At 33.8% G+C, this 72,089-nt stretch overlaps 3 protein-coding genes and 1 pseudogene across 3 annotated transcripts; 3 read left to right on the forward strand and 1 right to left on the reverse strand.

Annotated features, from left to right (window-relative positions):
* The first annotated feature begins 14,087 nt into the window (after positions 1 to 14,087).
* On the forward strand, positions 14,088 to 21,214 carry LOC140179403 (protein TIC 62, chloroplastic-like; annotated as a pseudogene).
* A 9-nt stretch (positions 21,215 to 21,223) lies between these two features.
* On the forward strand, positions 21,224 to 21,670 carry LOC140179404 (protein MAIN-LIKE 1-like). Its single transcript, XM_072218279.1, has one exon. The coding sequence runs from the start codon at positions 21,224 to 21,226 to the stop codon at positions 21,668 to 21,670; it is 447 nt and encodes a 148-aa protein (XP_072074380.1).
* A 2,069-nt stretch (positions 21,671 to 23,739) lies between these two features.
* Positions 23,740 to 25,140, reverse strand: LOC140179405 (uncharacterized). The gene is made up of 2 exons (XM_072218280.1): positions 24,879 to 25,140; positions 23,740 to 24,563 (listed from the first exon to the last, which is right to left on the reverse strand). Exons 1-2 carry the CDS (start codon positions 25,138 to 25,140, stop codon positions 23,740 to 23,742), a joined length of 1,086 nt encoding a protein of 361 aa, XP_072074381.1.
* Positions 25,141 to 52,020: 26,880 nt separating this feature from the next.
* LOC112749211 (uncharacterized) lies at positions 52,021 to 53,895 on the forward strand. The gene is made up of 2 exons (XM_025797471.2): positions 52,021 to 53,682; positions 53,815 to 53,895. Exons 1-2 carry the CDS (start codon positions 52,021 to 52,023, stop codon positions 53,893 to 53,895), a joined length of 1,743 nt encoding a protein of 580 aa, XP_025653256.2.
* Positions 53,896 to 72,089: the final 18,194 nt, after the last annotated feature.

The following is a 72,089-nucleotide window of genomic DNA, read 5'->3' on the forward strand; positions in this document are numbered from 1 at the left end:
TATGTTGAAAAAAATTGGAAAATAACTACAATATAGTAAACTATTTTCTTTTCTTAACACATCGGCCGAATAGAAATTCTTCTAAAGATGATCACTCTCTCTTGATGCATTCTCCGAAATTTTCAAGATCTGAAATATCTACAAAATAATCAAACTACCACACAAAAAAAGAGACTAGAAACACCACAAAAAGGAGATTAGTTATTAATATGATAAAAATAAATATTTAAAATTGGAAAAATAGAAATCAACAAAGCAGAAAACTAAAGGCAAGAAGAAAAAGAAAGTGTAGTGTAGAAAAGAGAGGGAACAAATTAAAAGAGAGGGGAAGGCTACCACATAGCTTTGAAAAGTCAGCGCCAATGGCAGCATCGATCTCCTAGCAGCATCGTTTAGGGTTTTTGGACTTTTTTCTCCTTTTCGTAAAGACATAACGAAGAAAGGAAAGCAGAGACAAGGTTTTGTCACACACACCGCAAACAAATTTTGACTTTACACTTATTGTTCTCTTAGATGGTGTAGGTCCATGAAAGACATATTTAGTATTTTAGCACTTCTATCATTCTATGAATGATAATATCTATTTATTTTAGCTAAACCTTCAATTTTTCAGAGTTAGTCGTAATAAAATAACATAAACAAACTATCTAAATCTAAGTTTGAATTCCTAAGGCATCTTTTAGGGTTATATGTTTTTTCTACTTTCTTTAAACAAACTATCAAAATTTCTTTTAATGTAAAATGTGGTCTCGTGTGTATTATTGTTGCTAGTGGACGATATCCAAATTATAAGCAATGGTTGCGAAATAACATTTTGCGCTCACTACTAGAAAACTAGTTATTACAGATGAATATTTCTGACAGATTTTATCCCACGAAAATACAGACGGAATTTGAGAGGGATTTTTTGTCGAAAAAAAAATGAATTAGCATAAATTACAGACGAAAAAAATCCGTCGATAATTCTGTCGAAAAAATTAATTTTTTTCGTGAGAAATAGTTACAGACGGATTTTTCGTCTGTAATTAAATGAACAAAATGCTGCAGTTTTATTAAATTATTACAGACGGAAAATTCGTCTGTAATTTAAAATTTTCCGTCAGAAATATTAAAATAAAGTTTTGGAAATCACGTTCTTCTCTCCGTTTCAGTTCCCACTTCCACGCCTCTTCACTCATCCCGCTAAATGCTCCATCGGTGGCGCTATCAGCCTTGCACCGCCGATTGAACCTCCATTGCACTGAACTTCCATCGCACCGAGGTTCTGTCGTACCCCTTCCTGGTTCTTCTCCATCACACCCCTTCTATAGGCCTTATTCACGTCGCTCTCTTTCGAACCCTAACGTGCGTTTCTCTCTTCGATCTCGCCACTAGTGCTTGCTCTTCTCCGATCCGTGTGTTGCTGCGTTTCTCTCTTCGATCTTGCCTCAGCTGTGCAGGTAACCCTAATCTCCTTTCTCTTTCATCGCTGTTTTCTTTCATTCAATTCCATCGCTAACTCTAATTCTATTTCCTATTCTATGATAAGAACTTGTAACAGTTACAGTTCTTTATTTTGTGTTCTTATAAACTTGTTTGTGAAATCAAGGTTCCTGAATGCATTGACTAGTTTCATTTTGGTTGAATTTTTTGGGGTTTAGGTTTTTATTGATGTAATGTTTCTTGTTTCCATGTTTTTGCTGAAGATTGATTGGCTGAATGATGAGCGGATATTTTATACGCTTTTTGGGGATAATTTCATATAGTTTTGAGTATGTTTTAGCTAGTTTTTAGTCTATTTTTATTATTTTTTAGGAAAAATTCATATTTCTGGACTTTACTATGAGTTGTGTGTTTTTCTGTAATTTCAGGTATTTTTCTAGCTGAAATTGAAGGAGCTGAGCAAAAATCTGATTCAGGCTGAAAAAGGACTGCTGATGCTGTTGGATTCTGACCTCCCTGCACTCAAAGTGGATTTTCTGGAGTTACAGAACTCGAAATGGCGTGCTTCCAATTGCGTTGGAAAGTAGACATTCAGGGCTTTCCAGAAATATATAATAGTCCATACTTTGCACAAGGATAGACGATGTAAACTGGCGTTCAACGCCAGTTCTCTGCCCAATTCTGGCGTCCAGCGCCAGAAAAGGATCAAAAGCTGGAGTTGAACGCCCAAACTGGCATAAAAACTGGCGTTCAACTCCACAAATGGCCTCTGCACGTGAATTTCTTAAGTCTCAGCCCAGCACACACCAAGTGGGCCCCAGAAGTGGATCTCTGCATCATCCATCATAGTCTACTCATATTTTGTAACCCTAGGCTACTATTTTAGTATTTAAACAACTTTTAGAGACTTATTTTGAATCTTATGACATTTCAGATCTAAACTTTGTATTCTCTGACGGCATGAGTCTCTAAACCCCATTGTTGGGGGTGAGGAGCTCTGCTGTGTCTCAATGAATTAATGCAAGTATTTCTGTTTTCCATTCAAACACGCTTGTTCCTATCTAAGATGTTCATTCGCGCTTAACTGTGATGAAGGTGATGATCTGTGACATTCATCACCTTCCTCAAACCATGAACGTGTGCCTAACAACCACCTCCGTTCTATATCCGATTGAATGAGTATCTCTTAGATTCCTTAATCAGAATCTCTGTGGTATAAGCTAGAACTGATGGCGGCATTCATGAGAATCCGGAAAGTCTAAACCTTGTCTGTGGTATTCCGAGTAGGATTCAATGATTGAATGACTGTGACGAGCTTCAAACTCCTGAAGGCTGGGCGTTAGTGACAGATGCAAAAGGATAGTAAATCCTATTCCAACCGGATCGAGAACCAACCGGTGATTAGCCGTGCTGTGACAGAGTGCGTGAGCGTAGTTTTCACTGGAAGGATGGATGGTAGCCATTGACAACGGTGATCCACCAACACACAGCTTGCCATAGGAGGACGTGCGTGCATGAATCAGAAGACAGAGGAAAGCAGAGATTCAGAAGACAAAGCATCTCCAAAACTCCAACATATTCTCCATTACTGCACAACAAGTAACCTTTAATTTATGCTCTCTTGGTTATTCGCAATTCAACTGATAAACATAATTGACTTCCTGACTAAGATTTACAAGATAACCATAGATTGCTTCAAACCAACAATCTCCGTGGGATTCGACCCTTACTCACGTGAGGTATTACTTGGACGAACCAGTGCACTTGCTGGTTAGTGGTACGCGTTGTGAAAAGTGTGATTCACAATTCGTGTACCAAGTTTTTGGCACCGTTGCCGGGGATTGTTCGTGTTTGAACAACTGACGGTTTATTTTGTTGCTTAGATTAGGAAAAATTTCTCTTTTTTGGTTTAGAGTCTTTTATTATTTATTCCTTGTTAAAATACTTTAAACTTATAGCTCAGTTATTTAGAACGTGGTGTTTATGTTCATGATAATTGGCTATCATATTTTTAAAACCTTTTTCAAAAATAATTTTTCTATTAAATCCTGTGCCAAACTTTAAGTTTGGTGTGTTCTTGTTGATTTCCCTTTGGTTTTCGAAAATTTTGGTTTGGTTTTCTAAAAATTTTAAGTTTGGTGTTCTTCCTTCATGTTCTTGTGTTCTTGTGAGTCTTCAAAGTGTTCTTGAGTTTTCCTTGTGTCTTGATCTTAAAATTTTTAAGTTTGGTGTTCCTTGGTGTTTTCCCTCCAAAATTTTCAAAAACAAGGAGCATTAGATCTAAAAATTTTAAATCTTGTACTATCTTATTGTTTTTCTCTCTCCTCGCTAAATTTAAAAATATCTTTTCTCTCTATTTTTAAAACAAATTTTCGAAAATTATAAAAAAAAAATTTAATTTCAAAATTCAAATTCTTTTTAGTTATTTTATTTTATTTAAGTATTTACTTCTTATAAAATAAAATAAATAAAAAGGTAAATCAGTCCAAGTTATATCCATATATCCATCATGGACATAAGTGGAGATGGACAGTCCAGGAGGACTTTGGGGTCATATGCTAACCCCGCTACTGCTTCATATGGAAGTAGTATCTGTATACCTTCCATTGGAGTTAGTAGCTTTGAGTTGAATCCTCAGCTCATTATCATGGTGCAGCAAAGTTGCCAGTATTCCGGTCTTCCACAGGAAGAACCTACAGAGTTTCTGGCACAGTTTCTACAGATTGCTGACACAGTACATGATAAAGAAATAGATCAGGATGTCTACAGACTATTACTGTTTCCATTTGCTGTAAAAGATCAAGCTAAGAGATGGTTGAATAACCAACCTAAGGCCAGCATAAGGACATGGAAACAACTGACAGAAAAATTCCTGAATCAATATTTCCCTACAAAAAGGATGACACAGCTAAGGCTGGACATCCAAGGCTTTAAACAAGGAGATAATGAATCTCTTTATAATGCCTGGGAGAGATACAGAGAGATGCTACGAAAATGTCCCTCTGAAATATTTTCAGAGTGGGTTCAGTTAGACATCTTCTACTATGGGCTTGCAGAAGGAGCTCAGATGTCTCTAGATTACTCAGCTGGTGGATCTATCCATATGAGAAAGACAATTGAAGAGGCTCAAGAGCTCATTGATACAGTTGCCAGGAATCAGCATCTGTACCTAAGCAGCAACTCTTCCATGAATGAAGAGGTTAAAACAGTAACTGCTGAATTCAGTACTATAAAACAAGCTGCTGAATTCAATCAGCAATTGGATTTTCTAACAAAGCAGCTAGCTGAATTCAAGGACAGGCTACAAGAGACAAGGATAGCTAATATACAGATGGACGAACAGTTTAAGCAGACAAAGTAGCAGCTATCAAGGCAAATAGCAGAAGAATGCCAAGCAGTTCAATTAAGAAGTGGGAAAACATTAAATACCCCACCTCAAGGGATCAAAAATTCAAGAAATGAGCAACCCACCAAAGATTCACCTGAGGACAGTAAGAGCCCAGGGAAAAATAGTTCTGGCACTAAAACGCCAGAAAAGGGGTGGAAGGCTGGCGCTGAACGCCCAGACCATGCCCAAAACTGGCGTTCAGCGCCAGAAACAAGGCAGGATTGGCGTTCAACACCAGAAATGGGCAAGAATCTGACGTTGAACGCCCAAATGGGGCAGAATCCAGCGTTGAACGCCCAAAATGGGCACATTTCTGGCGTTCAGGCGCCAGGAACAAACAGTGAGCTGGCGTCTAACGTCACTCCAGCTTCTGACTCTGGCACTCAATTGCCAGTGAGGGATCAGACACACACAAGTGCTGATAACAACCCCTCTAAAAAGGCTTCTTTAACCACTAAGGTTGAGGAATATAAAGCCAAGATACCTTATCCTCAAAAACTCCGGAAAGAGGAGCAGGATAAGCAATTTGCTCGCTTTGCAGATTATCTAAGGACTCTTGAAATAAAGATTCCATTTGCAGAGGCACTTGAGCAAATACCTTCTTATGCCAAGTTCATGAAAGAGATCTTGAGTCATAAAAAGGAGTGGAGAGAAACAGAAAGAGTTCTCCTCACTGAAGAATGCAGTGCAGTCATTCTGAAAAGCTTAAAGACCCTGGGAGTTTTCTGATACCATGCACATTAGAAGGTGATTGCACCAAGACGGCTTTATGCGATCTTGGGGCAAGCATCAACCTAATACCTGCATCCACTATCAGGAAACTTGGCTTAACTGAAGAAGTTAAACCAACCCGGATATGTCTCCAACTTGCTGATGGTTCCACTAAATACCCATCAGGCGTGATTGAAGACATGATTGTCAGAGTTGGGCTATTCGCCTTTCCCACTGACTTTGTTGTGCTGGAAATGGAGGAGCACAAGAGTGCTACTCTCATTCTAGGAAGACCCTTCCTAGCAACTGGACGATCCCTCATTGACGTCCAACAGGGGGAAATAACCCTGAGAGTCAATGATGATGAGTTTAAGTTGAACGCTGTCAAAGCCATGCAGCATCCAGACACATCAACAGACTGCATGAAAGTTGATCTCATTGACTCTTTGGTAGAAGAGATCAACATGGCTGAGAGTCTCGAATCAGAGTTGGAAGACATCTTTAAAGATGTTCAGCCTGATTTGGAGGATTCAGGGGACATGAAAGAGCCCCTGAACTTTCTTCTGAAAGAGGAAAAACCTCCTAAACCCGAGCTCAAGCCACTACCACCATCCTTGAAATATGCATTTCTGGGAGAAGGTGACACTTTTCCAGTGATCATAAGCTCTGCTTTAAATTCACAGGAAGAGGAAGCACTTATTCAAGTGCTAAGGACACACAAGACAGCTCTTGGGCGGTCCATAGGTGACCTTAAGGGCATAAGCCCAGCTAGATGCATGCACAAAATCCTATTGGAGGACAATGCCAAATCAGTGGTTCAACCACAGAGGCGGCTAAATCCAGCCATGAAGGAAGTGGTGCAGAAAGAGGTCACCAAGTTACTAGAGGCTGGGATTATTTATCCCATTTCTGATAGCCCCTGGGTGAGCCCTGTTCAAGTCGTCCCAAAAAAGGGAGGCATGACAGTGATCCATAATGAAAAAAATGAACTGGTTCCTACAAGAACAGTTACAGGGTGGCGCATGTGTATTGACTACAGAAGGCTCAATACAGCCACCAGAAAGGATCATTTTCATTTACCATTCATAGACCAGATGCTAGAGAGACTAGCAGGTCATGATTATTACTGCTTTTTGGATGGCTATTCAGGCTATAACCAGATTGCAGTGGATCCCCAGGATCAAGAGAAAACAGCATTCACATGTCCATCTGGAGTGTTTGCTTATAGAAGGATGCCCTTTGGGCTATGCAATGCGCCTGCAACCTTCCAGAGATGCATGCTCTCTATTTTCTCTGACATGGTGGAAAAATTTCTGGAAGTCTTCATGGATGACTTCTCAGTATATGGAGACTCATTCAGCTCATGTCTTGATCACCTGAAACTTGTTCTGAAAAGATGCCAAGAAACCAACCTAGTTTTAACCTGGGAAAAGTGTCACTTCATGGTGACTGAAGGAATTGTTCTTGGGCATAAAATCTCAAACAAGGGAATAGAGGTGGATCAAGAAAAAATAGAGGTAATTGAAAAATTACCACCACCTGCCAATGTTAAGGCAATCAGAAGCTTTCTGGGGCATGCAGGATTCTATAGGAGGTTTATAAAGGATTTTTCAAAAATCGCAAAACCTCTAAGCAATCTGCTAGCTGCTGACACGCCATTTGTGTTTGACACAAAGTGCCTGCAGGCGTTTGAAATGCTGAAGGCTAAGCTGGTCACAGCACCAGTCATTTTTGCACCAGACTGGACATTACCATTTGAGTTAATGTGTGATGCCAGTGATCATGCCATTGGTGCAGTATTGGGATAGAGGCATGACAAGCTTCTGCATGTCATTTACTATGCCAGTCGCGTTCTGAATGACGCCCAGAAAAATTACACTACCACAGAAAAAGAATTACTTGCAGTGGTTTACGCCATTGACAAGTTCAGATCATACTTAGTAGAATCAAAAGTGATTGTGTATACTGATCATGCTGCTCTTAAATATCTACTCACAAAGCAGGATTCAAAACCCAGGCTCATCAGATGGGTATTGCTTCTGCAAGAGTTTGATATAGAAATAAGAGACAGAAAAGGGACAGAGAACCAAGTGGCTGATCATCTGTCCCGGATAGAGCCATTGGAAGGGACGCCCCTCTCTTCTCTTGAGATCTCTGAGACGTTTCCTGATGAGCATTTATTCGCCATTCAGGAAGCACCATGGTTTGCCGATATTGCAAACTATAAAGCTGCAAGATTCATACCCAAGGAGTACAACAGGATACAAAAGAAGAAATTAATTACTGATGCAAAGTACTACTTGTGGGATGAACCCTATCTCTTTAAGAGATGTGCAGACGGAATTATCCGTAGGTGTGTGCCTAGAGAAGAAGCACAGAAGATCCTGTGGCATTGCCACGGATCTCAATATGGAGGCCATTTTGGAGGTGAGCGAACAGCCACCAAGGTCCTCCAATGTGGCTTCTATTGGCCCACACTCTATAAAGATTCCCGCGAGTTTGTACGTAATTGTGACAGTTGCCAAAGAGCTGGTAACCTGCCTCATGGTTACGCCATGCCTCAACAAGGAATCTTGGAAATTGAGTTGTTTGACGTATGGGGAATTGACTTCATGGGACCTTTCCCACCATCATACTCAAACACTTATATTCTAGTGGTAGTTGACTACATATCAAAATGGGTTGAGGCTATTGCCACGCCCACCAATAATACTAAAACAGTGCTAAAGTTCCTCCAGAAACATATCTTTAGCAGGTTTGGTGTCCCTAGAGTACTAATCAGTGATGGGGGCACTCACTTCTGCAATAAAAAGCTTTACTCTGCCATGGTTCGATATGGAATTCGCCACAAGGTGGCCACTCCATATCATCCACAAACCAACGGGCAAGCTGAAGTCTCTAATAGAGAATTAAAGAGAATCCTGGAACGGACAGTAAATACCCGTAGAAAGGATTGGGCACGGAGCTTGGATGATGCTCTGTGGGCTTACAGAACAGCATTCAAGACCCCTATAGGGACCTCTCCATACCAACTGGTGTATGGTAAGGCATGTCACCTGCCCGTGGAACTGGAACATAAGGCCTACTGGGCAACCAGATTCCTAAACTTTGATGCCAAATTAGCTGGAGAAAAGCGATTGCTCCAGCTAAATGAGCTAGAGGAATTCAGATTCACAGCTTTCGAAAATGCCAAGCTTTATAAAGAAAAATAAAAAAAATGGCATGACAAAAAGCTGTCATCTAGAATCTTTGAACCAGGACAGAAGGTCCTGTTGTTTAACTCTAGACTCAGGCTATTCCCCGGGAAACTGAAATCCCGGTGGAGGGGACCATACGTGATTACAAGTGTGTCACCATATGGTTATGTGGAGCTTCAAGATATTGATTCTGATAAGAAGTTCATTGTCAATGGACAGAGAATCAAGCATTATCTTGAAGGCAACATTGAGCAAGAATGCTCAAGGCTGAAGCTAGATTAAAAGCTCAGCAAGGTCCAGCTAAAGACAATAAAGAAGCGCTTGCTGGGAGGCAACCCAGCCATGGGGCAACAATCCTCTAAGCATTTTGCCCTATTTCTATTTTTATTTTTATTTGTTCATATAAAGTTCATTGACAACAAGGTAAATAATCATTTACAGAAGACCTCGGCACACAAAACAGAGTAAAAGAGCTCAATGGCAAGAAAACGCCAGTAAAAGGGCATTTTGGGCGTTCAGCGCCCAAAATGGGCATCCACTGGGCGCTGAACGCCAGTAATGGTAGCAATCTGGGCGTTCAACGCCAGAAATGGCCACCCACTGGGCGTTGAACGCCAGTAATGGCAGCAACTGGGCGTTGAACGCCCAGGAGATCAGCATTTGGGCGCTGAACGCCCAAAACAAGCAGTGTTTGGGCGTTCAAACGCCAGGAAGGCAGGGAGGAGCCAAATTCATTTTTCCACACGTTTTTCCATTCTAATTTAAAATTTTATGATTCAATACATGATTTTATTTACATAAACATGTCAAGAACCCTGATTTCAAAAAATCCTACTTTCAAAATATCAAATGTATCTTAATTCATAAGCACACACCCTCTTTGCAAATTCAATCCAACTCTTTTCAAATCTTTTCCAAAAACAAATCTATCTTTTTCACTCTAAAATCTTTTCAATATCTTTTTCATATTATCTTTTTCAAAATCCAGATTTATCTTTTTAAAAAATCTATCCTATCTTTTCAAAATCAAACTATATCTTCTATCTTATCTTTTTCAACTCAATCTTTTTATCTTATCTCTTCCAATTTTTCGAAAATCCACCCCCCACCCCTTTAAATTTGGGTTCGGCCTCCCCCCTCCTCCATCAACAAGTGCACCTTGATCTCCTTCTATCCCTCTCCTTTCTTTTCTTTTGCTTGAGGACAAGCAAACCTCTAAGTTTGGTATGTTTATCCGAGATCACTAAGATCATGGCTCCCAAAGGAAAACAATCCACTCCAAGAGGCAAGAAAGAGAGCGTTCCAAAACCACTTTGGAATCAAGGGAGGTTCTTATCTAAAGAATATTCAGACCATTATCTTAAAGTAATGGGTCTGAGATCAGTGATCCCGGAAGTTAGATTCGATCTGAAAGAAGACGAATATCCAGAGATCCAGGAGCAAATTCGAATCAGGAACTGAGAAGTCCTAGCTAATCCTGAAACGAAAGTAGGAAGGAACATGGTCCAGGAGTTCTATGCTAATATGTGGCAGACTGACAAGCAAAGACTATCTGGAACTGCCTGCTACGAATTTCGGACCATGGTCAGGGGAAAGATTGTTCATACCACCCCTGACAAGATCAGAGAGATATTAAAGCTACCTCAGCTAAAGGATGATCCAGACTCCTTCAACAGGAGGATGATGAGAGCAGACATTGGCCTGGATAAGATTCTAGAGGACATATGTATCCCTGGAGCCAGGTGGACCACCAACCCAAAGGGCGTCCCAAATCAACTCAAGAGAGAGGATCTCAAACCAGTTGCCAGAGGATGGCTGGACTTCATTGGGCGTTCTCTGTTGCCCACTAGCAACCGTTCTGAAATCACAGTTAAAAGAGCAGTGATGATTCATTGCATCATGACGGGGAAGGAAGTGGAGGTTCATCAGCTGATTTCCACTGAACTCTACAAGATTGCTAATAAAAATTCAAAAGAGGCCAGATTGGCTTATCCAAGCGTGATTTCTCTGCTCTGCAAGGACGCTGGAGTAAGAATGGGAATAACTGAATATATCCTAATTGAAAAGTCAATCACCAAAGCATCAATGGAGAGACAACAAGCACAGGAGGATCCCATCAAGAAGAGAGCACAGGAATTCCTCCCAGAGATCCCTCAAGCGGAATATTGGGAATATCTTGAGACGTCTGTCACCAAGATACAGGAGGCTATGGAGCAAATAATAAAACAACAGAAGGAACACAGTCAAATGCTGACCTATATGTTTAAAGAACAAGAGGAGCAGGGGCGTGACTTAAGGGAACTGAAGCGCCAAAAGTCTTCTCTTGTAATACCAAGCATCCCAAGGATCAGAGGAACCCCCGTGCCCCCAGAATAAAGGTTGTTAATTTCCAATTTCTGCCTTAACTCTGTGACAGTGTCCTTATAAAAGTTTACCTTAGAAGTCATATAATAGTAATCAGTATCTATTTGATTTTGTCTCCAATTAAGCTATAGTTTATTTTTCTCATCATCATTAAACATGAATAAAATAGTAGATCTTTTGAATAAGAAGCAATAAAATTTCGAGTTTAATAAAAGAAATTCTAATTGGTTAAATGTGGTGGCAATGCTTTCTGTCTTCTGAATGAATGCTTGAACAGTGCATATGTCTTTTGAATTTGTTGTTTAAGACTGTTAAATATGTTGGCTCTTGAAAGAATGATGAACATGAAACATGTTATTGATAATCTGAAAAATCAAAAAAATGATTCTTGAAGCAAGAAAAAGTAGCAAAGAACAAAGCTTGCAAAAAAAAAAAAAAAAAAAGCAAGTAGAAAAAGCCAGTAACCCTTAAAACCAAAAGGCAAGGGCAAATAAAAGGGATCCCAAGGCTTTGAGCATCAGTGGATAGGAGGGCCTAAAGGAATAAAATCCTGGTCTAAGCGGCTAAACCAAGCTGTCCCTAACCATGTGCTTGTGGCGTGAAGGTGTCAAGTGAAAACTTGAGACTGAGCGGTTAAAGTCAAGGTCCAAAGCAAAAGAAGAGTGTGCTTAAGAACTCTGGACACCTCTAATTGGGGACTTTAGCAAAGCTGAGTCACAATCTGAAAAGGTTCACCCAATTATGTGTCTGTGGCATTTATGTATCCGGTGGTAATACTGGAAAACAAAGTGCTTAGGGCCACGGCCAAGACTCATAAAGAAGCTGTGTTCAAGAATCATCACACTGAACTAAGAGAATCAATAACATTATCTGAATTCTGAGTTCCTATAGATGCCAATCACTCTGAGCTTCAATGGATAAAGTGAGATGCCAAAACTATTCAGAAGCAAAAAGCTACTAGTCCCGCTCATCTAATTAGGATCTGAGCTTCAATCAAAACTCTGAGATATTATTGCTTCTCAACCTATTAGTCTTCTATTTTATTTGTCTAGTTGCTTGAGGACAAGCAACAGTTTAAGTTTGGTGTTGTGATGAGCGGATATTTTATACGCTTTTTGGGGATAATTTCATATAGTTTTGAGTATGTTTTAGCTAGTTTTTAGTCTATTTTTATTAGTTTTTAGGAAAAATTTATATTTCTGGACTTTACTATGAGTTGTGTGTTTTTCTGTAATTTCAGGTATTTTTCTGGCTGAAATTGAAGGAGCTGAGCAAAAATCTGATTCAGGCTGAAAAAGGACTGCTGATGCTGTTGGATTCTGACCTCCCTACACTCAAAGTGGATTTTCTGGAGCTACAGAACTCGAAATGGCGTGCTTCCAATTGCGTTGGAAAGTAGACATCCAGGGCTTTCCAGCAATATATAATAGTTCATACTTTGCACAAGGATAGATGACGTAAACTGGCGTTCAACGCCAGTTCTCTGCCCAATTCTGGCGTCCAGCGCCAGAAAAGGATCAAAAGCTGGAGTTGAACGCCCAAACTGGCATAAAAACTGGCGTTCAACTCCACAAATGGCCTCTGCACATGAATTGCTTAAGTCTCAGCCCAGCACACACCAAGTGGGCCCCAGAAGTGGATCTCTGCATCATCCATCATAGTCTACTCATATTTTGTAACCCTAGGCTACTATTTTAGTATTTAAACAACTTTTAGAGACTTATTTTGAATCTTATGACATTTCAGATCTAAACTTTGTATTCTCTGATGGCATGAGTCTCTAAACCCCATTGTTGGGGGTGAGGAGCTCTGTTGTGTCTCAATGAATTAATGCAAGTATTTCTGTTTTCCATTCAAACACGCTTGTTCCTATCTAAGATGTTCATTCGCGCTTAACTGTGATGAAGGTGATGATTCGTGACATTCATCACCTTCCTCAAACCATGAATGTGTGCCTAACAACCACCTCCGTTCTATATCCGATTGAATGAGTATCTCTTAGATTCCTTAATCAGAATCTCTGTGGTATAAGCTAGAACTGATGGCGGCATTCATGAGAATCCGGAAAGTCTAAACCTTGTCTGTGGTATTCCGAGTAGGATTCAATGATTGAATGACTGTGACGAGCTTCAAACTCCTGAAGGCTGGGCGTTAGTGACAGATGCAAAAGGATAGTAAATCCTATTCCAACCGGATCGAGAACCAACCGGTGATTAGCCGTGCTGTGACAGAGTGCGTGAGCGTAGTTTTCACTGGAAGGATGGATGGTAGCCATTGACAACGGTGATCCACCAACACACAGCTTGCCATAGGAGGACGTGCGTGCATGAATCAGAAGACAGAGGAAAGCAGAGATTCAGAAGACAAAGCATCTCCAAAACTCCAACATATTCTCCATTACTGCACAACAAGTAACCTTTAATTTATGCTCTCTTGGTTATTCGCAATTCAACTGATAAACATAATTGACTTCCTGACTAAGATTTACAAGATAACCATAGATTGCTTCAAACCAACAATCTCTGTGGGATTCGACCCTTACTCACGTGAGGTATTACTTGGACGACCCAGTGCACTTGCTGGTTAGTTGTACGCGTTGTGAAAAGTGTGATTCACAATTCGTGCACCACTGAACAAGTTTCTTGAATAGCTTTACCTTGATAAGGTATTTGCATTTTGAATAAGCTTTGATCATTTTTCATTTTTGCTTTTTACCTTGGTTGTTTGTTTGTCGTAGTGTGTTAATTGTTCTATTGTTTAGGCAATTTGCAAGATAGAATTAGTTATACACTATACACTAAAAGAGTTTTGATTTCAATGGTTAAACTAATTTAACTGTAGTAGGCAGATAGAATTTCTCTTCCTCTTTTGAATATTATCCGAATCTGAAAAGTGGAAGCTTGGTTCTTTTACTTGTCATAAGAAACATATCAGAGACTCTAGCTAGTTCTCTCTTTTTGCTGCTTTTCGAAGATTCTATCTCTGAATGTGCAAAGCAGGACAAGATGGAAAGTAGAGGGAGCAAAGCAATGCCTGCACAGAAAAATGGGCGTCGACCGAATCGAGAAAGGGAAATGGCTTTGATACAAGATGTATGTGATAATTTATTAGTGAAATAAATTTTTAGTACATAGAGTAAATTAATGTTTTCAAACTTGACAAGTTGATAAGTTGAAGAGAAAGCTGAGACATGAAGAGAATGTGCATAGTATACTATTTATTTATTGGATTGCTGGTGGATCATCACAATGGAAAGGTACATAGTTCATATCATTATGTATTTATTTATTGGACTTTTCAATTGATTTTGTCCTGGTTGATGGTATTTTGATTTTCCTTGCAATGGATCAAGTCTTTCAATTTGCTCTTGTCTTACGAGCTCTCTCCGCCGTTCTCGTCTCTGCTTTTTTTCTCTTCGTCAGAGGTTTGTCATCGTCTCTTCTTGTCATCTTTTAATATGCAAATCTTTTTCTTCTTCTAGCTGTGTTTGGTGATCATAGCATCGGGGTTCTGGGGAAATTATATATATATATATATATATATATATTCATTGCTTAATTATGAAGGTGAACTTACCATTTATACTGAGTTACTGACTATATGAATAGTATAGACTGCTGGAAATTTGGGGGCAGACCCAATCTTAGATAGTGAAGTGGTGCCTTCCCTACTAGTTGAGATAGCTCCCATTCTTTGTGTTGCTAATGAAGTAGAGGCTAGCAACCCAAGGGTTGGTTATCTCTGTAAGTTTCTTTTGTATTGTATTTTATTTGTATATCTACGAGTGAACTTTATTTGACATAGTGCCATTTTTTGGTTGGTTCGATTTTGAATACAAGTAGATGAAGCAAATGCAAATACAGGTAGATGAAGAAAATGCCAGAGCAGTTAAAGAGCGTGAGACAGCACAGAAAGCCATTGAAGAAACACCACCAGTTATTAAGGAGACTCCTGTTCTAGTGCAAGACACAGCAAAGATTAAAGAAGCACCACCAAGTTCTTTCTCTTTTTTTAGGTTAAATTTAATTGTGAGTAATCACTAAGCCTCACAAGTTCCACTGCATTAGAGCTCAAGCTTAAGGTGATTCAGATAGAACTGTTAGATATATAATTTTGCTATACATGTTTGGTTTGTGTTGATGATCACCAATATGAATGTTAATGTTTATACTCTATATAAGGTTCAACAAAAATTGAGGGAATTCCTGAGAAAACAGATTCCAAGGATGATAACTTAGTATTTGTTGCTGGTACTACTGGTAGAGTTGGTTCAAGAACTGTTAGGTACATTTGTTAGTACTCTTTAATTCACTTGTTCTTTAAGAAGAAACTTATTTTCTTTAAAATGCTGACTAGTGATAGTTTTATTTCAGAGAGCTTATAAAACTTGGATTTAAAGTAAGAGCTAGAGTGAGGAGTGCTGAGAGAGCTGGTCTACTAATCAAGGTACAGGTTCTATCTTATGAACAAGATTTGGTATCCATTAGTGCTTGATATGAAAAGGATGTGCATTAAGATATAGAACATATGCAGAGTGTTGAGCAAATAAAGCTTGATGATGGAACAAGTGGAGGGAGTCAAAGTAAGACAAGAAAGTTTATGGATTTCATGATTTGTGTAGGTTTGGCAATAAAGAAAATGCTGATGTATTGAATGACAAGAGAATGTTTTTGGTTTTTAGCCCAGCTGTAGAGAAGCTTGAAATTACGGAATGCGATTTGGAGAAACCAGATCAAATTGGACCAGTACTGGGGAATGCATCAACAGTTATATGTTCCATTGGTGCTAGTGAGAAGGAAGTTTTTGACATCACTGGCCCTTGTTGAATCGATTATCGCGCCACCAAAAGCCTTATTGATGCTGGTAAGACAAGATTCTTCACTCTTATGTTAAGATCTTGTTAAGTCCTAATCTTGAAACACAAAACTGTCATAACAATTTGTTCCTTGTTATTTAGTTAAGACTAATGTCTTAATATGATGAAAACTCAAAATGGTTTTGTTTTTTCTATGATGCAGCAACTGTTGCCAAAGTAAATTACTTCATACTGGTTACTTCATTGGGAACAAACAAATTTGGTTTACCTGCAACTATTCTCAAGTGAGCATTAATGAAATTCTTTCTGATATTATCATATTTTAACAAGAAGTTCAACTGATTGCTGAATTTTCGATCTTGAAGTCTTTTTTTAACTATCAACTTCATATTAAAAACAGTACTGCATGTGATTTTTCACTTTCAAGATTATGATGGTAGTTATGCCAGAAAGCAAGATCCTAACTGTCTAAAACTATTAACATTGTTCTTCAGATAGTGAGACCTGGAGGTATGGAGCGGCCGACGAATTCTTACAAGGAAACTCATAACCTAACACTATCAACAGAAGACACTTTATTTGGGGGTCAAGTATCAAACCTTCAGGTGCTTAACATGTAAAATTTTGTGCTGATTTCCAATTTTGTAAAACTAGTCCTATGAATGACAGAGCAAAAATAACAAGTTCTGTTTCATGGTAGGTGGCAGAACTTATGGCAGTCATGGCCAATAACCCTGATCTTGCATATTGTAAAATAGTGGAGGTGTAGCAGAGACAACTGCGCCGCTGAATCCCACGAAAGAGCTTCTTGCAAAGATATCATCTCAAAGACCTTACATTTCTTGGATGCTGCAGAGATATGCAGAAATCGGATGCTGCAGCCGTCAGTGATCCGGCTCCCTCAGAACCTGCCATTGCCACAGCCACTGAGAAGGAAACTGTACAACCAAAACTGGTTGCGAAAAAGTCACTTTCGCCTTATACTGTGTAAGCCTAACTTGGATATTTGTGTGTTTAAAGGTCTTGCTCATAATATCCAGTAAGTAATGATGACAAAATCCATAGATCAGCCTTTTTCCACCTTTGTAAGATATTCGAGTAACTTGGATGGATATGGTTGGTACTAGCCTAACTTTAAAAATGACTATTTAAGATATTGAAGAATTTATGGTTGGTATTAGACTAAAATCTTTTCACGTGTTTGTTTTAAATGCCTTTGTTGACTAGTGAAAAAATCTTGTTGCATTCATAGGTCTTGGAAGACCGTGCGCGTGATAAGATGGACAAATTGTGCCAGATGCCCTTTTAAAATTTGGCACACATGTAAAGAAAAAGGTATATTTTCTTCACTTCTCTCTATGCACCTGATCAGGTTTCGTTTCTGATGGTTTGTGACTGTTGCGACAAATTTTGCTTTGGATTGCAATCCTTTAGAATTTGTGCAAGATATTCTATTGATGTTTAAACTATGATTTTATGTTATATTAGGAGTCCAAGTGAAGTCAAGTAGTTCTAGTGCAGTTCCACTATCACTGCCACTGCCGCCATCCTCAATCTCTTCAGATGAGGACTATGATGATGATGAGGATGAAGATGACACTGAAGACTATAGCTGATAGTTTTAGTATGGTTGAACAATATACTAGGAATTATAGTTGATGATCAATACACTTTGTTTATGTTTTGAATTATATTAACTTGCTTGTTTATAATACTTTTCTTTTAGTTTGATAATACGATGAATTTATTTATTTTTTGAAATATTATAAATATTCGAATACAAATTAGATAAAAATTTGTATTAAATTTATATTTATTTTGTATGAAAATAAGTTTATTTTGTAATTGGAAAAATCTAAAAAAAAATTATATTTTACCTTACTGACAGATTTACAGACGAATTTTCTGTCTGTAATCAGAGTGTGAGATGATTTTCCAAAGTTCAAATTACAGATGAAAAATTCGTCTGAAAATCTGTCTGTAATTACAGACAGAAAATCCGTCTGTAATTACAGACGAAAAATCCGTCAAAAAGTTCGTCATCTTCGGAAAATGGATGGAGAATTTACAGAGGAAAAATCTGTCGGTAACTGGTAAAAATCCGTCGGTAAATAATTTCCGACGGACTTTTACAGAAGAACAAAATCCGTCGGTAATTTCGTCATCTTCCCCATTCACTGTTAATTTCCTAACAGTAAGCCTTAACCAGGGACGAAAGAGGTAGCAACCACGAGGAAGAAGGTGGACAAAGACAGGACGAAAAAGTGAGTAGAGATGTGGCTAGAAAGAAGAGCAGACAGGCAAGTAGACAAGCGGGTGGTAGCAACGCAGCAAGCAGAGAAACTGGTGGCAGCAATGTGTGCAGAAAGATATGTTGGCGGCGGTGACATGGGCAGAAAGATACATTGGGGGCGGTGGTCTGAGTCATCCTCTTCTCATCGCGCGTCGCCTCCAACAGTACGCGCGGCGGTGGTCTGAGTCATCCTCTTCTTGTTGTTACTTGTTGCTGATTCTTCTTCTTCAGTTAGTTGTTGTTCTTGTTGTCACCGGTTTTTCTTGTTCTTCTTCCTGTTAATTGCATATATATCTAGTTTTTGTCTGAAATTATTTTGATTCGAGATTTCTGAAATTTGAGGGTATAAAAATGGTGGATCTGTAAAAAAAAGTGAGAAAAAGTGCGATTCTATATAAGGATATTTTTGTCCAAAAATTAAAAAAAGAACGATTTTAAAACTAATTTAAATCTTAAGGACGAATTCGAATGTAAAAAAAGATCGAGGAAGAATAAAATTTTTGACCTTATACTTAACCCTTAAATATATTATATAACCAGACTTAGTTTGCTTTATATATATTATTTTAAATTGAAACCTTTCATTCAATATTTTTTTGTATATTTATAAATTAAAAAATTAAACAAAAATATTTTTATTAATCATGACCTATTTCGTTTATTCATAGTTATTTGTATCCATTAATATTATTTTTTAATAAATACTTAAAAAATTATAATATGTATAAATTAATTAATAAATTATTGAAATATAAAAATAATATTTAGTTTAATAAAAAATAAAATAAAAAGTTACTTATTATAAGAAAAAATAAAATTCATATAAATATTTAATTATGACCAATAAATCAGTTTGATCAGTTATCCAATAATTAAATCAATGATCTATTAATAAAGTATTATGGTCAAATTAACTATTGTTGGTTTGATTCTAATAACTATAATTAGGAGAGGTGCTATGTCCTTAATTTTAATATAGCGGAGCCAATAAGAAAATAACAAATTCAGTAAAGAAATATAATAAAAAGAATTAGAAGGTGATACTATTGTAATATTTTAATTAGAAGCAATTGAGCTCTTGATTGACTTTCTACTAATAAAATGAATTTTCTTAATTTATGATGATACGTTATTTAACAAAACAGTAAAAACCACTTTTAAAAAGAAGAAACTACAAGCATAATGCATGATAATTTTTTTTTTAAAAGAAATATAAGATAACTATTATAGACATAATATTATAGAGATTAGACTCCTTAATTAAGTTATTGTAATTTTGAAGAGGATAAGTCACCAGGGAAAAAAAGATTGAAGAGCATAAATTGGCTCTAAAAGCATCCTACAAGAAATTTTAAGAGGACCTCTTATTAATGTTAAAACTTAGAAGAAAAGCATCCATTTTTTAAATTTAAAAAATATAAGGAGAAAAAATATCTTAAGGATTATATTCTATTATTCTTAAACATAAACACCAATTTTAAAAGTATAGAACAAATTAGAAAGTGAAACCTTTCTGTTAAAGAAATTATAATCTTTGGGGTCGAAATTGAAAACGAGCAAGCTATTTATTGGTTTTAATTAAACAGAAAGGTGTAGGGTGAATAAAAATAGAAATAAACATACACAAAAGAGTATGGCACAACTTGTACTTCTAAATTATTCTCTTTTCTTCCCTTTTTCTTTTTTATATTGTTGGGGTGAAATTTTCTCTAATTATTTGAGAAAGCATAATAGAATGGATTTTGAAGTGTCGGGATTAAATAAAAACCATATTACATGAAAAAATTATTTATTTTCGAATTGATAATTTGTGTGCTTAATTACAGAAATTATTTTTTTAATGGATAGAAAAATGGTGATATGCAGCTTAATGGGTGCATGGCGTGTAATCCTGAGATGTGGATCTGCCACTGCCAGGAACCAAAAAACGCAGGTTGCGTTTGTCAGTGTCGGACAGTCAAGTTTCGCAACCTGTCGTAGCTCCCTGCATGGAGACAGACACCTACTGTGTGTTGACCGCTTGGAACTCAACAAACGTAGGTTGTGTTTGTCAGCGGGCAGAAATTAATCGTAGGATGCGATTGTCAGCAAGCTATGTTGCATGCATGACACGTTTCGAGTGGAGATGTTGAGCGTGCACTTATAAAAAAAACCGTAGGAGGAGAGGCAATAAAGAGGGGCAAAAAAAAAGGTTGAGGTGGGTTCCATTGTGTGGGAAAGAGGGGAGGCTGGTGCGCTGAAGCAACAAAGAGGGGGCAAAAAAAAAAGGTGAGGTGGGTTCCATTGTGCGGAAAAGAGGGGAGGCTGGTGCGCTGTGTAGTTGGAGAAAGGGGAGGAAGTAGAAGAAGAGTAGAAGATTTAGGAATTTAGTTAGTTCATAAAAAAAAAATAGTTCGCAATTTTACGTTACATGAAGAACATATTATTGAGTATTTGGATCATCCTCAATTAGTAAGTATTTTTTTTAAATTCATGATAAATAAATATATTTATTTTTATTTTATTTGATTTTATTTAGACTGTTTTATTGTTATTTTTATTATTATTATCGGTATTGTTATTATTACTGATAGTTGCAATATTATTATTATTATTGTTATTACTATTATTATTTGTATTAGTAGTAGTAATAATAATAATAGTAGTAGTTAATATGATTATTGTTATTATTATCATTAGTAATAACCGTATTATTATTATTATTATTATTATTATTATTATTATTATTATTATTATTATTATTATTATTATTATTATTAGCCGTATCATCATCATCATCATCATCATCATTCGTAGTAGTAGTAGGCTAGTAGCTGTACCATCATTATTATTATTATTATTATTATTATTATTATTATTATTATTATTATTATTGCATTGGTTGTTGTTAATTTGAATAAATATTATTTTTTATTTTGCAGGCGACCAGAAATTTGTTGTCTAGAAAGCTTGATCCGCCAGATACCTTTAATGAGAGAGCTGCGGCGGCATTAGCATTAACTGGGTTTCAACACGTTTCGTGAATAGGCGAAATGAGAAGTCATTCTGCACTCTTGAGTGCCTTGGTAGAACGATGGCAGCCAGAAACCCACACGTTCCACCTTCCAGTGGGCGAGGTGACGGTGACGCTGGAGGACGTGATACATATACTTGGCCTCCAGATTAACGGAGAACCTGTCACGGATAGATCGGATAGCAGTTACCAGTTTTTAGTGGATAACTGCATCGCTTGTTTTGGTCGGCAGCCGGGTCCGGACAATCACGTGTTGGGCAAGGTAAATCTTGCATGGGTTCGGCGGTGCAGAGACATTGAACCGTGTGACACGCAGGAGTCTATTGAGCGGTATGTTAGGGCTCACATTTTCTGCGTGCTTGGTACAGTGGTGTTTCCAGATAAGTCTACTACGTCTTTGAACTCGAAGTTTTGCCTCTACTTCGAGATTTTTACCGGATTTCGGAATACAGTTGGGGGCAGCTAGTCTGGCACATCTGTACAGATCGTTGTATCGTGTATCACGGTACAACTGTAAAGAAATGGATGGACCACTCATTCTGCTTTTTGTTTGGGCGTGGGAGCGTATGCCGTTCATGGCCCCTATACCGCGAAATGAGCTCCTCGATGTTGGTGTTCCACTTGCGCGACGGTATTGTATTTTACTATTATTATTATTATTATTATTGTTGTTGTTGTTGTTGTTGTTGTTGTTGTTGTTGTTGTTGTTGTTGTTGAGTTCATCCTACTCGTGTTTAGGTGGAGTCATTGGCGCCGGCATACAAGATATACACGGAGGTCTACAGCGCAGTTTAGGCGAGGACTCAATGACATGGGAGTCAATGATGTAAGTTTTAATTATTTATGTTACCGTGCTTATTTAGAATAATAATGTTACTAATAGGTCTCGTGGTAACTGCTGTGCAGTTTACATGGCGGCCGTATGTCGGCGTTGTTGTTCCACAGGATCTCGACCCAAATTTGTTTATGTGCTCCACAAAGTCGCCGTTAGTGTCATTCGAATGTATAGAATGGCACCCAACAGATCGAGTTCGACGATAGTTTGGGTTGCAGCAACTTCCACCAGACCCGGCATTTCAGACCGGCAGTGCTCATTACAGGCGTTTGAGCGGTGCCCAGCATCATGACTGGAGAGAGCGGACCAAGGAATGGCTTGACATGTGGCGTTATGGCCGCTATAACTCACTGGAAGTGGGGGACGAGATTGTCGACTTCCATCCCCTCCCATTGTACTATGACTGGTACATTCAGCAGTACAGGGGTCACCTACAGCTGTCAGATAGAGTTGCAGTTGAACAAGCCGACGCCGACGCACAACAAGAAGGTCCACCACAACCAGCTGGACCTCAGCATCAGGATCCGGCGTATGAACAAGGGTTTCAGGTATCATTAAGGTCTATTAGTATTAATATTACTTCCTCTACTTATTATCATTACTGTTACCGTTATTTATTAGTGGCATTCATTTTCATTTAGGTGCTGGCACATGACCACCACTTCCAGATGCCGGCATTTGAGCACCCATTTATGATGCCGGCATATGAGCAGCATTATCAGGTGCCGGCATACGAGCAGCACGTTCAGGAGCCAGCATATGCCCAACAGTTTCCGGTATATCAGGAGCAACAACCGTACATACCTGAACCACAACAACATCAGGTAGCGGATCCCTACATACCACAGCTGGTAGTTCCAGCTGATGTTCAGTTTAGTCCGTTGGGTGGACTTGATTCGATCAGCTTCTCTCGGCTCATGCAAGAGACATCTCATCTCTTTCCAACGCTAGGGCAGCAAGGGCTTGCTGGTAGTGAGCCGTCTGTTGGTCATCGTGCGACATCAGGTCATGCCAGTGACTTCGACATGGATCGATCGTCGGGGCATGTTGATCCTCCTCGTCCTTCCGCACCGCCGCGCACCGAGTTGTTCGACTTGAATGAGTACCCGCAGCCGGAAGAGGAATTTCTGGGACATGACCTCAAGCACGAGTCTCATTATGGTGGTTATAGTGCTCTGAGTATGAGTAGTTCCGGTTATGTCGACCCTGGCGGTGCCAGCATGCCAGATGTCGGTGTAGGTGACGCCAATATATCTCAAGGTCATCGGTATAATTTACGGACACAGACTGCGCCCCCAAACAAATACACCCCATCGCAGTATGCGAAGAAGGTGCCCAGGAAGTAGGTTGTTGCTTTTTAGTTCAGTCTGTTTCAATTTATGTAGATCGTATAGTATGTTTAGATATTTCTATTAGTCATTGTATCTATTACTATGTACTTAGATTTGTATAGTATATTTCTGTTTCAGTTACGTGTGTTGCACAATTTAACTACATTCGTAGTTATTATTTAATGCATATATAAATAAAATGCACAAAGACATAAGTAAAAGGCACAAAGACATAAAAAAGCTTACACACTAGTTGGAACTAAGTAATGAAGGCACAAAAAAAGTTTCATGGAAAGTTAAATAGGTCATAAAAAGTTACATACAAAATTACTGACTAATTTAAAATGCGTTAACATGCAAAAGGCTTAATCACGATTGACCCCCGGCAGAGCTTGGACCTGCGCGCTGTGGACATCGGCTCCGGCTATGTCCCTCCTTACCACATGTAGTGCACCGGCGAGGACCACGCATGTCCCGCGAATCCATCTCATTCAAGTAGCGGGTTGATTTGGGTCTTCCTTTGGTTGCGCGCCTCAATGTCCAGTTCGCGATCACCTTCGCTCCTTCATATAGAGCCCACGTATACGGGTCACCCATCGGGACAAACTCGCCTCTATAGACCTTGCAAATTTCGGACATCTTGTACACGTCATGCACATATACTTGCCAATCAAGACGCTGGTTAGCGCAACATGCAAGGACGTGGCGACATGGAAGTCGCTCGACTTGGAAATGGCCACAGTCGCAGTGTCGTTGTGCGAGATTAACAGTGTAAACGGAACCATCTGGCATTTCACGAACCTCAAACACCTCGTTGCGCCTGTCAAACCGATTGACCACAATGCTTCCTGCACGTCGAAAATTTTCATCTACTCTTTTGGTGGCAAATTCTGAATACGTGAATCCATTGCAAACATGCTCATGAGCCTCGGCGCTCTTCCGAGTGAACAACTCGTTTAGCCGATAGAAAGTAGACCTAACAATCGCAGTCACAGGAAGGTTGCGTGCACCCTTCAGGACATAATGTATGCACTCTACCAAGTTTGTCGTCATATGTCCCCAACGATGACCCCCGTCGAATGCCAACACCCATCTCTCAACACCGATCTCATCACACCATTGCGTGTACGCCTCACCCCGCTCTTGAAGCCTTTGGTTGTTCTTGTTGTACTCCTGTTCCGTCCTCGAATATCCTGTTATACAAACCATTTAATCATAAGCAAATGCCACAAAATTATTGTGAATAGAATCGTATCAGCAAAATCAAATATCTGTGTTAACAACAAGTTTATGCAAATACAGAGCCTTAAACCTCCTTAAGAAGTTGGACCCGATGTGCCTGATGCAGAACATGTGCCACGCTCTTGGTGGTGACCATGCACCGTTACTGCGAGCTATTGCTACGTCGATGGAGTTATGGCGGTCAGAAATAATACCGACGCCATCAATGGTAACAACATATCTCCGCAAGTTGGTTAGGAAAAACTCCTACGCGTCTGCCGTCTCACCCTCGACTATTGCAAATGTAACAGGTACAATATTTTGATTCCCATCTTGTGCAACGGCAACTAGAAGTGCACCTTTATATTTTCCATACAGGTGTGTGCCATCAACCTGCACCAGTGGCTTGCAATGTCGGAAGGCTACTATACATGGATAGAAACTCCAAAAAACGCGATGCAAAACTCTTACACCTTGAACCTCCTCACTCTCACGGTAAACGGGGAGCGTCTTTATCTGGACACGAGACCTCGGCATCTTTGCAGTCATTGCTTTCAACCATACAGGCAGAGTTTGGTAAGAAACTTCCCAATCACCGAAAACTTTTGCGACGGATTTCTGCTTTGCCAACCAAGCCTTGTGGTAACTAACAGTGTAGTTGAACCTGGATTGAACTTCTGCAATAATAGACTTTACCTTTATCGACGGGTCTGATTCGACCAACGGCCTAATGGCATCTGCAATTGTGTCTGAGTCCAACTTGGCATGATCTTGTGAGATCGTGCCCATGGTGCACGTGTGTTTGCCATTGTATCTCCTGATCTCCCAACAAGCTTTCTTTCGAATCAAGCTAGCTCGGATAAGCCAGTCGCACCCGGCACCATAACCCTTGCATTTCGCATAGAATGTCTGCGGCTCAGACTCATACACAGTGTAATCAACTCCTCTAGAGATAGTGTAGCTTTTGATTGCAGATATCACCGACTCTCTAGAGCCAAATTCCATTCCGACACTAAACTCACCATCTTCCACCGCAACGTTGCCTTCACCTACAACATGCGCACCACCATTACACAGACAAGGCAAATAAAATGCACACTAATGGTAACTTGAATTAATAATCATAACATACCGTTATTCGCATACTCAGGAAATTCCGGGGCATGCATGACTTCGAGATCCAGAGTCCGCATAAAAGATGGAACACCAAACGGCTGCTGGCTTACAATCGAGGCCGCTTCATTCTGCATCACCAGATTGCCTGCCAAGTCTCCATCATCGTTTTCGTCATCGACTTCATAGTTGGCTTCGAACTCCTCTTCACTATCGTTGTTATCTTCTTCCCAATCTAGGTCCCCGCACTCATCAACATCGACCTCCTCGCCGGCCACGTCCAGGCTCGAATGCTGTTCGAACTCAACGTACAGCTCTATCATCGGCACGTGAAATCGGGTTTGTTGATAAATACAGAACATCTGCTGCATGCTGGCGTCATCCGTGATGGGCATTATTTGAAACTGTATCAGCCCACCAAATACTTGTACATGATTCCTGTATAAAATATTGCTCACCCTTTTCGAAATGTGATTTTGTATGTTATCACAAAGACCATTTTGCAACTCTACAAAACTCATCGTGCACGGTATAACAAATGACAACGGACATTGACAAAGAAAACTCACTCCTTCGTGTGTATTTGGTATAATATCACCGTTATAATACACTCGCAAATTTGCAGTACCTTCCATAACTCGATTTTTTTTACACCAAAAAAATTCAGCACTGTTTCATATATGAAAGCAAGAAGAAAAGGAAGAGTAGAAGTGGAATGAAGTATTTTAAATGAATCTTGCTTCGTATTTATAGGTTGGGTTCTTGCTTAAAATATATTTTTTTTAACAAACGCATCCTGCGTTTTTGGCTTTTCAAAAAAAAATTTCTGGCACACAAAAAACACAACTTGCGTTTTATTTGTTCGAAAAAAAAGCTTGCAAAACTAAAAAAACGCAAGCTGCGTTTTATTATCTCAAAAAAAAAAAATAACGTACTACCCTCATAAAACGCAAGTTGCTTTTGGGCTCAATCAAAATTTAAAAAAAATTAAAAACCATTAAAATAATAAAACGCAACCTGCATTTATCTAAATTGCTGAACCAAAAAAAAGAAAAAAAAAATAAAACGTAGCTTACATTTTTTCTCTGACACCATAACAGTATAATTTCTTTCCACTCTTCCATTTTATTGAACATCACGTTTTTTGTTTCCATATAGGAAAAAATCAGCCGCTTAATTTAATTACATATTTGAATTCATTAAATAAAGTTTCGTTTGTGAACTGCTATCGTGTTCCACGTTGGGAACTTTGGTGTTCGAGTGACGTAAGCAGGGGTGACATAATTAACTTCTTCTTTAATTCTTTTTTTTTTGTTATGATAAATTACGCGGCCAAGACCTAAAGAAAAAAAAAAACCCTATTGCACTACCACTCTGCAGAATTTAACACTGCTTGCAACAGCAAAAAGATAATAAAACAATCATGGAAGTGGCTGCTTCCCAAACTTAATTCTCGGTTCATGTTTATGTCCGAATTTAACAAGCCAGAAATCTATCTTTCTTAGATCTGTCTAACTTTAATACTTTCTATCTTCATCAAGAGCTCCTTAATAGAATGAATGAAGGAAGAGCTACAATAAATCTCCGGTGACATCTTTTGATATTATTCTAAAATATAAAATTATTTTTAATTTATCATTGAACTGTTTTTAGTGTAGAACGAGATATTATATAAAAAAACAGCCATCATTGTATGTTTTAAAATAATTTGCTTTCTATTGACCGGCTGTAATAATAGAATCGAAAATATTTGATAATAAAAAAAAATTATTAAAATTTATTTTATTTAATTTTTATTAATTATTATAACAACCAAAAAGAATTTTTTTTTACCTTGTCTGGATGACATAAACAGTAGCAGAGAAGAGAAAATTCACTCTGAATCCCACGTAAAAAATTTTATGCTCAGTAGAATTAAAAAAAATTCTGGAAAAAGAATGTTGAAACAAGAAATTATTTGTTGGTCCTTATATATTTATATAAACAAGTTATAAATGTAATTTTATATATTTTAAATTTTTCTTCTTTTCAATTTTCCTCTTCTTTTTTCTTGGTCAAAGCATATATATATATATATATATATATACTTTTCTTCTTATTTTCTATTCTCTCTATTTTCTCTTTGTTTTTTCTTTTTTTTTTATTTTTTTTCCACACCCAAATAAAGCATAAATAGAAAGGCCCTGAATTTACGGTCAAAATTCTTGAACTATGTACAATTGTCACGTTAAGACTAGGTTTAATAATGTATAGAGTAAGGTAGGATTTATATTTTGGTGGATACTATATTCAAGATGGTAAAAATATTTTCTCATAAAGATACTTTAGTTAAAAGTGTGGTTTATTTATTTAGCCACACTTTAAATAAAAACAATACTTTTATAAATATCAAAATCTAACTATACAATCCATCATCCAAGGGTAAAAAAGAAATGAGACCTACTACACATACAAGTCTTTTTGACATACAAGTTTATACAAGTTAATCCTAATTGAATAAAATTCACTTTTATAATGCAAGAAAGGAGAGGAAGAGTTTTGAATTATATAGAACTTATCAATACACATACATAAAAAATTCTTAAACAATACAATATAAATGACTTGTATGGACTTGTATGTGTAAATGACTTGTATGTAGAGAATAATCCAAAAGAAATATATTCACATGAAGACAATTATAAAATCTTCATTGTAGTATCTACCTTAGATTTTATCCTAATCCTATTCGCAGGTTGAAAACCTTTTTAAAATTTTACCATATTCTACCTGCGGGTTGAGAATCTCTCAACCCTAACCCTACCCGCATCCTAAAGTTGTAAACTCTATCCTGCCCGCAAAAAAAAAAAATTTAAATAAATATAAAATTCAACCATTCCAAATTTTATACATATTAATAAAATAAAAAATAAAAAACTAAGTTTAAATTAAAATTAAAAATAATAAAATCTTAAAGAAATCCAACATAAAATTACAAATAATATGATCATCAACTAATTTAGTAATTATTTTAAATTTTTATAAGAAGATTGTAAGTACAAAATTCACTTTTTTTACTATATACATAATTTTTACATATATATTATATAATATATTAAAAATGCGAGTAAAATAAAGTAGGATATACCCTAAATCTGTATCCTACCCTATCCTCAAGCAAATTTATACCCTACCCGTTACGGGTAAGGTAAACAACTCTATTCGAACGAGTTAGTCCGAATTAAATATCCGTAAATAGGGTATATATTGCCAGATCTAATGAAGACCCATAAATAGCCTATATCCGTGCTTACATTTTTTCCCCAAAACAAAAGTAATTTTTAGATTTTTTTTAATAAATAATAAAAATGAAAAAGTTAATAAAGTAGGACCGATCAACTGCAGAATTTCCTGCGCTTTAAGAGGGGTGAAACTTGAAAGTTAAAACATTGTTGCCTTGAGTATCTACTTTATCATCATCAATTCATCATCATCATCATGGGTTAGATTGTGATGGGTCATTGGTGACCTAACAAGCGTATATATATTTTTGTACAAAAAATGAAATCTCTCAATTTTTTATTTTTCATAATTGAAAATATTAAATACGATTTTACCATATATAATTTTAAGTGAGACTAGAAAAACTATGTGAGAAAATGTTTCGTTTTTAATTGAGAAGAAAAATTTGCAAAATTTATTCTTTATACGTATATAAGCTGTAGCTAATGTTTTGTGTAGTTTACTTTTATCTCGCGTATATATAGTTTCTTCTCTTAAAAAAAATAGAGAAAAAATATTCATGCATTTCCCTTTTGTATTCATTGTCTACATGTATATCATAGGAATATGAAAAAAAAAGTTTGATATACATTTTTTAATAAACATTATTATATATATTTATAAAAAGTATTATTTTAAAACTTAAATTAAATTAAAATATCATAATGATTGTTGGTTGATATAGATTTTTATTATACGGAAAAACTACCAAAAGTACCATGAAGTTTACGAACGCTGACAAAAGTACCCATAAATTAAGGAAATTAACGCTGTACCCATGAAAGATGGGTTCCGTATGACAAAAGTGTCCAAATCCTAATTTTTTGTTGATTTTTTAATAAAATTCCTAAATTACCCCACCCTAACCCCATTCTACCGTCACTCCCTCTCTTCTCTTTTTCCTCTCTCTTCACTTATTCCTCAAAAACCCTCACAGAGTCACAAAAACTCTCCTTCTACCTCCTCATTGCTGTCCGTCACCCACCTACTCCATTACCGCTAATCTCTTCCCCTCTCACTATTAAGGTGACTACATCACCTTCATCGCATACCTATAACCCAACCTGAGGAGAATGCTGCCGTGGTGCGCCTGTTGCAGCCGAGGAGAACGTCGTTGTGGTGCATCTGACCCAACTGAGGAGAACACCGTCGTCGCACACCTGAGAAGAGAGAGGGATCGTGGTACTCTTGCATGCAGAAAGCGGGTTTGGTAAAGAGAAATCAGAGAAGAAAGGGAGGCGGCACTGTGGATGGAGGTTCTGACATTGACGATGTTACAGTCGGCCGGCGAAGAAAAAGGTATTTCTTTTTTTTTTTAAATATTTTTATGTTATTTTTCTTCTTTTCAGAAATTGATTTAGTTATTACTAAAATGATACTGTTCTATTTTTTTTAAATCTGCTTCTATTTTTTATGAAGACTGAGATTGATTTACAGAAGATCCAGTTGATGGCTACTTCTACTTCTGATTTTTGTTGAAATAAATTTCAAATTGGATGAATGAATTTGTTGATTTTTTATGGTTGATGGCTTTTTCTATTTCTAGTTTTGCTAAAGTGAATTGAGATTAGATGAATGGATTTGAAAATTTTTATGTTTTGAGTATTTTTTGGTGTTTGATTAATTTGGTTTGGGTATGGATTATAAACTTATGAGTGAATCGGTTGAGGTCCGATCCTCTACCACCACCACCACTACCATTGATTTCGGTCTGGTTTGTTGTAGGAGTAGTTTTGGACTCCATAGCAAGAGTTGGTGCAAATTGAGTTATGAAAGGTTGAAAAAGTGAGTTGAGGTTGAGTGTAGGGTAGTTTAGGAATTTTATTAAAAAATCAACAAAAAATTAAGATTTGGATACCTTTGTCATACGGAACCCATCTTTCATGGGTACAACGTTAATTTTCTTAGTTCATGGGTACTTTTGTCAGCGTACGTAAACTTTATGGGTACTTTTGGTAGTTTTTCCCTTATTATACTATGGAAAATATTTCAAGTGCACCGAGAATACCGGTACTCCAATTATTTTAACCGTTGATCTGAATTATAAAAAATATATATAATATATATTAATTAAAATCAACGGTTAAAACAATTGGTACACCAATATTCTCTGGTACACTTAAAATATTTCCTATACTATATGCTAATTATAGTGAAGCTGGTTAGTTAGAAATTACAGACGGTTAACTTACTTACTTAGTTGGTTGGTTTTATCTTAACTAGATTTGGTTAGTTCACATATTGTTTTATATATAATAATGTAACTATCTATATCGAACTTTATGTTTGTGATTTTTCATTCTCTTTCGACAAAAAATTTAAATTATTTTACCATTTTTTCTGCTTTTCTTCTTTCTAGCTTTCTCTGTATCTGATCCTTTCACAGTTCTAATTTTTACAATTATAATGTAAAATATTTACTATTTTAACTAATTTTATATGTATTATTGTTATAATATTTAATAAATAAAAACTAAAACAATTAAAAATACATTAAATTTTGTTAATACTTTACTGTTTAGGATTTAACTCTTTTAAAGTAAAAAAATTAATAAATTTATAAAATTATTTCATAAATTTATTAATTCTCTCACTTTAAAAAAATTTAATCCTAAATAGTAAAGTATTAATAAGAATTAATATATTTTTTATTGTTTTAGTTTTTATAAAAAATTAATTATTCTTGATACGGCCGTTACAAATTTAATGTCATAATTTGGCATTATGCATCATAACTCGACGTTTTACGTTATAACTCGGCGTTATACATTACAATCAGACTCAATGGACTACATCCTGAAATAAAAACATCCGATCAAACATTATCACTTATTAAAACCTATTAACTGCTCATCAATTCAGATGATCAATAGAAACGTAATCGACCTATTTTATCTCACCTATAAAGGTATGATATTTTATCTTCAAACGATATATTGAATTCACAGTACTAACTTAAGTATTAGAGTGCCTTTTGCAGGTACACTCCCCCTTTGTTCATACTCCCCCGTTGTTCATACTCTCCGTAACGTGATATCTCTCTGGACGAAAAGCTCGGATCTTCCTAACTTATAGCTCGGCGTTGAAGGCAACAGCTCAGCGTCGACTTCCAAAAACCGAGTTACGTCCAGATTACTCACACAAGAATAATTGGTGCCGTCTGTGGGAACTCGAAATAAACACCCTTCTTTCTATAGGTCCCATTTCCTTCCAGTGGCTTCAAAATTACCTGCACCCTTGTAAACAAAGGTCATATAATAAATCATTAAGGCTCGAAAAAGGCCGAACTATATCTATCATCTCTATTTCCGATCTATTATCTGTTATCTCTATTTTCCGATTTGTATCTGGTATCTCTATTTTTCGATCTATATCTGTTATCTCTATTTGCCGATCTATATATCTGTTATCTCTATTTTCCAATTTATATTTGTTATCTCTATTTTTCAAATTATATCTGTTATCTCTATTTTCCAATTTATATCTGTTATCTCTATTTTTCAATCCATATCTGTTATATCTATTTGTCAATTTATATCTGTTATCTCTATTTGCCAATTTATATCTGTTATCCCTATTTGCCGATTTATAACTGTTATCTCTATTTGCCAATTTATATCTGTTATCTCTATTTGTTGACCTATATCTGTTATCTCTATTTTTCGATTTATATATGATATCTCTATTTGTCGTTCTATATCTGTTATCTCTATTTGCCAATTTATATCTGTTATCTCTATTTGCCAATTTATATCTGTTATCCCTATTTGCCAATCTATATCTGTTATCTCTATTTCCCAATTTATATCTATTATCTATATTTCCCAATCTATATCTGTTATATCTATTTTCCGATCCATATCTATCATCTCTATTTGCCGATCTATATTTGTTATCTCTATTTACCAATTTATATCTGTTATCTCTATTATCCGATCTATATCTGATATCTCTATTTTTCAATCTATATCTGGTATCTCTATTTTTCGATCTATATCTGTTATCTCTATTTGCCGATCTATATCTGTTATCTCTATTTTTCGATTTATATCTGTTATATCTATTTGCCGATCTATATCTGTTATTTCTATTTTCTGATTTATATCTGGTATCTCTATTTTTTTATCTATATCTGTTATCTCTATTTGCCGATCTATATCTGTTATCTCTATTTTTCGACTTATATCTGTTATCTCTATTTTCTAATTTATATCTGTTATTTATATTTGCCAATTTATATTTGCTATCTCTATTTTTCAATCTATATCTGTTATCTCTATTTTTCGATCTATATCTGTCATCTCTTATCTTTCTTTGGATCTATATCTGTTATCTCTATTTTATGATCTATATCTAATATCTCTATTTTCTAATCTATATCTGTCATCTCTATTTTTCGATTTATATCTGTTATCTCTATTTGCCAATTTTATATTTGGTATCTCTATTTGTCGATCTATATCTGTTATCTCTATTTGCCAATTTATATCTGTTATCTCTATTCTCCGATCTATATTTGATATCTCTATTTTCTGATCTATATCTATCATCTCTATTTTCCGATTTATATCAGTTATCTCTTGAAGGTTGTAGAAGGCTTAGAGAAGGGGGTTGAATCTATGACCTTCTTTTAAGTTACTGTAATAACCCTTTTAAAACAAACTTGCAATCTAAATCTGTTTGAACTCAGCAGCAAAAAATTTATGAGACAATTTCATTTTGTCTCATGAATATCAGAAAACAGAACAGAGCAGGGAAGAGAGAAGCTGACACCATAATGTATCCTGGTTCGGTTGCTTTTGTGCAATGCAACCTACGTCCAGTCTCCATCACAACAGTGGTGAAATTTCCACTATAGTTAAAGTATTACATACACCAATTCCACAGGATTGACACAATCCTTTCACACTCAAGTTCTAACCTAACTTGACTTGGTTATGCTAATACCTAACTATTCAGTCTTAGTGCTCACCCAACTAAGAAAGGGATACCTCATAACTACAAGATACAAGACACAGACTTAACCTAAAGAAATCTGATATAACTCTAGGCTTTTTACTCATGTGTATCTCTCTGCCCTTTTTTCTCTCTTAGGCTCTTTCAATGACTCTCTCATTTAGCCTTTTACCTCAAGAAATTACATAAAGATAAACATTAAAAAGTAAATTACAATCTGCAAAACATGAAGGAGATTGATTCTTCAACAGCCTCTTTGCTATGTGATAAACCAGATTTGCTAGCCTCTGATTCAGTTCTTCATTCTGGCGGAATGCTCCTTTGACTAGGAAGCACTGTCCAAGTAGATGAACTTCTTCAGAGTGCTCTTCTCATAACATACACCTTAAGAACACTGGTTATCTCTTATTGGCTTCTGAATGATGAGAAATCTTCTTTTGTATCTCCTTGCATGTTGCTGAGTTGCTCTCCCTAGGTCAACTTTCGAGCTTTGTGCTTCACCAACTCACCATCTTACTTTTTCCCATTAATCCTCAAAATAGGAACTTTGGTTCTGACCTTCTCTTGTTGACCGAAAGCCACAGGATAGCAAAAACAGATATCTTCAATGTAAACCCAGATCTTGGCCATTGAAAAATAACTTGGTCCCCAAGACATACTTATGACCGTAGATGCACAGCAGAGTAGAACAGAGATCATCTTTCCTATGTAACCCAGAATGGATTGGCAGAACGTTGAAGACGAAGAGAAGAAGATATGATGCATGTATAAGGAAATGAAATCACCTTTTAGCTTCTGACTTCTTGATACAGTTTGATGTGGCTGATTAGACTTCAACCTTTTTGCTTAACCTTCTCTTTCTTGCTTCTTTGGTGAACAACTTAGGGACTAAGCTTTCTCTCTCTTTCTTTGAGTTCTGACTGAGACAGGAAAAAGTGAACGTTGCTTTGGAAGCAAAATGGAGGGATTATCTTGCTGTCGGGCTTGGATCGGTTCATTTCATTCATGCAAGCCGTTTGCTTTCTATTCATCACCTTTGGGTTTCTATTGTTTTTGTGGCCCACTAGAATAGATTCAGCTTGCTTTGAGTTGGGCTGTTGTTGATTAGTAGCCTATCAGCCTTATTCTTGTTTTCATCCAATTGGGCTGATTCTTTCTTTCTTTTTGGCCTGCAATACTTAACCAAATTCAATTAAAACTAATTAGGTAATTAGCCCAATAATCTAATGTTTGTCTTCATCAATTATATTAGGTAATTTCTTAACTCAACAATCTCCTCCTTGATGACAAACATAATTAAACAATGATCAAAAGAAAATGAATTTGAGTAAGGTTGAGAAACATCCCTTTGAATGTTGTTGCTTGCTTTTGTATTGCTCCCCCTTTCTTTTTCAAGAGTAGCTCCCCCTAGATTTATGCTCTTCTTTTTGTTCTTGTTTACATTATACTTATAGAGAGCACAATAAAGAGCTACACAAAATTCAACTAAGGGAGTTTAAATAACCAGCAACACAAATTCAGCCCAATGTTCAACATGTCATGTCAGCACTTGAAAAAAGTATTTCAGGAATTGATCATGCTTAAACCAAAATAGAGCATTAAGACTACCATGGATAAAACAACAACACATTATAAAAACAATTTCCAGAAACTCATACTAGAATCTCACAGCAGTAGCAAGATTTTCAAATAAACTTCTTGAGCAAAAAGAATAATAGTAGCAGTAAAATATCACAGCAAAATATGCACAACACAGCTACTAAAGATCCACAACACGCACGCTATTACTCCCCCTTTTGTCATCAAGGGTGGAAAGTAGGCAATATCAAGTAAAATCCACACCTTAAAACCTGCAAGAAAAGTTAATGCACAGTCCAAAACATCAAGTTAATTTAAAGTAAGTGCAACAGTAGTTAGAGTATTACAGTCATCCGAAATAACAGAAAGCAATTCAAAAAATACAAGAAAAACAGTTTTCATGAGACAAAAGTGAGCAGACAGCAGCAGCTTCATGAGACAAATCTAGGCATCTGAACCAGTTCCCTCCGAATCAGCTTCCTCTTCAGCATCAGTGGCATGATCTTCATCTTGTTGAAGATTATCAATGAACTTCATAAATACAGCCACTCTATCCCTTGATTTTTGGAGGAAATTCTCATGCTTGCTTGCTAGCTTCCTTTGTTCCTTACTCATGGCAATCATGTGGTTGGATTGGGAGACAAGTTGGACCACGTCTCGAACAACATTAAACAGAGCAGATTTTTTCCAGCGGAGATGGAAGTGCCCTCAGTGGAAGGAGGAGGGGATTCCTCAAGAATGAACTCATCATCTTCATCATCTAGAACCACTCTCTCAGAACGACTAGGTCCATTTTGCTGTTTCACTACACCACCTCCCTTTAGATATGAATATCTATTTTCATAATCTTCATTGGACAAATCAACACCAAAATGCTCAAAAATATAAGTTAGAAATGTCATAAGGAACGGCTTTGTCTTTCTCACTTCTAACAGAGTCAAACATGTATCTAACCATCAAATAAGCAAAAGAAATTTCTGTTTTAGTGAGCAGGGCATACAAAACAAGAGTGTCAATGTAAGATACCCTTTGATATGAACCACTTTGAGGAAGTATGATGTGATTGACAATTCAGTACAATTGAGCACGTTCATATCCTAGGGCTTTGTGAGTGGGTGTAATTCCATCAATCAAGGAAACATGTTCACAAATATGAGCCAAAGCATCATTAAAAGAAATACCAACTCCTTCATCCCACTTAACAGAGGTATAAGCACAAGCTCCAACATCAGTATATTTCAATGAATCACTGATTGTTTCATTATTTAAAACAATATCTCGGCCCTTGACATAAGAATGCATACTTCCCTCATGATATGTCATGTTAGCATAAAACTCTTTAACCAAAAGAGGGTAAACGGGCTTTTTGATGTTAAAAACGTGATTCCAGTCTAAAAATTCCAAATTTTCAACAAATGAAAAACCTTTCTTTTTCAGGTTTGGCAAATCAGCAAGAAAAGAGGAACACAGGGTACGGTACTTAATAACTCCTTCATAAAAGTCATTGTTCATGGCAGACTTAAATCTATAAGGGTTATAGTTGGAATGAGAAGTCATGAAGTGAGATTTATGAGCAAAAGGATCAATTTATGGTTCTCTAACAGATTTAAGAGGGATTCGAGGTTTACCTCTCTGAGAACGCAAGGGAACAGACCTTGTCTTAGGTTAAGTGGGCTCAGAGGAGGGTTTATTTGCGGCTGGTCATTTCCCTTTTGAAGTACTCAGTTTCGACGCACCAGGTTTGGATGGAGGCTTCTTCGGTGGTGGCGTCTGTTTGGCTTAAGGAGGGAACCTTGATAGGTTCTTAGTGCATGCCATGGGATCAGTCCGAGGAGATGAGGTAAGAGGAGAAGGAGATGGAGTGAAGGTTCGGTCCTGAGAGCGAGTTGAGGGTTTTTGTTTTGCAAGAAGCTTGTATATCTTCTCACGAGGAGGCTTTTGAGGTATGGTTTTCTTCCTCATTTGGTTGGTTTCAGAATTTTGAAGGAAGAGAAACAGTAAAGGTAGTGGGAAAAAACCGAAGGGTTGGAGGAGTTATGGAAGGAGAAGAAGAAGTATTGGTAACCGTACCCAAAAGAAAATTTCTCAAACCATGCAACTGCATCACCTTCTGATTTGACTTGAAATGACTTGACATCATAAAAAGAAAGACTTGATTTTATTTTTAAAATTAAAATGGAAATTAATTTTAAAACTTGAAATCTTTTTGGACTAAAGGACAAAAAAGAAATAAACCAAAGCAAATAGGCCAACAAAAACAAAACAAAAGATATATATTATTCATATTGGACTCAGAGGTGATTGGATTTAAGGAAACATATTGGACCACTCATGATCTAATTTTTGAGGTTGGCCCAGATGATTTTGTTCAAGCAACAAAGCCTTAGAACGCTAATTGGAGGGAGGGTTCTTCACTTGCCCAAAATTATCTCATACCTGTTTATGAGACAAAAACTCCAACAAACACATCAGCAACTTTCAAATAATGAATCATAGTTTAAAATTCCTAGACTAGTCCTAAGCATGCAAAATCTGTCCTCAGCTAGTGGTTTAGTGAAAATATCAGCTAATTGCTCCTCGGATTTAACAAATTGAATGTTAATACCCCCCTTTTGAATATGTTCTCTTATTGAGTGAAATATCACTTCAATATGTTTAGTCCTAGAGTGCAAAACTGGATTTTTAGAAATATTAATGGCACTCATATTATCACACAACAAGGGAATATTTTCAGTATTTAATTTGTAATCAACAAGCTGTGTTTTTAACCATAAAAGCTAAGAACAACAAAAAGAAGCAGCTATATACTCAGCATCTGCAGTGGATAAAGCCACTGTTGGCTGCTTCTTACTTGACCAAACATTCAAGGACTTTTCAAGGAAGCAACATAAGCCTGATGTGCTTCTTCTATCAACTCTATCACTGGCAAAATCTGCATCACAATAACCAACTGTAGAAAAATCATCAATCTAATGATCCTCTTAACTAAAGAAAGATGGGACTATTTTGGTTTAGATTGGAATCTTGAACACATTCCAACACTTTACACAATATCGGGTCTAGAGAAAATTAAGTACATAAGAGAGCCAATCATTCCTCTATACCTAGTCTCATCCACATCTTTCTCAGTTTCTCCCTTGTCTAATTTGGAATTATGGTGCATGGGAGTTCCCATGGATTTGGCATTTTTCATACCAAATTTCTTAACTAGTTCCTTGGTATACTTCTCTTGATGAATGAAAATACCATTTTCAGTTTGTATAATTTGTAGCCCAAGGAAAAAATTAAGTTCACCCATCATACTCATGTCAAATTCACTTGTCATGAGTTTTCCAAATTCAGTATAAAGGGATTCATTGGCTGATCCAAAAATAATGTCATCAACATATATTTGGACTAGAATGAAAGAATCATTAGAAGTTTTGATAAAGAGAGTAGTGTCTGTGGTGCCTCTTTGAAAACTATTTTTCAAAAGAAAAGTGCTAAGTCTCTCATACCAAGTTCTAGGAGCTTGTCTCAAACCATAGAGAGCTTTTGATAATTTGAAAACATGGTTGAAAAATTCTTTATTTTCAAAACCAGGTGGCTGCTCCATATTCCCTATCTATCACACCATTTAAGAATGCACATTTCACATCCATTTGATATAATTTAAAACCACAAAACATAGCATAAGCTAAGAGAAGTCTTATGACTTTCATTCGGGCAACAGAGGTAAAGGATTCATCAAAGTTTATTCCTTCTTCTTGGTCATATCCTTGTGTCACTAGCCTTGCCTTGTTTCTTGCAATGCTACCATCCTCTCCTAGCTTGTTCCGAAAAATCCACTTGGTGCCGGTCACTTTATTTCCATTCGGCCTTGGAACCAATGTCCACACTTGGTTCTTCTCAAACTCATGAAGCTCATCTTCCATTGCCTTTACCCAAGAAGGGTCATCAAGGGTTTCCTTGACATTTTGAGGCTCCATTTGAGAGAGAAGGGCAATGTTGGTTCCTTCATTTGCCTTTCTAGTTGAAGATCGAGTTTTAACCCTACGAGAGACGTTCCTAATGACAAATTCCTCAGGATTATTCTCAAGAATCTCCATTCACGAGGTCTGATTGACTTGGAGGCAGATTCAGTTACCAAGGAATTCTGGGAACTGCTAGTTTCAGGATCTCCTTCAGATTCATGAGACAAAATGGAATTGTCTCTTAAATTTTCAGCAACTGCAGTTTCTGGTTCACCTTGTCTAGAATTTCCATTTTCATGATTTTGTGTAGTTTTATTATCCTTTTGAGCTTGATTTCCTGCGTCACAGTCTTCCAAAATACTTTGAACCAAGTTAGTATCACAAAATGTAACATGTATGGACTCCTCAATTATCCTAGCATCTTGATGATAAACCCTATATGCTTTACTAGTTGTGAAATATCCTACAAACAAACACTCATATGCCTTTGGATCAAATTTCTCCAAATTATCTTTGTTATTAAGAACAAAGCATTTGCATCCAAAGATGTGCAAGTAGTCCAAGTTTGGTGGGTAACCTTTCCAAAGTTCATAAGGAGTTTTCTTCAAAAATTTTCTTATGATGGTTCTATTCAAAAATTTTCTCACAAAGCATAGCTCTTGTCATTTCTTGAATGCTTATATTTCTTCTTTCCACAACATCATTTTGTTGTGGTGTTGTTGGATAAGAGAAGTTGTGAGATATTCCAAATTCCTCACAAAAGGATTCAAATAAATAGTTTTCAAATTCAGTTCCATGATCACTTCTTATAGAGAAGATCTTTAAATCCTTTTCATTTTGAATTTCCTTGCAAAAAGGTTCAAAGGCCGAAAAGGCTTCATTTTTGTGAGCAAGAAATAAAACCCAACCAAACCTAGTATAGTCATCCACAATCACTAAACCATAATGTTTACCACCTAGGCTTTGAGTCCTTGTTGGACCAAATAAATCAATATGTAGCAATTCAAGTGGCCTTTTAGTAGAGATGTCTTCCTTTGACTTAAATGAACTTTTTATTTATTTTTCCATTTGGCAAACATCACAAATGATGTCTTTGTCAAACCTTATCAACGGAAGACCTCTTACTAAACCTTTCTTTACAAGTTTGTTTATTTGAAACATACTTGCATGTTCCATTCTCTTGTGCCATAGCCACTTTTCAGATTCTTTAGAATGAAAACAAGCTACATTTTGATCCTTTAGTTCATCAAGGGTAAGTCCATACACATTATTGCAATGCTTAGCAACAAAAAGTACTTCATTTGTATTTTCATTTACCACACAGCATTCAAGTCTTTTGAAAGTCACTAAATATCCTATATTACAAAGTTGACTTATACTCAAAAGGTTGTGCCTCAAGCCATTTACCAAAAAGACATCATCAATAAAAGTGGAGTGATTATTACCTACTTTTCCAACAGCCACTATTTTACCTTTACCATCATCTCCAGAGGTCACAAAACCTCCATGATACTTGTTTAGTTTGATGAAAAAAGTTGACCTTCCAATCATGTGCCTTGAGCATCCGCTATCCAAGTACCACATATCCCTTTTGTTCTTGGATGTTAGGCAAATCTGCAATAAAAACTTCAAGTAACCTTAGGTATCCAAATTAATTTGGATCCTTTGAAGTTAATCCATCTTGGTTGCCCAAGTGCATTGAAATCACACACAATATTGTAAATTTGGTTTCCTACAATTCTTTTTTCAATGAAGCATTGTAGATATGAGTGGCCAAATTTTTTGCAATTAAAACAGTGATTATCCGATGCATATTGCTGAAATTGAGGTGATTTATTTTGCTGGAAATGATTAAAGGACTGGAATTTTCTGGTTTTTGGAGGATGTGATTTTCTTTTGACAAACTGATTTTTATTGTAATTGTTCCTCTTAGTAAAAGCATTCCATCCAAATTTTTTGAAAGCTTTTGGGCCTTTTGAATGTGAGGTTTTGTTGTAAAATGGTGGATTTTTGAAAGCAACCTCATTATTCGAAGTGTATCCCAAACCTGATCTGTTTGATGTAGGATCGATTTTTTATGATGGCTCATTTTCACTAGTATATAATTCATCAAATTCCTCCTCATGTGTGGGAATATATCCAAGACCAGTTTTGTTGGAATTGAATTTGATTTTTGATGAAGAAGCCACAAATTTCATAGAGGAATCATAAAAAACTCCACTTTCCTGGGTTACATAACCCAAACCAGATTTTTCAAACAATGGTCTTTGACTTGCAAGTAATTTGTCCAAGCTACTAAAACTTTGAGCGAATTTTGCTAAGTCACCATTCAGCCTTTTAATCATTTCATTTTCAGCGATTAGCTCTTGAAAAGGATCCACAATGTGCTTTCTTTTAAGTTTTTCAAGTTTAGATTTTAGAAATCTATTTTCTTCAATAATATCCAAAGCACATTCAGTTTCTTTCACTTTTTCTCTTAAAAAATCATTTTCAGCTTTTAACATATCTTTTTCAGATCTGCATTTATTGTACTTATCCAATAGTTTTGAGGTGTTTAGTGTAAGATCATCAATTATAGCATGTAAATCATCTATAGACAAGTCATAGTAATTTACCTCATCAAGATGATTATTACCAGCCATAAAGCAAATTTTATTTTCACCTTCAGAATCTTCTTCCTAATTGGAGTCATTCTCAAGATCCTCCCAAGCTGCCATGAGCACTCTCTTCTTTTCTTTCTTTCCTTTGTCCTCCTTCTTGAGTTTCGGACAGTTTAGCTTGAAATGTCCAGCCTCCTTGCAATGATGACAAGTCACCTTGCTCAAGTCCATCTTGTGTTCCTTTGAGCTTGAACCCTTGTACCTGTTCTTGTTCTTCATCATCCTTCTAAATCTCCTAACAAAAAACATAAGCTCATCATCTGAAATACCATCACTAGACTCACTCTCTTTTGATTCTATTTTTGACTAGAGGGCTATTCCCTTTTTCTTTGAGTCCGTATTTGTGTGTGTGATTTCGTAGGTAAGGAGTTTTCTTCTCAGCTCATCATAGGTTATAGGGCTAAGGTTATTGCTCTCGGCTAGGACAGTGGCAGTGGTTTCCCATTCTTTTGTGATGCTTCTAAGGAGTTTTCTCACTAGGGTTTGTTCTGAGTAGTTTGTACCCATATCATCAAGGTTGTTGATTATGATTGAGAATCTCTCAAACACTTCATCAATGCTTTCTCCATCCTTCATATTAAACATCTCATACTCTTTTCGCAGCATATCAATCCTCATTTCTTTGACTTGTTTAGTGCCTTCGTGTGTAACCTGGAGTTTTTCCCATATTTCTTTGATTGTCTTGCATCTAGACACCTTTCGGTACTCTTCAAAGATGATAGCACAGTGAAGAAGGTTGATGGCTTTAGCATTCAGCTCCATCTTCTTCTTGTCGTCTTCATTCCATTCAGCTTTTTCTTTTGGAGTCACCACTCCATCAGCACTTATTTTTGTTGGAATCTTGGGACCGCTCACAACAATCTTCCATATGTTGTAGTCAATGGATTGGATGAAGATCCTCATCCTCTCTTTTCAGTAGGCATAGTTCTTCCATTGAAGAAGGGAGGCTTATTGTTTGACTGGCCTTTAGTTAGAGTGTAGGCAACTGTGGTTGTGCCCAAGTTGTTCGCCATTGGACCTTTGCTCCAAGCGGTAAAGCTTGATTCTTGAGACCAAGGCTCCTGATACCAATTGAAGGTTGTAGAAGGTTTAGAGAAGGGGGGTTGAATCTATGACCTTCTTTTAAGTTACTGTAATAACCCTTTTAAAACAAACTTGAAATCTGAATTTGTTTGAACTCAGCAGCGAAAAATTTATGAGATAATTTCATTTTGTCTCATGAATGTCAAAAAACAGAACAGAGGAGGGAAGAGAAAAGCTGACACCATCATGTATCCTAGTTTGGGTTGCCTTTGTGCAATGCAACCTACGTCCAGTCTCTACCACAATAGTGGTGGAATTTTCACTATAGTTAAAGTATTACATACACCAATTTCACAGGATTGGCACAATCCTTTCACACTCAAATTCTAACCTAACTTGACTTGGTTATGCTAATACATAACTATTTACTCTTAATGCTCACCCAACTAAGAAAGGGATATCTCACAGGTACAAGATATAAGACATAGACTTAACCTAAAGAAATCTGATATAACTCTAGGTTTTCACTCATGTGTATCTCTCTACCCTTTTTTCTCTCTTAGGCTCTTTCAATGACTCTCTCATTCAGCCTTTTACCTCAAAAAATTACAGAAAGATAAACATTAAAAAGTAAATTACAATCTGCAAAACATGAAGGAGATTGACTCTTCAACAACCTCTTTGCTATGTGATAAACCAGATTTGCTAGCCTCTGATTCAGTTCTTCACTCTGGCGGAATGCTCCTTTGGCTAGGAAGCACTATCCAAATAGATGAACTTCTTCAGAGTGCTCTTCTCAGAATATACACCTCAAGAACACTGGTTATCTCTCCTTTACTTCTGAATGATGAGAAATCTTCTTTTGTATCTCCTTGCATGTTGCTGAGTTGCTCTCCCTAGGTCAACTCTCGAGCTTTGTGCTTCACCAACTCACCATCTCACTTTTTCCCATTAATCCTCAAAATAGAAACTTTGGTTCTGACCTTCTCTTATTGACCGAAAGCCACAGGATAGCAGAAATAGATATCTTCAATGGTAAACCCAGATCTTGGCCATTGAAAAATAACTTGGTCTCCAAGACACACTTATGACCGTAGATGCACAGCAGAGTAGAACAGAGATCATCTTTCCCATGAAACCCAGAATGGATTGGCAGAATGTTGAAGATGAAGAGAAGAAGATATGATGCATGTATAAGGAAATGAAATCACCTTTTAGCTTCTGACTTCTTGATACAGTTTGATGTGGGAGATTAGACTTCAACCTTTTTGCTTAACCTTCTCTTTATTGCTTCTTTGGTGAACAACTTAGGGACTAAGCTTTCTCTCTCTTAACATCTCTATTTGCCGATCTATATCTGTTATCTCTATTTTCCGATTTATATCTGGTATCTCTATTTTTCGATCTATATCTGTTATCTCTATTTGCCGATCTATATCTATTATTTCTATTTTCTGATTTATATCTGTTATCTCTATTTTTCAAATTATTTCTATTATCCCTATTTACCAATTTATATCTATTTTCTCTATTTTCCAATCTATATCTGTTATATCTATTTTTCGATGCATAACTATCATCTCTATTTGTCGATCTATACCTGTTATCTCTATTTGCCAATTTATATATGTTATCTCTATTTGCCAATTTATATATGTTATCCCTATTTTTCGATCTATATCTGTTATCTCTATTTGTCAATTTATATCTGTTATCTCTATTCTCCGATCTATATCTGATATCTCTATTTTCCGATTTATACTTGGTATCTCTACTTTTCGATCTATATCTATTATCTCTATTTGCCAATTTATATCTGTTGTCTCTATTTGCCAATTTATATCTGTTATCCCTATTTGTCGATCTATATCTGTTATCTCTATTTGCCAATTTATATAGGTTATCTCTATTCTCCAATCTATATCTGATATCTCTATTTTCTGATCTATATCTGTCATCTCTATTTTCTGATTTATATCAGTTATCTCTATTTGCCGATCTATATCTGTTATCTCTATTTTTCGATTTATATCTGTTATCTCTATCTGTTATCCCTAATTGCCGATCTATATCTATTATTTCTATTTTTCGATTTATATTTGTTATCTCTATTTTTCAAATTATTTCTGTTATCCCTATTTACCAATTTATATCTGTTTTCTCTATTTTCCAATCTATATCTGTTATATCTATTTTCCGATCCATATCTATCATCTCTATTTGTCGATCTATACCTGTTATCTCTATTTGCCAATTTATATCTGTTATCCCTATTTTTCGATCTATATCTGTTATCTCTATTTGCCAATTTATATCTGCTATCTCTATTCTCCGATCTATATCTAATATCTCTATTTTCCAATTTATATCTGGTATCTCTATTTTTTGATCTATCTATTATCTCTATTTGCCAATTTATATCTGTTGTCTCTATTTGCCAATTTATATCTGTTATCCCTATTTTTCGATCTATATCTGTTATCTCTATTTATCAATTTATATCTGTTATCTCTATTCTCCAATCTATATCTGATATCTCTATTTTCTGATCTATATCTGTCATCTCTATGTTCTGATTTATATCAGTTATCTCTATTTGCCGATCTATATCTGTTATCTCTATTTTTCGATTTATATCTGTTATCTCTATTTTTCGATCTATATCTGTTATCTCTATTTGCCAATCTATATCTGTTTTTCTATTTTCAAATCTATATCTATTATCTCTGTTTTCAGATTTATATCAATCATTATCCGAGCTATATCAATCATTATCGGTTCTATATCAATCATTATCAGTCATTATCAAATCTATATCAACTATCATCAGATATATATCAACTATCTTCCAAACTATGACTATCAACGGTCAACAAATTCAATCACATATCATACAAGCACAAACACTTATCCATTCGCGATAACTCTTCAATTCAAAGTCGCATCATTTACACATGCGCAATCAAACTCAATCTTCAATCAAATCACCAAACAACGGTGAACTAACGCAATATTCTCGCCCGACCAATTCACTTTTATCAAAATTGTCTCACCAACTATTCAAATTAACAATTCAATTCCATGAAAAACCCTAACCGTTGCATCTATTAAATCAACGGCTCAAAATTACATTGAAAAAAAACCAAAGGCACAATCAATGACAAATACTACTACACTTTTCAATACACGTTAATTTTAAATAACGTCTGAAATTCAAAGGATTTTATTCCTTGTTTTAATAAGCATCTTGAACTAGGGGCAGGGACGGATACATGGGGGGCAAGTGGAGGCCTGGGCCCCCCAGCTTTTTACAAAAAAAAAAAGTTAGTAGTAAAATTTAAGAAGCCCAATCCATAAAATATAATAATTTTTAAAATTTTTTTAAAAACCTAAATTGACTAAACAGAAACAGTGAAACACTATTCTTCTTTTATTCCTTTTGGTTTTGACGCTTAGCATTCCTTTTGAATTGAAGCCATAGTGACGACTGACGCGCGATGCCCTCTAGTCCTCTACTCCACTCAGTTAGTGACTACTATCTCACAAGGTACATTTTATTATATATTTTAAATTTTAAATTTGTTATTATATATCTTAAATAGTTACTATGAGATTTATTGTTCTTGTTGATATATCTGAATATCTCTATGACTAGGGGTGTAATCAATTCGGTTTAGTTTGGTTTTGGACCGAAAACCAACCGAATCGACCTGATCGGTTGAACGTTAATATCAACCATTCGGTTGGCTGCTTTCTGGACAACTGAACTGAACCGAACCGAACCAACAACGATTTGGTTCGGTCGGTTTTTTCGGTTTTTTTATACCTAATAAACAGAATTTAAAATATCATAAAATAAAGTTTAAAACCTTCAATAAACCAGAATAACAAGAGTATATCACATCCAAATCCAGTACAAATTCAACTTAATTAAATATAAAACAAAGGCAATTAAAAATGTCTAGCAAAACAACAAAAATAAATACACTTTAAACCACAACAGTCACTTTAAAACAAATAAAAACCAAACAGCCAATCAACCACCATGCTTAATCTGAATCCACACCAGACTCATCCTCATCTTCTCCAGTTGGTGCAATTTCTACAAAAATAAAACAAGAAAATCAATATAGATTATAAATATAATATAGATTATAGATTATAAACATAAACCATGAAAGGAACTACAAATTTTTTTTTTGCATACCTAATTCAAGTTTCTCAAACTCTTCAATAAGCTCCTCAAAATCAGTTGTCATTGGAGAAGCACGAAGCCAATTTTGTGTGCATATCAATGCCTCAACTGTCTTTGGAGTTAAAGAACTCCTATAGTTATTAAGCACTCTTCCACCAGTGCTAAAAGCTGATTCTGAAGCAACAGTTGAGACCGGCATTGCTAAGACATCTCTAGCTATTTGGGATAAGATATGATACTTGCTAGAATTTACCTTCCACCAATTCAATATGTCAAAGGTATTTTGATCACCAGGCTTCTCTAAACCATCCATCAAATACAAATCCACCTCATTCTTGTTGATGATCTCATGAAAATGCACCTCCTTAAAAAAATCACCAGCCATGTCGCCATCAGGTACTCCCACATCTGATGCACCATCTATTGTTGTTGAAGTAAAAGATCTTCCCCCATTATTTGCATTCATATAGCATTCAAACATCTTGGAGAAGGTTTCTTTCACTTTTGCACCCAAAAAATCAGCATCATCCTTATCATATAGCTTTTCAAAGCTAAAGTTGACAAACTTCAAATTGTATCTAGGATCAAGAATCACAGCAACAAAAATCATCATGTTGATATTTTTAATGTTACCCCAGTACTTGTCATACTTAAGCTTCATCCTCTCAGCCATACTCCCAAGTAATGGATCTCGACTACCACAAGAAGCTTTGAACACACGCAAAATCTTACAAAACTCATGAAAATATTGAGAAGAAGTCACAAGCAAACTACCAGACACACTCTTTGTAACATCATGAAAAATTTTCAAGAATTCCATAAAGTGTTTTGCATTGTCCCAATCAATATTCTTCGGAATACCACCTTGCATTAGAGCATATTATGTATCTCTCTTCCTTAGCCTCTTGAACGCCTTTTGAAACTTCAAACCACTTTCAAGCATGGTGTATGTCGAGTTCCATCTAGTGGGAACATCGAGTTGGACAGTACACTTGTCTTGTATCCTAGCTTCCTTAATGAAATTTTTGAACCTATTCATACGACTAGGGAAAGCACGCACATATCTAATAGTATTTCTTATCTTGCTAATAGATTCATGCATCTCTTTCAATCCATCATTAACAACAAGATTAAGAATATGTGCACAACACCTAACATGCAAATGCTCTCCTTTCAAAGGATGTAAATTCCAATCCTCCATTCTAGTTCTTAGGTAAGATATTGCAGTATCATTAGAACTAGCGTTATCAACAGTAATTGTGAACACTCTAGATATCCCCCACCCCAAAAGACATCTCTCAATCTTTCTACTAATTGTTTCTCCCTTGTGGTTTTTAATAAGACAAAAATTAATAATCCTCTTTTGCAATTTCCAATCATGATCAATGTAATGAACAGTGAGACACATATAATTCAGATTTTGCACAGAAGTCCAACAATCAGTAGTTAAACAAACAGATTGATTCGGTTGCTTGAACACAGTTTTCAACTTATTCTTCTCCCTAATATAGAGATTCCAACAGTCCTTAACAACAGTAATCCTTCCCGGAAGTGGAAATCTAGGTTGCACAATACTCATATAGAATCTAAATCCCTCCCCCTCAACAAACTTGAATGGTAGCTCATCAACAATTATCATCCTAGCAAGGGCTTTTCTACACATTTCAGCATCAAAAGTAACTGCAGTAAATACCCCTTCACCCTCTTTTTTTTGTTGGAAGGTAAGGATTGTTTAACTAGGGTCACCCGACTCCCTAGGAAATTTTTTACATTGGTTCAACAAATGATAACGCATATTAGTTGTACTATTTCTATGAGAGTCACATGCATATGATGCACCACACCAATTACATTTAGCCCTAGGATGTGATGGCTTGGACTTAGGATCCCTTGTAAAGTGTTCCCAAGTCCAAGATCTAGGTCTAGAAGGTTTTCTGTTACCTTCATTAGCTTCATCCTTGCTATCCTCTTCATCAGTTTCCACAGTGCTTGGAGATGGATTTGTTGGAGTTGCTCCCGGAGTTGCACCCACATTAGTTGAATGAACCTTCCTCTTCTTTGATCTAGGATGGGGCGGGGGTTTGGTAAGCACGCCGCTGTCCGTTGAAGAACGTACTGCGGACTCAACAATTTCACCCCCAATGAGAGGCGTCCGCTCACTGGGCACCTCATTGCTTGTTGGCTGCATATATATATAAACAGAACAATAAAAAATTAAGGTTTTTAATTCATGAACAGCACCAAAAGTATTGTTTCCAGCAACAAAACAAGCATCATTAACAGCTCTAACAGTCCACCAAAACAAGCATCATTTAATACTCACCAACTGCCATATAATCAACAGAATTTAAATTCATTAACAGCTCTAACAGTCCACCAAAACAAGCATCATTAACAGCTCTAACAGTCCACCAAAACAAGCATCATTTAATACTCACCAACTGCCATATAATCAACAGAATTTAAATTCATTAACAGCTCTAACAGTCCACCAAAACAAGCATCATTAACAGCTCAAACAGTCCACCAAAACAAGCATCATTAACAGCTCAAACAGCCAATTCTATTTTATATATACCTTGTTATGTGTATGACATTATTATTACAGAAAATTACTCTACACAAATTACTCTAATGATTCAGCCATTGCACAAAATCTTCACATTAAAGGATCTTGGTTCCTTATCATATTTTCTTGGAATTGAAGTTCATAGAACAGATTCTATGCAGTTTGTCCCAAACAAAATATATAATAGACCTTCTATCAAAATTGGGAATGAGTGAAGCTAAAACAATGTCTATCTCAATGATTTCATCCCTAAAATTACTATCAACTGCCACTTTTAGCCAGTTCATGCATAGTCCACTAAAGCTGAATTCTAAATCTTGACAGCTGGTGAAGCAGAGATCACATGGGTTTAGAATCTACTTCAAAAATTAAACATCAAACATCATATTACCTCACAAGCAATGTATTCAATGAATGTCTCTATTTTTCATCCAGAAAAAAAATTAAAATAAAAAATAAAGCGATGCATTATCTTGTGAGTTCTTGATGCAACCAATACAAACAGAATTTCTAGCTACAGAATTTCTAAAAAACATAACCACAAAGGCACAAACAGAATTTCTCAAAATCATAACCACAAACAGAATTTGTAAAAACAATTGTTCAGGTTAAATCAAGCACAATATCACTAAACAGAATCTCTAAAAATAATTGTTCAGAATTTCTAACCTCCGAAGAAGACATTGTGGAGTTGCTTTCTGCAGAAGATGGCTTGGTGACAGGAGTGCTGCTCGGCGCTCGAGTTGGACTGCGACGGCCATTGGAGTCTTGCTTGGCGACTGGACTGCTGCTCGGTGACAGGACTGCTTCTCGGTGAATGGATTGCTCCTCGGGGACGGCGACCCAGCGACGGCGACCCTGCGACGGCGATGACTGAAGACAAGAAGAGAGGAAGAGAAGCTAGGGTTCTCCTTCAGGGTCTCCTTCTCTCGAGCATGGTGGAATCGAAGGTGGAAGTGTGGAACCGTGGAAGAGAAGAACAGAGGAAGAAAGCTAGGGCTCCGGATTCGCCGTTCGCGTAAAAGAGAGGAAGAAGGCTAGGGCTGTGTGAAGTTGCCCTTTTATACCTAGGTTAAAGGGTAACTTAGTAAAAACACACCATTGAACCCTCATTTTTCGGTTTGGTCCGGTTCGGTTCAGTTTCTACCGAGTCAACCGAAAACCGAACCGAACCGATCGGTTTACTTCAAAAAAAACCAAAAAAAAACTAATTTTTTCGGTTTTCTAATCGGTTGTTGTAAAATTCGGTTCGGTTCTGCGGTAATTTTTGGTCCAGTTTGGTAATTTACACCCCTATCTATGACTCTATGTACTGTACTACGGTGTGATTGTGTATATTATTAATTTGTCTAGTAGTTTTTTTATTTTTTATTTTTAGTAAAATTGATAGTGATTTAGTAAAAAAAATATTATTAATTTTTTATTGATGTTTAATTAATAAAAAATATTTAGACTTTATTTATTCATGTGAGTATATAATTATTTGAATTTTTTTCAGGTAAAAAGAAACTAGAACATTTTATGATGAAAAAGTAAAGTAAAATTGATGCAATTTTTAAGAGAAAAGCTGCTGATAATGTTGGAGTTCAAACAAGTCAACCCTCTAATCTTATTTCACAAGAAGTTCAAGTAAGTGAACTCTCTAATCTTACTCAAAATGCACATCAACATGAATCCAAAGTTCCAAGATTAGAAAGAGATGTTGATATCTCTTTACTAGAAAGGGATCCAGGAAAGCGACGTCCAATTTGGCAGTATAATGTCAATGAACGTGATAAGATTCGTAGAGCATACATAATAGCTGGGCCATACCAACCAACAAATATTAGTTATCCAGCTTCTGGTAATAACAATCACCGTCGATATTTTCAATCTTCTTGGTTTAAGAAATTTTCAAGTTGGTTAGAATATTCACCAGAAAAAGATGCTGCTTATTGTTTGCCTTGCTACTTGTTTAGTAAACATTATGGTGCTCGCAATGATGGAAAAAATGCATTTTCAGAGTTAGGATTTAGTAATTGGAAGAAAGTAAACAATGGAGTGAATTGTGCATTTGTATGTCACGAGGGTTCTATTCCTAATTCTCCCCATAATTTATGTGTGAAATCTTGTGATGATTTAATGGCTCATTCTAAGCATATAAACAAAGTTCTTGATAGACATAGTGATGAAACTATTGCAAATAATCGCTTAAGGTTGAAGACATCTATTGATGCTATTCGATGGCTTGCATTTCAAGCATGTGCATTTAGAGGCGACGATGAAAGTCCTGGATCTTTGAATAGGGGAAATTTTATTGAGTTAATTAAGCTTTTAGCTTCATGCAATCAGAATGTTAATAATGTTGTCCTTGAAAATGCTCCTGGAAATGCTCAATATATATCTCCTGGTGTTCAAAAAGATATATTGCATATCTTTGCTAGAAAAGTGCGTGCAGCAATTCGAGAAGAAATTGGTGATTCTAAATTTTGTATAATTATTGATGAAGCAAGAGATGAGTCAAAGCGAGAACAAATGTCTGTGGTTTTGAGATTTATAGACAAGCACGGTTGTGTTCAAGAAAGATTTTTTGATCTTATACATGTTTCTGATACGTGTTCTTTGACATTGAAAACAGAAATTTCATCAGTTCTTTCTCGTCATAATCTTGATGTTCAAAATCTTAGGGGACAAGGGTATGATGGAGCTAGTAATATGCGTGGTGAATGGAATGGATTGCAAGCTCTATTTTTGAAAGATTGCCCTTTTGCTTATTACATTCATTGTCTTGCTCATCGATTACAATTAGCACTTGTTTCTGCAGCCAAAGAAGTTTGTTATGTTCATCAATTCTTTTCAAAACTTACCCTAATTGTGAATGTTGTGACTGTTTCTCCTAAACGTCATGATCAGTTAAGGGTTGCTCAAGCAAATAATGTTGCAAACTTAATTGCCAATGATCAAATTGTGACAGGTAGTGGACTTAATCAAATTGGTACTTTGCAAAGAGCTGGAGATACTACATGGGGGTCTCATTTGAATTCTGTACGTAGCTTGCTATGCATGTTTGATGCTACTTGTGAAGTTCTTGAAAAAAGCAGTGAAGAAGGTAATTTCTCCACTCGTGGTGATGCTAGTGCTGCTTATGATGCTATCACATCCTTTGAATTTGTCTTTGTTTTGCATTTGATGAGAAATATTTTGGAAGTTAGTCATGATCTTTGTCAAGCTTTGCAACGAAAAAATCAAGACATATTGAATGCTTTAACTCTGGTTTCTACTACCAAGACTTTAATCCAACGAATGAGAGAATCAAGTTGGGAAGCTTTCATAAAAGAAGTTATATTATTTTGTGAGAAACATGAAGTTGAAGTTTCTGATATGAATGCAATGCATATTCCTAGAAGAGGCCGAACTCGCAAAATTGTTGACCGAATTTCAGTGGAGCATCATTACCGTGTTAATTTATTTCTGGCTGTAATTGATACACAGTTGCAAGAGATTAATGGAAGATTCAATGATAATATGGTGGAATTGCTTACTTTAAGTTCAACTTTAGATCCCAGAGAAAATTATAAGCTCTTCAGTGTCAACAAAGTATGTGAATTAGTAGAACGGTTTTATCCAGGCGACTTCAGTGACCAAGAGAAATTTCACATTAGAATGCAAGCTCAACATTATGAACTTGATGTTCCTAATAATATTGAGTTAACTAACTTGTGCACAATTTCGGAGTTATGTCAAGGATTAACGAAGACAGGAAAGTCTTTAACATATCCTTTGATTGATCGTTTGATTCGCTTGGTATTAACTCTTCCTGTTTCAACTGCTACAATTGAGAGATCTTTTTCAGCTATGAATATTGTGAAGAATAGACTCAGAAACAAAATGGAAGATGAATTTCTTGCTAATTGTCTTTTGATTTATATTGAGAAGAAGATTGCTGAAAGATTTGACACCGATTCTATTATCGATGAATTTTATGATATGAAGAATCGACGTGTACCACTTTGTTAGTAAAAAGTATACATATTTTTTTGTACTTTAAATATATTCTCTATCGGTATATTTTTGTAATGCATCTTACATTATAATTTATTTATATATATTTTTAATATTATATATGTTATTGGCCCCATGATAACATTTCTGGATCCGTCCCTGACTGGGGGGCTCCAAAGCTAACTCAATGGCCAAGTTATGGCTCATCAAAAGCTCAACCTGCTTCATTAAAATACATTTCCAAGACAAACTTGGGGTATGATACGGTCGTTATAAATCCGATGTCATAATTCGACATTGTACACAATAACTCGGTGTTATACGTTACAATCAGACTCAACGGACTACATCCTGGAATAAAAACGTCCGACCAGACATTATCACTTATTAAAATCTATTAACCGCTCATCAATTCAGATGATCAATAGAAACGTAACCGACCTATTTTATCTCACCTATAAAGGTATGATATTTTATCTTCAAACGATACACTGAATTCATAGTACTAACTTAAGCATCGGAGTACCTTTTGCAAGTGCACTCCCTTTTGTTCATACTCTCTGTAACGTGATATCTCTCTGGACGAAGAACTCAAATCTTCCTAACTTATAGCTCGGAGTTGAAGGCAACAACTCGGCATCGACTTCCAAAAATCGAGTTACGTCCAAGTTACTCACACAAGAACAATTCTTAAACTAAAATAAAATATACGATAAAAATTACATAAGATTAAACTCCTTAGAAAATCTAAATTCACTGAGGATCAAAACCGGAAATAAGAACATACAAGAAGCAATTAAATGTGTAACTGTGTCCCCGCAAACAAACCAACTGTCCGGCACATGGATCTTATTATATATGTACGTACCAAGAAAATAAATGGACCTTTTGGTAATCATGTCATCATATATAACTCATAAGTTCATAACATGGAAGGCAAAGCACAACCTCTCAACTTTTGGCTCGAGTTATTGGCTCATCCAACCCGCCGCATTCATGAGTCAGCTTGTTCAACTGTCCCTCGGAGACACGGCTGAGAAGTACCATCAACTACCATGCATGCATGGTTGTACGTCCCCTTTCCTTTTTTTTGTTCTCAGTCCCACCCAGCAAGATACGGCTTAGCCAAAAAAACGTTAATAAGCCTTATTTTATTGGTCAAGCCGAGCTTTGGGTATATATATATATATACACACATATCAGTTGAAAAAATAATTGATAATGACAAGAGTTCTGTCAAAATATTTTAAAATGCTATAAAAATAACAAAAAAAATTCCATTTTTTATAAATACTAAACGATTTTTGTATCTAATAAATTATATTTGTTTCAAAATTTAAAAAGAATCTTTAATAATTATTTATAAGTTTTATGCAAAAAATTGAACTAAAATTTGGCCTTTATGTTTTTTACATTTTAAAAATATTTTTGGTTATTAAACAATTACAAAAAATATTCACTTATCTTAAAATTGTCAAATTTTATAGATAAAAAAATTTTATTTTTTTAATTATATTTATAAAAAATTATATCAAAATTTAATCTCTAATTTTTTTTTTTGAAAATATATATTAACGTTTGAAATTTCTATCACGTTTTGAGAATATTTTAAAGAAATTTTTACTATTAATAAATTTAAAAAGAATTTTTGTCAGGATTTAAATTTAAAATTCAACTTTTAAAATTATTTTTAAAAATATATATTTAACGATTTAATATTTTTATCATATTTTAGAATAAAATTTAAACCAATATTTAGTCGTAAAAAAAATTTAATCACTCTTAAATTTATAATTTTTAACATATATATCCATGCTCTGCTATCTTCATCGTATTTATACTTTAGAAAAATTTTAAAGTGTACTAATACACTAATATTTGAATAATTTTTAATCGTTAACCTTAATTATATATATAATTGTGTAACATTAACAATTGAAGAACTTTTTTGTTTTGGTATGTAATAATGATAAATGAAGCATTGTATTAGTAAATTATTAATTAATCACTAGGTTGATCTTATATATTAAGCATTTTGATCTCATCTTAGTTATATCTCTAATATTGCATAGGTTTTTTTTTTTATTTGTCTTATGCTATTTTTTTTATTTTTGGAGTTCACCAAAAATCCAATTTTAAATCTTTTGGGATATAAAGCTCTCTAATACTATATTATGAAATTATCTATCTCAAAACTTAAACTGATAAAAAAATATAATATTAATGGTTATATCTCTAACAAAATAGATACTAATAAAAAATATAACTTATATTTTATTTTTATTATTCTTATTAATTTTTTATAATTATATATTTTTATTATTATATATTTTTTAAAAAAATTAAATAAAAAAATAAAAATAAATTAAATTTTTATAATTTATTCTAATTTATTATTAAATAAAATATAAAAATATTTTTATTTTTATTTTTATTTTTTATGTCTTATTTTCACTATCTTACTTCTCATAAACAAAGACAGTCTTATATACTCAAGTTTTGTGGTTAAATACAATAATTGTAGTAATATAATTTATTAGTTGCATCATGATGACGTGAGTAATTTACTTTATGAATTTCGATGAAATATAATATCTTTGGATAAAACACACAATTAACCAAATCTAACTCAATATTACACAATTTATCTAAATGAAAAAATGTTACATAGATCTCTTCAATCACTTCTTTATGTAAATCAAATGAGTCAGATTAGATTTAACTCTCTATGTAAATCTAATCAGTCTATTTCGATTTATGTATGCATGTTGTCCTAGTAAATCTAATCACCCTGTTTCGATTTATGCATTGTCTTAATAAATCTAAACAGAGTAATTAGATTTACTAGAACAGCATACATGCATAAATCAAAACAGGCTGATTAAATTTACAATATGTAATTTAAAAAAATAATTAAAATACTATATCAACAAAATTATCATTTAATTTATAAAATTAAGTATAAAAATTATTTCTTTAAAATATTGATACGCTATACATACACATACATTAGGATATTTTAAATAAATATTTTAATTATGGATATAGATAATTTGTAACATATTTACCAATTTTTATTTTTTTACATATTCTGTTTACCCTGTAAAAAAATTAAGATTGCTTATATTTCGTTTACACTGTAAACGAGATAAGATACGATTTTATTTGGCATTATCTCATTTGCAAACGAGATAATAGAATTTTAAAAAAAATATACATAATGAAATAAATGCATAGTTATCTCGTTCATACCGTAAACAAGATATATGAAGTTATAAATATAAAAATATAATTTTTTAAAATAATAAAATAATATTAATAATTTAATTTAAACCAATTTAAAAAATAAAAATTGATATATTTTGTTACTATTTAGATCGACTTTAATTAAATTATATCTCATCTATATTTTAAATTTTAAATTTTAAATTAATAACTTTTTCATGTTTATTTGTACTAAACTTTTTAAAATAGATGGTTTCAAATAATAGTAGAAATAAATGATTAGTTTTAAATTACTAGCGTACACGTAAAAAATCACTAGTTTTTGAAAAAACAGATGAATTTACGTAAAAGTAGCTCATTATATTTCTAGAAACCAACATATTTTTGAATTTTTAATTATATATGGTCAAATAAAATTTATCAAAATTTTTAACTTTTTATAATTTTTTATTCTTTTTTAATACAATTTTTTTAATACTAATTTAAATGTATTTTTTTTATAAAAATAATGTGTTAATTTCAAATGAACAATTTTAAATCACATCAATTTTTTTAGAAATTAGTAATTTTTTGTTGGTGTACGCTATTAATCTAAAATAATGTTTAAATTTTAAACTTAACTAAAATGAAAATAAAAAATTGAATACGAGAATTTAGTGTAACTATAAATATGGAGAATCGAAGAAAGGTAGAAACCGTATGTGAACTAAAATGAAAATAAAAAATTGAATACGAGAATTTAGTGTAACTATAAATATGGAGAATCGAAGAAAGGTAGAAACCGTATGTAAGTAGTGTATAGTTATTGATAATTATTTAAATTATCAAATGAATAAAAAATTATAGTTATTAAAAAATGTTACATAGATCTTTTCAATCACCTCTTTATATAAATTGAATGAGCTAGACTAGATTTAGCTCTCTATATAAATCGAAACACACTGGTTCGATTTATGCATGCATACATGCTGTCCTAGTAAATCTAATCACTCTGTTTAAATTTATTAAGACAGCATGTATGCATAAATCAAAACAGAATGATTAGATTTACTAGAACAGTATGCATGTATGTATAAATCGAAATAGACTTATTAAATTTACATAAAGAGCTAAATCTAATCTAAGTCATTCCATTTACATAGCTAAACAAAAATATTTTTTTAAACAAAAATATATTTTTACATTGAAAAGCTATGTTTAATACAACGCTAAACTAAACTACTCTTGTTAAAATTATTTCTACAACTATACAAATTTTAGAGCAACTTATCTATATAAAATAAAACTTCTTTTGGAGGAGAGTTATTTTATTTAGGTAAATTATCCAAAATTTTACTACTCAAAATGAATATCTCACCGTAATCTTGACATGTCTATCTGACTTTTCTTTTTTAAAGAGGAAAAAAATTCATAATTTTAATATTTAATATTTAATATTATTTTAACTTATTTTAAAAATATTCTTTTTAAAAAATTTATTTAAGAAAAACTTTTAGTAAGTTCCACTTCTAGGGCCGAATTTAGAGGGGGCAAGTAATAGTCTCGATCCCCTAAATTTTAAGGAATTATATTTATAATTCAATTATACATCCAAGTCTTTTTAGCAACAAAGTTCAATCAAATTGGTCCAGATTCAACAAAAACCATTTTTATTACACCAGCGTGTACATATACATGTGCTTTACTAATGCAAACATATCCTTTTTTGTCTTTGTGTTCTTTCTTTTTCTTTGCGTTATTCCTTCTTTGTCTTCGCAATCCTCTTTCTTCTTCACGTTTTCCTTCTTTTTCTTCGCATTCCTCCTTTTTTTTCGTCGCGTTCCTTCTTCTACTCCGTATGTTTTCTCTTAATCACTGTTCTTTTATTGTTGTTACTGCATTTTTTCTTTTCCTCCTTAATTTAATTGAGGTTCATATGGATTCATAAATGAATTCAAATGTATTTTTATTGATGATTGAGTCTTTTTTATTGCTTGTTTAAAACTGAACTAATTTAAGTTCATTTGTGTGTTAATTGAGGTTCACCTGATACCAAGGTTCTGAGAACCGGACCGGTCATCGAACCTCTCTAATCGTTGGTTTACTGGTTCACTGGTCTAACCGGTCCAACCAATAATTCAACCGAAAAAATAATTTTAGAATAAAATAATAAATAAATTATAAATAAACATCCTAAAATATAATTATAATCTAATATAAATCTTAAAATATCTTCCAAATTTAAAACACTACATAAAATATCATCAACCAAATCCATATGATCTTATCAAAATACATACTCAAAAATTAAATAATAAAAAAATATCTAAATATTAAATACCAACATAAATAATTATCAATCATCAAATGCATTATTATCAGGAGGATTAGAATTGGCGGCATCATTCAAAATAGGAGGATTAGGATTGGCAGAAAAGTTATTGTTCACAGATGCATTGTTCTCAATAATTGCTTCTTGATTAATACTATCGCCTATAACTGAAATTAATAAATCGTTCACAAAATTAAAAACAGCAGCAGCACAGCCAGAAATAAAAAATTATCATTCAGCACCAAACAGGATATTCAGCAACAAAAACACCATTACCAACAGCATTCAACATTCAGCAACAAAAATTATCATTCAGCACAAACAGGGCATTCTGCAACTAAAATTAGCATTCAACAACAAAGTGTCATCAATCAAATCCATATGATCTTATCAAAATACAATCTCAAAAGTTAAATAGTAAAAAAAAAAATATCTAAATATTAAAAACCAACATGAAAATTTATCAATCATCAAAATCCATAAATTAAAAGAATGTTGTGACTGACTATTATTCGAACTAGGTGGATTAAGATTAGCAGAATTATTTAAATTAGGAGGATTGGCAGATGAATTATTACTCAAACATGCATTCTTAGCAATTGCTTCTTGATTAATACTTCCATCCATAACTAAAATCAATAAATCATAATCCAAATTAAAAACAGCAACAGAACGGCCAGAAATCAAATAATCATCCATAAGACCATAGAACAGAATCAGTAACAAATCCATTACTCAATTTTAGAATCAATAACAAACTAGTAACAAGAGCACATATTAGAACATAATCACTAACTTCAGAGTTCATCAGATTCACAAATTCCTAATTTCAGAAACTGCATATTTGAGTAATTTAAAATTTCAGAGTTCAGACTACTAACCTTGACTGAGAGAAAGACAACACCGGCAAGACTAGAAGGACGGCGACGGCGAGACGAGAAGGACGACGACGGCGAGACCACGGCTAGACCACGGCTTGCAGCTTGAACTCGAGCAAGAAGACGACGCGACTACGTGCCGACCTAGGGGTTTCGGTCTCGAAAAGGGAAAAGGAGGAGGCGCCTCCGACGGATGGTGGCGGCGGATCCGTGGAAGAGGTTAGGCTTTTGGGTTGGGGGCTAGGACTGTGGCTGGGGAGGGAGAGGGAGACATCGTGTGAAGTGTGACTGGGGCTAGGGCTAGCACGAACGGGTTTGAGGGGAGGGGTGAAGTGTGAGTGTGTGACTCGTGCGTGGAGTTTGACCGTTTTCGGGTTCCCTTTGTTTTTGTTTTTTTTTTTTTTTTTGTTCTAAATGGCAAAACGGCGTCGTTTCTAAGAACCGGCCAATTTTACTGACCAATTCTCGGCCGGTTCAACAGTTTTAGAATGGTTTTGTGTATAATAGTTTTTGGGGGAGGACCGAATCGTTTTCCTTTTCGGTTCCCTGTTGAACCGGTTCAACCGGCCGGTCCGGTCCAGTTTTCAAAACCATGCCTGATACTGCTGATAAGTATTGGATAACCAATTTTTTTATTCCTTACGTAATTTCAATTCATTTATTAGTTTAATTGAAGTTTATTTGGATTCAAAAATGGATTGGATGTATTTTTGTTTATGATGGAATTTTTTTTTACTACTTGTTCAAAACTAAACTGATTTTGATTCATTCGTTTGTTAATTGAGGTTCAGTTAATGCTGTTGTTAAAATATTCTATAAAAATACTGCGTCCTTCATATAATTAATAGTTTATAATTTATTTTTAAATTTTTAAAAATTTTAAAAGAATTAATTTTAATTAATAAATATGTAATTTTTTTTAACTAAACACATTATTGATATTTTATAATTTCATAATATATTATTAATATTGTTATGTTTCTTTTATATAGCTATCATGTTAAAAATAAAATTATAAGAGAAATTATATTTTTAATATATATATTAATAAATTTTTTAAAAAATTAATTCAATAATTATAAATTATGTCAAAATTATTTTTATAAAATAAAATATAATAAAAAATAAATAAATAATATGTCTAAAATTTGACCCTCATATTAAAATTTTTGGATCCGTTTTGGTTGCTGAAAATTCCTCTAAACCAAAAGTTGTGTCTCTCGATCGTCCATCCGATCCCTTGTACAATTGTGGCCAAGGTTTTGGCACGCATTATATATATGTACATTTCATTGTTAAAAGTGATAAAATATTTAATATCCTAATAATTAGCATTTATTTTTAGATGTTTATATAACATCGTTCCTTTGAGAAAATGGAGAATGGAATATTCTAGTGCCAATAAATTAAAGCATGTGGCGACAATCTTCAATAGCCGTATACGAAACGTAGCTAGGAGCTACTTTTGGGTTCATCGAGCGGTATACCAAACCAATATTAATTCCCCAATAGCCGTATACCATCTTTTTGAACTCATGCTTCTAGAAAATTTTCTACAAAAAACGCTTTGTTAATTGTGAATATGAGATCCACTAGCTAGTAATATAAATGCTAGTTTTGTTCAAGATTTTAATTATTATTGATTTGTTTCTTGTATAGAGGGTTTATTAGAATAATTACAATTCATTATGTTTCACATAAAACAGATCGTCCATTATTGAACTAATAAAATTAAAAATTAAAAAATTTAATTAAAATAAATCAAATATGATAATAAAATAATAATCTTTTGAATAAATTATTTTTGAAATATTTCTTTTATAAAAATAATAAAATTTTGACCATTTTCTACCAAAAAAAAAAAATAATAATAATCGGTCAATCGCTAACTATTTTTTGAATTTTTTTACTAAAACAAATCGATCGGGCGACGTATTCATCCTATTTATTACAGTTGAATTGGTTAATTTGGTTTGACTCTCAAAATTAACTGATTAACTCTAAATTAATAATAGAATAATGCTACATATTTAAATATTTTTGTTTATTAAGTTCAATTAAATTAGTCTAACATAACAAAAATTATTTTTGTTCATTAAATTCAACTAAATTAGTAATATAACGAAAATTAATTAGACTTATTTCATAAAAAAATTTAAATGGGTAACATTACACTTAAATCTTAATAACAATAATTGAACCAGTAGAAAAGTAATAAATTAAATTCTCATTCTATTTTATTACCACAGTCACTTTTTATGTTTTAATAAATATAAAAAATAAATGTACATGAAAACATATATATATTACATTATTTTATATATATATATATATATATATATATATATATATATATATATTAAACAAGAATGATTATCATTATTATCAAACAAGAGATTAACCTTGCACGCCGTTTTGATTTCAGTTTCTAAATATGAAGTTTTTTAATTTAGTTTGAAGGAGCTATCTGATAAAGTGTTTATGATTATATTGATAAAGAAGCTATCTCTTTCTTCTGACTTTAATTTCTGAATATGAAAGTTTTTTTAAAGAAATTAATAATGTAATGTTAGATTGAAGCAGTGATTGAATATTATTTTCTCAAATTTAAGAACTTCAAAACCCTAATAATATTAAAGATAATTAAGGAGAATTCTGTGATGCTTATAAAATTTTTATCTAAATTAAAGATAAAAAAAAGATAGAATCTACATTTTTATTTTTAAATTTTTATATCTAAAATTTAGGAATCATAGACACCGATAATTAATTAAGTGCAAGTGGATTGCAGTCAATTTCTTATCACAATAATGAAGCATGATTGGGTAATAGTAGGAAATGGATCTTCTCTTTTTTTTTTAACTAGAGAAAATAAAGTGTGATCTCACTTTTAATTCTATAAGTGGGACTAAAAATTAATAAAAAAAGAGAACAATAAATAATAAGATCAAATACTAGACACTATCCAATTTTTTTTTTTCACTCAACTACTCTCGGTCTCGGTAATAGTATATATGAAAATGAAGTAATGAATTACGTGCAATTGGACGTAAAGTCCAAGAGCTATGTATAGCAAAAATTAACTTTGACCCAAGATATTAGGCAGTAAAGAAGGATCAGTGCAGGATGTTAGACCTCATCACAAGCTGCCATTTACTATTGGTATAAATATATTTTAGGGTATAGTATATTTTTATCTTATATTATTTTAAAATAATTAAAAATAATTCAAACGATTAACTATATTAATTTTATTTTAAATATTAGAAATAAATTTTGATTTTATTTCAACATTTTAACTCTGTTAAATAGACCAATTATTGAAGACAAGAATAATTACAATTTTTTGGGGCAATTTTAAACTATGTTTATCCACAGAAGTTATTGCAAATGAAAGAAAATAAAACTTATTTTAAATATTAAGAGGAAATTGATATTTTTTTTTTCAACTAACACAAGCTAAGAATGAATATTTAATTTATAAATATTGCAAGTAAGCTTAGTTTACTTTAGGTTTGGACAGGGAACACCACTTAGAGCTGAATTTATTGCCCGATTTGTGCATTTAACATGTTTAAAGACCCGGGACAGATTCCTCTATTTGTAAACATTCATGGACTATTTTGTGTAATAAACTAATAACGTTTTTGACTATCTAGCGGATTTAAAGATTGACATAAATATATAGGTTAACTAAATATTATTATATACTCATTTTAACTCAGTTGATTTTACTATCTAAACTAATTAATTACGACCGCACATGTTACAATGGATTTTTAAGGAAAAATGAGAATAGGTATGATGTACTGCAACCCCATTGTTATTAAAGTTTTCCCATGAAAAAGACTAGAAAATAAAGGGAATAGATTCTCTCAAATTTTTTTAGTAATTGAGAGAGTAAATTGTGATTATTTATTATCAATTTTATAAGTGGGACTAAAAATAAATATGAGAAAAAAAATAATAATAAAAAATTAGAGATTATACTTTATACTATTAATTTTTTTTAATAATTAAAAGGATCTATTTTTAAAAATAAAAGATACTGAGTGTACATAATTAAATTCTTTGTTAAAATATATAGATCTGCTTTAAGAGTTGGATTTAATAGTTAATATAAAAAAATTTTAAGTATACAAAAAATATCGATATTCTAATTATTTTAACCGTTAATTTTAATTAATATATATTATATATTTTTTATAATTTAAATTCACGTTAAAATAATTGAAATACCGATATTTTTGTACGCTTGAAACTCTTCCGTCAATATAATATGGCTGCTATAGATTTCATCTTTGTTTAGTCCAATAATAAGAGCCCAATGAATATAATACTCATTCTGTTTTAAAACAATTGTTGTTTTGATTTTTTTGGTTACATTTCCTATATATATAGTAATTTAATTGACAACTACATTGCATAATTTCAAACATCCCTGTGGAATTAGATTCTGAAATGATTCTGGGCTACAAAGCATGCCCAACTCCCCAGGCTTAGTAAAGCTTCGATTACAAATGAGATGCACGTTTATAGGCTAATTATTGATCTGTCAAATAATATGAATAACTGAAATTAAAGTAAAAAGTGTAATGTACATACAAAAATTAATTATCAAATAAATCTATTATCTTACAATTTTTTAATAAATATTTATTTTATATTTTATTATGTATTCTACTATTTGAATGACTAATTTGATAATTAATTTTTAATATACACATAATATAATTGTATTAACAATAAAGAAGGTGAATTATTGAAAATGAAATATATATTTTTGAAGGCCGCTGACTATATATTATATATGCCATTTATCTTAACAAAAATGTCAAAAATAATTTTTTGTAAAAATATTTTTTTAACCACATTTTAAAAGCGTGAATTATTAAAAAAAAATAATTCAAAGAGAATAACTATTACTTTTAGATAAAGGTGACGCTTTTATAATAAAAACTTTATAAACTACTATTCAATTATGAAAAGAAATCATTTTCATTGAAGATAATTATAGAACCTTCACTAGAATATGCACCATTACATAGACATCTGCGTGCCACACATACTTTCTCAGCCGCCACACAAAAACAACACCATGTGACCATGTCTAGTATTTTGGTTTTTGGAGAAGGGTAACTATTTTGGCACTATAAAATTTTGGTTTTGACAAAATGACTTTAAATTAAAGAAATGAATATGTGATCTTTGAAACATTTTTTTTTTTGACAAAATTCATGAGTCATTATTTGTAGATCACCAACTAAAATTCCTATTGGACCTCAAATAAGCAAATTCTAATCTCTAATACAACATTTAAACTCCCGAATTTGCATGGTTATGAAAATTAAAATAAATTGGCCGGTTCGACTAAGTTAACTAAAAATCGGTTTTTCAACTAATTAGATTCATATAAAAAATTGTATAGCAAAAACCAATAAAAAAATTACTCGAATCGACAGTTAATCGGTGAATCGTATAAATTGGTCCAATTTTTTTAGGAGTTCTAATTTTTTTAGATTGCTATTACAGACTCGACTTAAAGTTGGGGAGAGAGAATTTAATTTGTGAGTTATTCCCTTCTCTAGTAATGCCATCAAAGATAAACACAAATTAAACAAAACGCACGTCACATTAAAATGATCTACAAAATTAACGACCAAAACATAAACAGACCTTTAAACAAATAAATAATAAGTAAAATTACATGACAAAAACATGAATAAGTATCTTTATGTCTCTTGTTGAGCATTTTAAATATTGTGTTTGTCATGTTTTGATTTTTTTCCAAATGATTTCATTATGCTAACCACTTATATCATTATAATTTCACAATTTTACCTCATTTATTCCACCTTCATTACCATGCACTTATATTTATGTGATCCACTTTACCTAATAGTTATTGTTTGTCATAGCCACACTCCTATTCTTTTCTTGCCTTAAAATCACGAGTATTTCTATACTTGACTCCAATATTTTGTACTAAATGCTTTATTCTATGAGGTTTATTTTTTAGATTCCATTGCTTCTAAGACGTACTTTTCTTTTTATTTAGCCACTTTACTATATTCTTGTTGTCAATAAAAATCACAAAATAGAATCTCTCTTTTTTGACAACTCAATATCCCTAAATTTGTATGAATTAGTTATTATTATTATTATTATTATTATTATTATTATTATTATTATTATTAAGAAAAAAAAATCAGTTGCATGTCATCTGATGTTGCTAATAGTCATCCGGCAAATTTTTTAAAGCAACTAAGGTATATTCAAAATCTGAGTAAAATGTAATTTGTGTTGTTTTTAGTTGTATATAATTTGAAATACTTAATGGTGATTATGATCTGTTATGAATAGTATCTTTTATTTTATTATGTTAAAACTTATTATGTATTTATTATTTATGTACATTTTGATTTTCTTTAATTATAAATTTTAATATTTTAAATTTATTTATGATTTTTTAATGATAAATTATAAATAAATTATTAAGTAAAATTATAAAATTTTAAATTTTATTAGTCTTAAAATTATTAAATTTAAATATTTAAAATTATATAATAAATTTTTAATTATTTTATTTTATATTTAATTAAATCCGTCAACTACGCTTTAACTCTGTTTCAACTATTGAACCAATCACTTTTTCGTTCAACCTTGCAAATTTGTGCATCCTTAAGTCTCAACCTTACACCAAACGCTCACAATTTTGTATATTCGTGATATAAAAATATTGGGTTATGATGAGAAAGAGTTGGTGAATTTTGTCATAAGATTTTCATTTTTCTGTGGCCATGGATTTTTTTTTTCCTTCGAAGAGCCATTTTGTCAAATTTGAATTTTTTTTTATAGCTGAAATTGCCATCTGCTCTTATATGCTTTTTTTTTTATTATTTTGTGACTTACGTTATATGCATTTGTTACCCTTCTGCTAATTTTTAACTTTTTATTCGATAACTCATTTAGCAAGTTGAGTTTCTGGTCTACATGAGTATGATAATTTTTGTCAGTGATTCTTTTGGTCGGACTTTCTTTCTTGGACAGATGGTCGGATGTTTTTAGATCTGAAATAAGTTTATAACTGGGCAGACTGCTGGGCCTGTTAAGCAACAAGGCCCAAAATGGATGGGTCGGCCTAAATTTATATTGGGCCACAGTTTCCCATTTTTTTGTATAGTATTGTAATTTTAAACGTTTGAAATATATTTATCTAGAAAAATAAATGACTATAAGATAAATTCTAAGCCCAACAAAAAAACCAATAGAAAACAAAGAAAATATTGGTATATGATTGAAGAAAATATATTCTATTAGTGTGGAGAATTTGTTACGGAAATATTTAGATGCTGCTTATATAGACTAATTTGAAGACGCAGCAACATATAATTTTGTATTAGAATGGATCTTTTGTTTCACTCAGAAATCACATTAACTCCTATCTATTTGGTAAAATTTCATTTTATTTGATATCTGATAGAATATGAGAGTTTGTGTGTGAAGTTTCAAAGAAAGGAATAAAATAGAGAGAATAGCTGGTGTATGAGTGAATTAAGAGAAATGTGGACTTGATTATTGATCATCCTATTGTGTATATAAGCGGCTATATATAAAATGCAGATCTTAACCAAAATGATTAGTTTTGTCATGTAAAATTGGATTTGCAGCTAGTAAGACTACACTTATATCGTCATTTAAGTCTGACCCCAATCAAAATCTGAAGATGCAAAAATGGTGCTTGGATCAAGGGTGGCTGCATGGAAAAGAATGTTGTTTAGCTAATTTATGAGAGATTGGATAGCATTGAGATCATTGACAGTTATCAATGTATTATCAACATACAAAAGAATGTACAGTTTTAAATTACCATCATTTTCAATAAACAACAAATGATCTGACCTCCTTCTCTATGTTTTTTATGCGAATATTACATGCATTAATTCATTTATAATATTTAATTCCTCGTATTTGTATCTTTTTTTAAAAAAATATTTTACAATATTTTTTTATAATATTTAGATAGAAAAAATACTACACGTATAAATTTTTTTATGAATTAAGTCTATCTAAGTTAGATAATAAAATTTAGGAGGTGAATGAATAAGTAAAAATGATAAAAATAATTTTTGTTGATGTTAAACTAACTTGATTGACAAAAAAATTTGTACCTGTAACATTACTCATTTAGGTTGTATTGTAGTTTGATTCCAAATTTATTTTTAATAACAATGTAACTTTTTTAAAAAGAATAAATACTGATTAAAATTTATCTATTTTCGTATGAAAATAACCGTCAAATATTTTGTGTTTTGTTTGTCTTTTTTATTGAGATCAATATTTTGAAATTGAAAGAATTGATTCATCTATCTATCTTATGAATAATGGTTAATTCTCTCACCGGTGAGTGGTGTTGCAGTCGTCAATGAAAAAGGAGAGTTGACAACAAGTTGACAATACTGATGCAGAGAATAGAAAGCTCTGTGATCTTACTATCGGTGGTGTTATATAGAGATAGAAGTAACTTCTTTAAAAAAAGTAGAAATTTGTTTTATATATATTTGAAAAAAAATTATTGACAACACTGATGCAGAAAACGAAGAGCTCTGAGATCATACTGTCAGTGATGTTATAGAAGTAATTTCTTTAAAAAAGAAGAAAATTATTTTATATATATTTAAAAAAAGATAAAATTATTTATTTATGTTAAATCTGCTTTTGTTTTGACTGGAGGTTGAAGTTGGACTAGGTTGGGTTGGCAGAGAAGCTAACAGTGGTATAGCTGATTTGCAGTGAGAATGACGGCATCTCTTCCAGCAGCTTTGAATTATCTTCAACGGGCGTATATAAGGTATCTATTTTTATTTGCTAGGATTTTTGCTGCTTTATAATTGCAAAATCATATTTATGTTTTGTCCATGTAATATTAGATGATTTTATGTTTTTTTTTTTAATTGTATCATATTGCAATTACAAATTTTAGAATATGGAAAGGAAAGATAGTTAAAGAGAACAGTTTACTCTTAATTATTTATTTAAATTTGCTAATTTTATTATTCATTTGTATAGATTGCTGATGAAATTGAGTTTTTTTTATTTGTTAGTTAAGTTGAATTAGATAATTAGTAATGTTCTAACTTCTGTTCTTCTAACTTTATTTACAAAATGTAATTTAAAATTTGAATTTATTAACAAACTTACATTGGTTTCTTTTTATCTGGTCAAATTAGACTTCAACTATAAATCTGATAATTTATTCTTTGTTCAAATGTGTTTGTAGTTTATATGATTTAATGAAGTTATTGCTCACTTTCTCTTATGTGGATAGATGAGCAATTTTTTTGCAGCCTAAATACAATAAAAAATTAAAATATTCTTGTTTTTGGGCTATTGTCTACTCTATTATTTGTTTCAAGCTTTGTTCATTCAATAGAATGACCTTTGAATACCTTTGCAAATTAGATCTTTTTTTATAGTTTATAATTGAAATGATTGATTATATTCTTAGTCTAATATAAGATAAGGTTACCAACACTCATAGGTAGGAAGTTTATTGAGAGGCTCCTCAAAACCTCTTCTTACCATGGTACACTCTAAATCCGACAACAATCTAAGAAAATAGAGGAAAAAAGATTCATACCTTTTTCTTTTTTTTTTTTTTTCCACCTTTCTTATGTATGTGTCCTGTTATATTATTTAAGTTGCGTGTTTTTACCGTTGGTATTTGTATCTTGATATTATCCTTTAAAAGTTTATTTATTTTAAATATCTTGAAGATTTTTTAAGCTTTGATTTAAATATTTGCTAATTCCTCTAGTATATGAGGTAACTTTTGCAAATAAGATGTGCTTATCTTTTATCATAGAATTCTTATATTACCATAATATTTTGTGTAGTTGCTTATGTTGGAATAAATTAATTTCAATAACCCAGATCATCCATATTGAATCACCAAAAATATATATATCATAATGCGGAAGCGTACCTGAATTCATAAACATGAATCATACGATCGGAAGAGTTTGGATCTTGTGGTTCTTTCGATCTTCCTCAACCAAAGCCTTCTGTATTCTTAGGAGGCTGAACTGCAACTCTTTTGATGGGGAAAGAGTAACAAAGGCGGCTTTTGGTATATTGGGGACCGAAACCCTGAAGGTCTATTTATATTTGAGCATGGCACCCATTAAACCCTTAAGCCCAAATAAAATAGTATCTAAAACCCAAAAGATAATATATCTAAAATCCAAAAAGATAATTATCTAAGGAACAAAAGATAATATCCGGTTTTATTCTCATTTAATTCTAAATCAAAAGTAATAATGACTTATTCAATTAGCATTTAAAACAATAAATGAGATCACCATTATATAAGTCATTTAATTTGAAATAGCATAATTTGTGATTATAATTAATATATGTATTGCCCACAAATAAGTTAGGAAATCAAATAATTTCTTAACAATCTCCCACTTGGGCTATACATATATTATTTCTTGACATAATCACATCTTTATAAACTTTATGCGCGCATCTGAATGCTATTTCTCTCATTACTTTAACAATCTGGTCCGTCTCATACATTAGATATGGAACTACCGCAGCTTTTATCACATTAAATGCCGTGACTAAACCACGCCAATCACCATCCTAATATACTTAACGACATAGATCAAATTTGGATGAGTAATATGTAAATTACATGCCAAATGATCTCATGCATGTCTATTTCCAACTGGTCCAACTTTATTGAGATCAAACACAATACAAATATTGCAAAATGAACATTTCATATAACATGAAATAAACCATCAACTTAATTCTGCAGAAAAATAACTCAATATCTGTCATAGGACATATAGCATAAACTCCCACTAAACCAAGGCATCACAAATATTGACACCCATCCGAGCAGTGTGCTCATGAAAACTTTAGGGGTCAATCCCTTGGTAATGGCTCTGCTAGCATATACTTTGTTCCTATATGTCCTATGAAAATCTGTTTTTCTTAAACTTTCTCCTTGACAACTAAGAACTTGATGTCTGTATGCTTCGATTTTGCCAAGCTCTTATTGTTATTGGAGTATAGTACTGCTGACTTATTGTCACAAAATATCTTTAATGGCCTTTCAATGTCATCTACTATATGAAGCTTAGTGACAAAGTTTCGCAACCATATGCCATGAAATCGAAATCGGAATCAGAGTTCCTAATGATCTCCAAATTTTCTGATCTCCGATAAATAAGCATGTAATGATTTGTTCTCTTTAAACAATGCATTACGTGTTTAACAGCTATCCAATGATCCATATCCGGATTGCTCAAGTATCTACCCAATACTCCCACTATAAATGATATATCAGGATGTATGTAGACTTGAGCATACATTAAATTCCCTAGTGCTGATGCATAAGGCTTATCATGCATTGCTGTCCTCTCAAGATCATTTTTAGGACATTGCTTGAGACTGAACTTGTCTCCTTTAACTACGGGTGTGTCCATTGGTCTACAACCTTCTATGACATATCTACTTAAAATCTTTTCGATATAGTTCTTTTGTGACAATTCGAGAATACCTTGAGAGTAATCTCTTAGTATCTTGATTCCTAATACAAAAGAGGCATCACCAAGATCTTTCATTTCGAATTTGTTCGATAGAAATTTCTTAGTTTCATGCAACAAGCCTATATCGCTACTGGCAAGTAGAATGTCATCAACATGTAAAACCAAAAGGATGTATTTACTCTCACTGAACTTGCTGTATACACACTCATCTATGATGTTTACCTCAAAACCATG

The sequence above is a fragment of the Arachis hypogaea genome, chromosome 15, assembly GCF_003086295.3.
Source record: "Arachis hypogaea cultivar Tifrunner chromosome 15, arahy.Tifrunner.gnm2.J5K5, whole genome shotgun sequence".
In the NCBI taxonomy this organism is placed as follows: Eukaryota; Viridiplantae; Streptophyta; class Magnoliopsida; order Fabales; family Fabaceae; genus Arachis; species Arachis hypogaea.

Bases quoted from the DNA above. Each gene is read 5' to 3' on its own strand.
- LOC140179404 (XM_072218279.1), top strand. From the start codon at position 21,224: ATGAGAAGTCATTCTGCACTCTTGAGTGCCTTGGTAGAACGATGGCAG.
- LOC140179405 (XM_072218280.1), bottom strand. From the start codon at position 25,140: ATGACTGCAAAGATGCCGAGGTCTCGTGTCCAGATAAAGACGCTCCCC. The intron at 24,564-24,878 runs GTGAGACGGCAG...TTTGTATAACAG, and splicing joins TACATTTGCAATAGTCGAGG to GATATTCGAGGACGGAACAG.
- LOC112749211 (XM_025797471.2), top strand. From the start codon at position 52,021: ATGGCTCATTCTAAGCATATAAACAAAGTTCTTGATAGACATAGTGAT. The intron at 53,683-53,814 runs GTATTAACTCTT...TATATTGAGAAG, and splicing joins TTGATCGTTTGATTCGCTTG to AAGATTGCTGAAAGATTTGA.